Source organism: Sceloporus undulatus, chromosome 5 (assembly GCF_019175285.1).
Source record: "Sceloporus undulatus isolate JIND9_A2432 ecotype Alabama chromosome 5, SceUnd_v1.1, whole genome shotgun sequence".
NCBI lineage: Eukaryota > Metazoa > Chordata > Lepidosauria > Squamata > Phrynosomatidae > Sceloporus > Sceloporus undulatus.
The window spans coordinates 191,004,001-191,075,053 of record NC_056526.1 but is presented as its reverse complement, the minus strand read 5'-3'; the positions used below and the strand labels follow the sequence as shown (position 1 = coordinate 191,075,053).

The 71,053-nt window shown below is 44.0% G+C and overlaps 4 protein-coding genes across 6 annotated transcripts in view; 2 read left to right on the top strand and 2 right to left on the bottom strand.

The window, feature by feature from the left end:
* The window catches only part of SPEF1 (sperm flagellar 1), a 23,563-nt gene extending 16,532 nt beyond the window's left edge, over nt 1–7,031 (bottom strand). Inside the window, exons 1-3 of the mRNA XM_042470853.1 lie at nt 6,851–7,031; nt 5,456–5,567; nt 3,196–3,352 (exon numbers count right to left, since the gene is read on the bottom strand). Coding sequence (XP_042326787.1) covers nt 3,196–3,352; nt 5,456–5,567; nt 6,851–6,971 — 390 coding nt within the window. The 5' untranslated portion in view covers nt 6,972–7,031. The remainder of the gene's footprint in view (nt 1–3,195; nt 3,353–5,455; nt 5,568–6,850) is intronic.
* Nucleotides 7,032–25,379: 18,348 nt separating this feature from the next.
* On the top strand, nt 25,380–58,795 carry CDC25B (cell division cycle 25B). The gene is given in 18 exon segments (XM_042469727.1): nt 25,380–25,851; nt 30,972–31,096; nt 34,110–34,161; nt 40,955–40,996; nt 43,646–43,682; nt 44,253–44,357; nt 44,711–44,824; nt 45,256–45,390; nt 48,267–48,310; nt 48,730–48,812; nt 48,815–48,909; nt 51,057–51,152; nt 51,357–51,417; nt 51,518–51,527; nt 51,866–51,899; nt 52,864–52,997; nt 53,462–53,573; nt 54,209–58,795. Coding segments are annotated over 18 exon segments (1,638 nt in total). The 5' UTR covers nt 25,380–25,633; the 3' UTR covers nt 54,350–58,795.
* A 7,339-nt stretch (nt 58,796–66,134) lies between these two features.
* On the top strand, nt 66,135–68,967 carry AP5S1 (adaptor related protein complex 5 subunit sigma 1). The gene is made up of 3 exons (XM_042468975.1): nt 66,135–66,268; nt 66,743–66,929; nt 68,402–68,967. Exons 2-3 carry the CDS (start codon nt 66,757–66,759, stop codon nt 68,826–68,828), a joined length of 600 nt encoding a protein of 199 aa, XP_042324909.1. The 5' UTR covers nt 66,135–66,268; nt 66,743–66,756; the 3' UTR covers nt 68,829–68,967.
* A 669-nt stretch (nt 68,968–69,636) lies between these two features.
* The window catches only part of LOC121931895 (C-type lectin domain family 4 member F-like), a 10,998-nt gene continuing 9,581 nt past the window's right edge, over nt 69,637–71,053 (bottom strand). For all 3 annotated transcript variants that reach the window (XM_042470029.1, XM_042470030.1, XM_042470032.1), the window contains one exon: nt 69,637–70,063. In XM_042470029.1, the coding sequence (XP_042325963.1) occupies nt 69,925–70,063 (139 nt within the window). In that variant the 3' untranslated portion in view covers nt 69,637–69,924. The remainder of the gene's footprint in view (nt 70,064–71,053) is intronic.

Sequence of the window (71,053 nt, the reverse complement as noted above, 5' to 3'; positions counted from 1 at the left end):
GCTCAGCATAGTTCTGCATGGAGAACTACTATGGTAAGATAAGCTATGCAGGATTGTCCCTGTAGAGAGCCAGTATGATCTATTGGCTTGAGTATTGGACCAGAGGCCAGGGTCGGAATCCCCGCTCAGTCTTGGAAACCCAGTGCACGACGCTGGGGATGTTAAACTCTCTCAGCCTCAAAAGAAGGCAATGGCAATCCTCCTTTGAAGTTATCTTGCCAAGAAAACCCCATGATGGGTTCACATTAGGGGTGTCATAACTTAGTAGTGACTTCCAGGCACACACCACAGAGACACACACAGAGCCACCTCATTCTGCCTCCAAACTGGAACAGGTTTTTCATCAGATATCCTTGTTCTCATATAAGTCAAATATTTCTCTATGCAAAATTAATCACCTCCAGATAGAGGCCTAGCCTTCAGGGAGAAGGGTGCTAAATTAGCCTTCTTCCTGACATGCCAGCTTTGAATGTGCAAGGCTAGGTGTGTAATGGATGATTCAATGAGATCTGCAGACTGAAACCACCTTTGTGCACTTTTTTTGCTTTCAGAGAGATAGCTGTACTAAGTGTGTCACTGCATAAAAAGGAAAAAGGAGAGGGGAGAAGGAGGAATGTAGCAGCAGCTTTAAGACAAACTGATTATAGCATGAGCTTTTGTGGATTTCAGCCCACTTCTTCAGACACACTTATGAATATCAAACCGCAGGTATATTGTTGTGTGCCTACGTTTCCAACTTATCACAACCCTAAAGTGATCCTATCAAGGGGTTTTATTGGCAAAAGTTGTTCAGAGGGGGTTTCCCATTGCCACCCTCTGAGGCTGAGAGAGTGTGACTTGCCCAAGGTCATCTAGAGGGTTTACATGGCTGACCTGGGATTCAAATCCTAGTCTCCAGAGTCACAGTCCAACGCTCAAACCACTACATCATGCTGGCTCTCTTTCAGGTAAGTATATTAGGTATATTAGCAGTTACAATATATAGTTGTGGGGGTTAGAAAGGAGCATTATATAATACAGAGCACAATAGGGTTTGCATATCCTAACACACTACAATCCCACCTCCACAATTGCTAATATATCTGGTGTTTGATATTAATTCTATTAGCGCATCTGATGAAGCAAACTGAAATCCACAAAAGCGGATGTTAAAATAAGCAGGGTTAGTCAAAAAGGTGCTGCAGAATTCCTTCTTCCCCTTTTCCTTTTTATGTACTTCTTTATGTTTCAGCTTCTTGTGACCTTTATAACCCACCCCTAAAAACATCTGTGTAACTCTGCCAACTGAAGTAACAGCTTGTGATGAAGCACTGGAAAATGTCCATGAAAGACCATAAAGATAATTAGTGTTTAAGGCTAAGATCAACCAACACAGCCAAGATGCAAGTTGAACACCTTGGTAAAAACTAAAGCTCTGTTTACCAGGTTCATCTGCTTGTAGGATTCTGCACTCCTGCAAGTAGAATAGTCTGCAACCCCCATAACTTTCCCTGCTAAGGGAAGCAAGTAAAAGACCAAACAGACTATCTGATGGCTCAGCTGGATTTGTGCCACTTCTTAAGTTTTATCTAACTTTTCAGAGATTTTAGTATGTAGCACAGCTAGAAATGCTTTGGAACAACAGCAGTAATTTGAATTTTGGAAGCTGCAGCCTTAATCTTCCTTTTATTATCTCTGTTGTACGAAACAGCTGCTCTGGGAGCTGAAACCAGTGAAATGAAATATTCAGCTTCTGCCCTCTGCTGCCTTCCAGAAAGACAGCAAGCAAGATGGCCAGATGCAGGAATATCTCAGTTAACAAAGTACAGTACTCCCTTGACATTTGCTGGGATTAGGGGTGAAGGACCCCCATGAATGTGGGGAAATTGCAAACAAAAAAAAAACACTATTCTTTTAACCTGAGAGAACACCCCTCTAAGAATCTCCAGGTCCTCCAGTGCAATTCTGTGGTCAACATCTGCCAGAAGGTGATCAAAGAATCATACTGGAGGACCTACAAATGCCTAGAGAAGTGTTTGCTCTAAGAACGTCTAGGTTCTCCAGTACAACTCTATGGTCAACTTCCATCAGAATTGTGCTTGAGGACCTAGAGCAGGGGTAGGCAATCTTTTTGAGCCGGGGGCCAGGTTGCTGTCCCTCAGACAACTGGGGGGCCAAAGCCCAAAAATAAATAATTAAATAATTTTTTTAAAAAAATTTAAATATATAAATAAACCAGGACAAATGTAGGACAAAATTTTCAAATAGAAGACACTTTTTAAAAAAAAATGGAGGACACGCGAAAAAATTTGCTGATTTAAAAAAATATATTAATATAAATGCATGTTTCTGAGGCTTCTATAGACAATTGCCCCCCAAAGGCCCCGGCGGCAATCGGCAGCAGGACCGGGCTGGGGCCAGTCTCAAGGCCTCGCCGGGCCGCATCCGGCCCGCGGGCCGCAGGTTGCCTACCCCTGAGCTAGAGATTCCTAGACAGAACATAGTAATTAAAACCACAGATAATCAAAGCCATAAATGTCAAAGCCACAAATGTGGGGGGTCAACTGTAGATGTGTTCCTGGGCATTGCTCCTTTCAGGGAATTTGGCTCCAGAGGCAGAAATAACATGGATGAATATGGATAGGTTGCTACACCACAAAATAAAAGAGCAGTTCTAGGTATTTCAGCAAATGTTTTATCCAAAACTAAGAATATGCATATTGAGAACAAAACATTCAGGTAAGGCTTGTACAAGTAAACAAAAACATTTTGAATCTTCTAGAGCCCACTTGGAAGACTCCTTCCAAAAAATGTCCAGGGATTTTTCTTCCATTTCTGTAGCCAGATCTATCTATCTATCTATCTATCTATCTATCTATCTATCTATCTATCTATCTATCCTGCTTTCCCCTTTTCTCCTAGTTTTGCTGCTCACACATGCTCAGTAGCCATCAGAAGGTGAAGGTGTCACCATCCCAGCCACCCATGTGGACAATTTTGGATTTGAGTAGTTTGGATTTTGGAATTCTGCATAAGTGATACTCAACCTGTAGTCCCTTCCATGTTGTTAGATGTGTGTCTGAGAAGGCTAGGAAAGTTGACCCAGTGAGACCCAACCTGCAACTTTACTCTTAGGACATTTTAATAAATGTGTCCTGGATCAAGAAATGGATCTGTTACAAACATGACATTGGGGTGCAACTGCTGCCTACTGACCTGATAGGAGTTTGAGGAGATCTTGGCCTGCTTTTGCTTCGCCTCAATTTTCTGCCTCAGCGGGATCAGCACCAGCTCCACCACTCCAGGGGTGCACTGAGCGATCTTCCGGACAATGTCTTCTGGGACGGAGAAGTTCAGCTTGCTCAGAACTTTCCTGAAATGGTGTAAGGCGTATGAAGTCAGGTCTCCTCCCAAAGCAAACTGGCATAACTACGGCTCTCTCGGGGCTTTTCGAGAGTATGTATTAACCTGGGAGAGAGGGACTGGGAGCTTACTATGCTGTTTATGTGGTGTGTTGGCTTCTGGGAATAAATATGCAGTCATGGTAATGTTTTGATGATATGCCAAGACTCAGTGAACAATTTTGCTCCTCCTTGTGGCAAAACAGGGTGAAATCCAAGCTGACATAATCAATTGTAGTACAGTAATTGTTGTTATGTGTCTTCAAGTTGTTTCTGATGTGTGACGACCCTAAAGTGAAACTATCATGGAGTTTTCTTGGCAAGTTTCTTCAGAGGGTTTGCCTTTGCCTTCCTCTGGGGCTGAGAGTGTGTGACTTGTTCAGGGTCACCCAGTTGGTTTTATGGCCAAGCGGGGATTTGTTTTCCCAAGTCATAGTCCAATGCTCAAACCACTACAACATGCTGGCTCTCCATCAAATATAGTACAGTTGGTTCTCCACATTTGTGGCTTTGACTTTTGCAGATTCGATTATTTGCAGTTTTGATTAATATAGTATGTTCTTTCTAGGAATTTCTAGGTCCTCGAGCACAACTCTGCCAGAAATTGACCATAGAGCTGTGTTGGATAACCTAGATGTCATAGAATCATAGAGTTGGAAGAGACCACAAGGGCCATCCAGTCCACCCCCCTGCCATGCAGGAAATCCCAATCAAAGCATCCCCGACAGATGGCCATCCAGCCTCTGTTTGAAGACCTCCAAGGAAAGAGACTCCACTACACTCTGAGGGAGTTTGTTCCACTGTCAAACAGCCCTTACTGTCAGGAAGTTCCTCCTAATGTTGAGGTGGAATCTCTTTTCCTGTAGCTTGCATCCATTGCTTCGGGTCCTAGTCTCTGGAGCAGCAGAAAACAAGCTTGCTCCCTCCTCAATATGACATCCCTTCAAATATTTAAACAGGGCTATCATATCACCTCTTAACCTTCTCTTCTCCAGGCTAAACATCCCCAGCTCCCTAAGGCATCCCTCATAGGGCATGGTTTCCAGACCTTTCACCATTTTAGTCGCTCTCCTTTGGACACATGGCTCCAGTTCCTCAATGTCCTTTTTTAATTGTGGTGCCCAGAACTGGACACGGGATTATTCCAGGTGGGGCCTGACCAAAGCACTATTACTTCCCTGGATCTAGATACTATACTTTTATTGATGCAGCCTAAAATCACATTGGCCTTGTTAGCTGCCACATCACACTGTTGACTCATGTTCAACTTGTGGTCTACTTGGACTCCTAGATCCCTTTCACACGTAGTTTCATTCAGCCAGGTGTCTCCCATGTTCCTAGAGAAAACACTTATTTGGACATTTGTAGGTCGGACCTGGAAATTCCTAGAGAGGTGTTCTCTTGGGTTAAATAATATTGTTCTTTTATTTGCGGTTTCCCCACATTCATGCAGGTCCTTCACCCCTAACCCCAGCGAATGTGGCGAGACCACTGTACTCCACTATTAAAAATTTAATACTGATTTTTGAGATCCAATATTTATTTAGAATTCAGCTCATAGCCTTCAAAACGTTGGGTAGAAAATCTAACACAGAATATTCCATTTTAGCAACTCAAGCCCCTAACGGCTCTTTCATGTTACACAACTGTAGCACTTTTTACACCATTTCCAATCTTCATGATTCCATTTTATTGAATTCTAGGATATCTAGCTATCTCAGTTCTTTGGCAAAGAATCCTAAATGCCTCATACAACTACAGATCCCAGGATTTAACAGAGTGGGATCAAAGCACTAGAAGTGCATAGCCTGAAAGAGACTTAAATCTCTTGACTGCGTCTGCATTGCAACAATATTATAGTCTGGTTTGACACCACTTTAACTGCCATGGCTCAATGGTATCGAATTCTGGGGAGTGCAGTTTGTTGCAGCACCAGAGCTTTGCTCTAACTACACAAGGCACACTTCCCAGAATTCCACAGCTTGAGCCATGGCAGTTAAACCAGTGTCAAACCGGATTATTTCTGAAGTGTGGATACAGCTTCCTGTGATAAGATTTTGAACTAGGATACAAACCTGTTGAGATGTCCCCAGTTGGAGAGTTTCTGATGGGTCGAGTTTGCCGGAGCGTAGTTGTGCATTTCCACCATTTTGGGGAAGTAAAACTTGACCATTTCAGCCACTAGAACTGGTTGGAAAACACAAAAGAGAGGTAAAAGCAGTGACAGCTGTCTTCCAAAAGGCTGGTGGTGTCTCCAAACACACTGCAGAAACCATCTAGTTTGAAACTGCTTTAACTGCCCTGGCCCAATGCTCGGGAACTGTCGCTTTGTGAGACATTGAGCTTTCTCTGTCAGAGAGCTCTGGTGCCACAATAAACTACAATTCCCAGGATTCCCTAGCACTGAGCCAGGGCAGTTGAAGGGGTCTCAAACTGGATAGTTTGTGCAGTGTGTTTTGGGCCCAAGTTGCTCCTCTGGTTCCTTGCCCAATTCCCCCTCTGTTCCACCCAGAAGCCCCAATGCGCTCGGACTCTTCTCGGTTCAAAGCAGAATCCATGCCGTCTTTTCTATTTTATTTCTTTATAATGGCCAGGATTCGGCAGTTACAAATGAATAATAACCTAGAGCTACACAGTTGTGATTGTTTTGTATTAATGATCCCTACATATCCTTACATACATGTATCAACAGAAGAACGGATCCCGTCACAGTGTAAGTGGGGATGGGAGGACTTTCCTGGACCCTACGTATCCCCTAAACTAGAGGATACGTAGAGGTCCATGAAAGCCCTCCAATACGCTGCAACGAGAACTGTCCCCTTGTTGATTGGATTCAAGGAGACTTGTTGTTGCTGTTGTTGTTGTTGTTGTGTGCCTTCAGATTGTTTCAGACTTAGGGCAATCCTAAGGCAAACCTATCCTGGGGTTTCCTTGGCAAGGTTTGTTCAGAGGAGGTTTGCCATTGCCTTCCCCTGAGGCTATCAGGCGGAGTGGCACCCCCAGCTGTCTTTGACGTCTAAACGGTTTACCAAACTACAAATCCCGACTGTTCATAGGATGGAATCGTGGGATCTGTAGTTTCCGGTGGCACTGGGGCTCTCTGGCAAGGAAGGCTGAATTACCAAACTACAAATCCCACAGCATTGAACCGCAACCCGGTTACATCCCGCCGTGTGGATGCAGCCCTAGTGACAGACTCCCAAGGGTTAAACCCGGCTTTGGCTCAGTGCTAGGGAATCCTGGGAAATGTAATAATGGTAATGGTTATAATACGATGTTAATTTTACCATTGCATTGTGGGAGGGTTAGGGTTTTTGCTGGAATTATTACTGCTGATTATAGTAACTGTATTCTTTATTGGTATCGACGGCTGTCTTTGTCGTTGTGGCAACAGAGCTCTCTCTGACAAAGGAGGCTAAGCATCCCACAGAACTACAGGTCCCAGGATCCCTCCCCCAAAATATAGACACCTCCGTCGCTGAAATCCCTGGCGATGTTCCTCTTGGGGCGGGAGAGCGGGATGCCGTCGACCCAGCTGTACAAGTCGTTGAGGCTCTCCTCGTCCAGCTCTCCAGGCGGAGCCGCCATCATCGTCCTCAGCTCGGCAGTTAGAGCCTGGGAGCGGCCATTTTGTTTGCCTCGGTCGCCATGGCAACCTCCGCTCCACTCTCTCTCTAGCTGCTCTCTCTCTCTCGGGCAAGGAACTGGGCGCGGGACATCACGGGAAAGAAAAGCAACCAGGGCCCGCGTCCGCCATCTTAGGAGGCTTCTCGGGTTGCTAGGCAACCTGGGCCTAGCGGGAACCGAGAAGCCTGGCGCCTTTAGAGAAAACAAGCCTGAGGGCCAAAAAGTGGAAATAATAATAAAAATAATATAATAATAATAATAATAATAATAATGTAATTAAAAAACAGGCCCCAAATAAATGGCGCCTTTGGCGAAACAGAGCTTGTGGGCCCAAAAGTGTAATGATAATATACTTATTATAATAATAATAATTAAAAAAACAGGCCCCAAATCAATGGCTCCTCTTTGTTGTGTTGTTGTGTAGGAAGGCCTTCAACACAACTGAGGGCCAAAGCAAGGCGTCCACAACCATTGTTTTGTGGTTGTTGTGTTGTGTTGTTGTTTTCTTGGCCAGCCTTGCTCAGATTGCCACCTTCTCATCATCATCATCATTATTATTTATAAATTATTATTATATTTTCTTATATATCCCACCTTTCTCCCAATATATATTTATGCATTTTAATATTTTGTGTTTTTTTTAATTGTGTTGTTTTGTACTTGTTCGCTGCCTTGAGTCCCTTATATTGGGAGAAAGGCAGGATATAAGAAAATAAAATAATAGCAGTAATCATAATAATAAGGGACATAAGGTGGCAAACAAGTACAAAACAACACAGTTTTAAAAAATTACACAAAATATTAAAATGCATAAATATACAATTTTAAAAAACAATTTGAAAGATTAAAACGATTATAAATTAAAATATAATATTTACGCAGCGCTGTACATACAATTGATTAAAACAGATAAAATGCTCTACGAAAATAATTAAACATAATATGTATTAATACATCTTAACGTCCAAACAATAAAATACACCAGGCAACAAATTAAAATAACATAGGATAACTAGACATTTGTGTTTTATTGATGTATTTATTTCAGTTATAAATTTCAGTTAGAGCAGACAACAAATTAAAATAACATTTAAATAAATGTAATGTATCTAGAGTAAATAAATGGTAAAATAACATTTTAATGTATTTAGGTGAACTTGGCCAGGTTTGCTCAGATTGTCACCTTCTGATTATTATTATTATTATTGCTACTTTAAATGCCCTGAAAACTGCAGCTGCTGAGAATCCCTCTTCCACTCGCTTTTCAGGGTATAGTTTGCCATAATTTGAATTATTTCAGTATCTTCAAACTTCTTTTAAGTTATGGAAATAATTGGTGGTCGTTGTTTTTGTGTTTTCTTAATGTCTGATTTGCACTTCCTTCCTTCCTCAATAATCCTCTCTGCTATTTTCTGCTAGTACTACACTGTCATCTGCATATCTTTATAGATGTCCCTTCCTCCAGTTTTCACGCCTCCTTCTCAGAGCCTATTAATCCATTTAAGTAGGCATTCTCTACTACTCAACCTATGGCCCCCTTTCCTCAAATTCCTGCCATGCTTTTCTCACTGTCTCCTGGAGCCACACCTGTGTCATGCTCACAAAAGCATGGCTTTGGCATCATGCAAATTGTTGCCACTCAAGAAACACAACCCTCATATAACTTGCATGCTATTTCCAGCCTGTTACCTATCATGTTTCTGTGCCATTGCAAACAAGCGCAGGCAAAGACTGAGGGCTGCATATTTATGGGCTTGTGTGTGTGTGTGTGTGTGTGTGTGTGCACAGCTGCAAAAGGGAATTGAAGAGGGAAAAGGCTTGTTGGTGGTCCTCTACAAAAGGTGAATGAAAGGATATTTAACCAGGATATTTAAACATTTCCAGAGGACCATTAGATGGCAGTAAGAAGCTGCTGTCAAATATAATCCTAGTTTAGGGCAGAAAGATAGGTAAGTCTTTGCAGATACACTCGCCCTTCCACATTTGCAGCTTTGACTTTTGCGGCTTTGATTATTCACAGATTTCATTAATATGCTCTCTCTAGGAATACCTGGGTCCTCCAGCGCAAGTCTATGGTCAACTTTAAGCAAAAGTCACACTGAAGAACCTAGATTCCTAGAAGGACACTCCATTAGGCATTTGTAGCTCCTCCAGCGCAATTCTGTGGCCAGTGTCTGGTTCATGTTGACCACAGAGTTGCACCGGAGGACCTAGAGATTCCTAGAGAGGTGTCTTCTCAGGTAAAAACGTAGAGTTTTTGTTATTTGTGGTTTTCCACATTCACGGGGGTCCTGTGCTCCTAACCCAGCAAACGTGGAGGCACAAGTGTAGGTGTTACAATAGTGATAGTTCAGATAGTGAGTGTCTTTAAGAGAAACACAAGCCATGTGTAGCTGTAGCTGTGTTAGCCTGGAAAATCAATACACAATGGGATCTTGTAGCACCTTTGGGACTAAATGAAATTGTAACAGAAATTTCAGGAAACTTAGATTTCTAGGATTGGCAGATCAATAGGATTAGCAAGAGGACCTAGTAATTGAAAATCCATAAGTTTATTTCCAGTTGTCGACAAAGGAAAACATTGAACTCAGTGGAATTCAAGTTCCAAAAGCTGAGAACCCCGAACAAGACAAAATGGCTCTTTTTATATTATTCAAGACAAAGAAGCTTCTTCAATACACCTGATTGGCTAATTACAATTTAAACATACAGAATTCTTACAATCAGAACAGAAATACATGCATACATTAAAACTGCATCCTCACTCCTTACCCCTCCTGTAGGAATTCAGTGGAATTCATCCTAACCTTGCTTCTGAATGTCAACTATGTATCCTTATCTCAGTAGTTTATGTTATGTCTTTCTTACTGGTGCCAGCTTCCATCTAGGTCAAGACGCACTCACTATTCCTTTCCTCTAGTTTTCCAAGCCTTTATTTCAAAAACCATCTCTCTGGCTAACAAAGGTGACTCCATCTTTCTATAGTTGTTATATTTCAACAAGGAATTTCCACCACAAAATAAGCAGTTCTTTCAGTCACAGTTGTCACTTGGAGGCACACAGCAACAACAAAGTCCATGGCTGCAACTGCACTACAGAATTAATGCAGCTTGACACCACTTTAACAACCATGGGTCCATGCTATGGAATTCTGGGATTTCTAGTTTTGTGAGATATTTAGCCTTCTCTGTCAGAGAACTTTGGTGCCACAAAAAAACTACAACTGTCAGAATTCATAGCATTAAGCCGTGGCAGTTAATGTGGTGTCAAACTGCATTAATTCTAAAGTGCAGATCAGACCTAAGTTGTTCCTCCAAATGCTTGGTTTGTAAATCTGGAAGGAGCCTGAGCAGAACTGGAGTTTGTGCATTAAAAGCTCTGCATCCCAGGCTGCATCTACAGTTGGCCCTCCATATTTGTGACTTTGACTTTTGAGGATTTGATTATTTATGGATTTGATTCATATGTCCTCTTTAGGCACCATTAGGTTCTCTAGTGCAATTCTGCCAGAGGTTGATCCATAGAGTTGTGTTGGAGAACCTAGAAATTCCTAGAGAAAACATTTCTCAAGGGCAGTATTTCCTATACAGTACTTTGGTTTTCCAGATGTTTTGGACTTTATCTCCCAGAATGCCTGATGGTTGGCCAAACTGGCTGTGGCTTCTGGGAGATGAAGTACAAAACATTTGGAGAACCAAAGTTTGGGGAACTCTGCTCTGGACATTTGTAGGTTGTCCAGTATGAGTCTATAATCCAACGTCTGTCAGATGTTGACCCCATAAAGTTACACTGGAGGACCTGGCCTTCCTAGAAAAGTGTCTGCTCAGGTAGAAAAAATAGTGGGTTTTTATTTGGGGTTTTCTCCCATTCATGAGGGTCCTTCACCCCTAATCCTAGCAAATGTGGAGGGACCACTGTAGTTTCAAGCTCCCCAATATTTTCAAGGGAGCTATACCCCTTACTCCAACCCTGTCTTTTCCATTGTTTTCCATTATACCTCTTATGAGATGGTGCCCTGGGCTGCAGTGGCATTTAACACCTCAAACAAAAACCTAGAGTTTTCTGGATTATGCTAATTAAAGGTGCTTGAAACCAGTTCCTAATTCCCTGTAATGTAGATTTAAACCCCCTGTGATATTTTTTGCCTTAAGTGTGTCTGGCTGAAGGTAGAGTTGCAAATCAAACTGAACTGCAAAAATTAGAATTAAAGTTAACACATTAAAAAAGAAGGGAAGGTAATGACTGCATTGCCATTCAGGGTGGGGCTTTTGGTGCATAGATATTCTAACAGATAAAGATATAAGGCTGCATGTGCTTTTTGAACAGGTGTGAGAGCCAGCATGGCATAGTGGTTTAAGCGCTGGACTATGACTTGGAGACCTGAGTTCGATTCCCACCTCTGTAGTGAAGCCCACTGCAATAAACCCACTGGGTGTCCTTAGGTGAGTCACACTCTCTCAGCCTCAGAGGAGGGCAATGGCAATCCCCTTCTGAACAAATCTTGCCAAGAAAACGCCATACTAGTTTCGCCTTAGGGTTGCCATAAATAATTGGAAATGACTTGAAGGCACACAATACACACACACATTGGTATTATATCCTCCTCCAGACGTTGTGGGACTTAGCTCAAACATGCCTCAACCTTGGCTAAGCTGGCTGGGGCTAATGGGGCTTGCATTCCAATATCATTTGAAGGACATCACATTCTTTCACCGCACATCCAGCACCTAAGCAAGTTTAATTTAGTCTTTCCATACCCTCCAACAGTCCCAATTTTGCAGGGGCAGAAGAGGAACCTAAGAACTAAATATAGACTGTTGTTGTGTACTTTCATTTCCAGTTTATGGCAGCCCTAAGGCCATGGGGTTTTCTATGGGGAGCTTTGCCTTCCTCTGAGGCTGAGAGCATGTGACACGCACAAGGGCACCAGTGGGTTTCATGACTGAGCTGGGAATCGAACCCTGATCTCCAGAAGTAGAATTCAAAGATATAGCCGTGTTAGTCTGTAGAATCAGTACACAGAGAGATCTTGTAGCACCTATGTATTGACATCCTCACATACCAATGGCATATATACATCTATACCTGGCTTCCACTCCACCAAATGCATCTGAGGAAGTAGACTGAAGTCTACGGAAGCTCATGCTGCCAACTTCTTTCTTTCAGTTAGTCTTAAAGGTGCTTCCTGGTCTCCAGAGTTGTAGTCCAACACTCAAACCATTAGCCACACTGCCTATCTATCTATCTGTCTATCTATGTAGAGGTCAGGTTGCCTTTGCCTTTGCCATCCTCTGAGGCTGAGAGCCTGTGACTTGCCAAAAGTCACCCAGTGGGTTTCATGGCTGAGCGGGGAATTGTCTCCAGAGTCTTAGTCCAAAACTATACCAAATACAGACTTGAGTCTGGGACAGTTTGGACCACATCCAGACTGAACTTGGGACAAAGCAAGGTAACGATAAAAGGATGCAGCACCTTTGAGGCTAATTGAGAAAAAGGCATTTTGAGCCTTCGCTTTTGTGGGCTAGAGGCACTGATGGACTGGAGTCCAGAGACAGTTGTGGGAGAAAGCTATTTTTTTCACTTAGTCTCAAAATTGGTAGAGGATCCCCCTATATCTTTTTTATGCTGATACAGACAAACACTGCTTTGTCTGACTCTGCTATGATAAAGAGTTGTTGATGCATGCCTTCAGGTCCTAAGGCAAAGCTATCATTGGGTTTTCTTGACCAGTTTCTTCAGTAGGGGTTTGTCATTGCCATCCTCTGAGGTTTTGAGAGTGTGACTTGCCCCAGTGGGTTTTAATGGCCCAGCCAGGATTCGAACCATGGTCTCCAGAGTCATAGTCCAACAATGAAACCCCACTATGCTGGCTCTCAAAAGTCTTTGTTATTTGTCCAAGGTCTTTCTGCTTGGAATGGGATGGAAGATCATGCCTCTCAGCTTTCTGCTTGTTTGAATAATGCACTTTTATATAAAAAAAGAAAATTATTCTTAATTATTTGTACTTAATCTCTGATTAAGCTTTCTTGACATTATTTCTTTTCCACTGCCTTATTCTTAGGCTGAGAGAGTGTGACTTCAAGTTTTTAGCTGTTATACCATCATGGCCTACATTTTTCTTGAAGGTCTGACATTTTGCAGTGCCTTGTCCTCCTTTGCGATGGAGACACATCTGGTCACCCTGGTCGCTAAAGTCAGTGTCCAGCACTCAGACCACTACACCACTCTCTCTTTTCCTAAATAACTGCTCTTAAAATCCATCACACAAGTACAATGGGTCCTTGGTATCCGTTGTGGTTTGGTCCCAGGATCCCGCCCTCCATGGATTGCAAAATCCATGGATGCTCAAGTCCCATTAAATTCAATGGAGTATTTATTATTACACTATATTATTATTATTATTATTATTATTATTATTATTATTATTATTTACAATGGGCCCTTGATATTAACTGGGGCTTGGTTCCAGGACAATCCCCCCCCCAAAGATACCAAAATCCGTAGATGCTCAAGCCCCATTAAATACAATGGTGCAGTAAAACAGTGCCCTTTATATAAAATGGCAAAATCAAAGTTTGTTTTTCAGAATTTATATTTTTAAAAACTATATTTTTGGACCATGGATGCTTGAAACTGTGGATAAAAGAAACCCCCACGTGTATGGAGGTTTTCGTGTAAAGCAAACATCAGGGAGCGAAGGAGCAGGGCTACATCCATTTTGCCCACCTTAAAATTAATCATTAAAAAAACACCCCCAAAAAACAGAATGACAGAGGGAAAGCAGCCCTGATAAAGAAGGTGCTTTGCATCCAGATGTTTGCTTAGCGGGTGTTTCGCACAAGCATTTCAGATTAGGACATATCTGGGGTTAATCCCATCCACCTCCAAAGGAGTTTCCTCCCTGCTTCTAGCAACCTGATAAGAGCTTCATTCCCTCCCACAGTTAGCTCACAGGAAAACAACAACCCCAATATCCCAAAAGGGATTGCATAAGGTCTGGAAGCCTGCAAGGGATGAGATGGAGGAGTATAGTTTGAAATGGGGGAAAGAGTTCAGCACTCCATTGTGGCTTTTCTTTTTCAAATGCACCACTCCCAGACTCATTACTTTGCTTTTCCTTAGCAATTATTCCGAGGTGAGACTGCACTTCACACATCCATTTGCAACCTGTCAAGTCAGTTTGCTCACCATCCCAGCTAACCTCACAGGGCTGTTGCAAAAATAAAAGGTTTCAAGAGGTGGGGGAGAGGTAAGTACAGTGGGCCCTTGGCATCCACTGGGGTTTGGTTCCAGGAAAACCCCCCCCCATGGATACCAAAACCTGTGGATGCTCAAATCCCATTATGTACAATGGGGTGTCATCATCATCATCGTTGTCATCATTTACAGTGGGCCCTTGGCATCTGCTGGAGTTTGCTTCCATGACCTCCCCAATGGATACCAAAATCCATGGATGCTCGAATCCCATTATGTACAGAGCAGGGTATTCTTATTATCATTTGCAAATTTACGTTGGGACCTTTACACCTGCTGGAGTTTGGTTTCAAGACCTCTCTATGGAAAAAAAAATCTGTAGATCCCATTATGTACAATGAGGTGGTATTATTATTATTATTATTATTATTATTATTATTAGGCCCTTGGCATCTGCTGGGGTTTGGTTCCAGGCCCCCTCTGTGGATACCAAAATCCATGGATGCTCAAGTCCCATTAGACACAATGGCATAGTAAAATGGTGTCCTTATATAAGATGGTAAAATCAAGGGTTGCTTTTTGGAATTTTATATACACTAGTACTTCCACATTTGCAGATTTGACTTTTGCGGATTTGATTCACAGATTTTATTAGTATGTTCCCTCTAGGAATCTCTAGGTCCTCCAGTGCAACTCTATAGTCAACTTTAACCAATGTGGTATTGAAAGACTAGAGAATCCTAGAGAGAATGCCCCTCCTCAGGCATTTGTAGGTCCTCTAGTGCAATTCGATGGTCAAAGTCTGGCAGATGTTGACCACAGAGTTACACTGGAGGACCTAGAGATTCCTAGAGAGATGTTCTCTCAGGTAAAAACGTAGTGGTTTTGTTATTTGCGGTTTTTCCACATTCATGGGGGTCCTGAGCCCCTAACCCCAGAGAATGTGGAGGGACGAGTGCATGTTAAAAGTATTTTCAAGCTATGGATACTTGAATCCATGGACAGGGAGGAATGACTGTCCCCTCCCCAAAATTACAGTGGGGCCCTTGGCATCTGCTGTTCCAGGATTCCTCTGTGGATACCAAAATCTGTGGATGCTCAAGTCCTATGATATACGTAGTGAAATTATGTCCCTTATATAAAATGGCAAAATCATTTTTCCTATTGCTCTTCACAGAGTGTGTTCTCCAGTAGCAGATTGGTGGGATAAACAGGTGGTCCAGACTACCAGCGCCTCTGCACAAAGAAGCAGGGGAATATGTCTTCCACAAGAAATAAAGAATACGATGATAAATTATTGAATGTTTATTTGGCCCCTTTCTCTGTTGTCCACTCCAGAGATGTTAGAGTTGGTCAAGTCTGGGCATGTTGCGGCCAGTGGTTTCATCTGCAGGCCCTTCTTTTCGAATTCTGGCTCTGAATAAGGTGTGAGGAGTTAAGAATTAGACAGATATGCTGTGTATCCAGCTGAATTTAAGACAGTTTTCTTCATTGCATTAATGATATAGCTTCATTCTTACAGTCAATATTGTAGACTTGAAGGAATGAAGATCAAACAGCTGTCAATGTCCACTGGAAGCTGGACACCTTCTTGAACAAACAAGAGCTCACACTGGGTTTAACTGTTTTTAAATGCAAACAGTCCTTTTCCCATGTTATTTTAGCATCCAAAAATGCAGGCAACTAGCTATCTGGAACAGCTCTCAAGATCAAGCTAATGGATCCTGCTCACTAGTTGATAGCTCAAAGGAATCCTTTGCTCCTGGGGAAAGAAAACCAATTTCTTCTTTGGGCTGTTGTGGGTGTTGCAACTGAACTCAGGAAAGCAGTATCCTGAGGCCATGCAAAAGGAGTCCAAGGAGATGGTGGCTGGCTGTAATTGCCTCTGCTATTTGCTATTTAAAAAATCCTAGGGCATCACCACTTCAAGGTGCCACTATATCATTGCCTAGACTGTAAGGTTTGAGAACCCAGGATTTTCTGAATACAACAAATACACGCTATCACTGAACTGAACTGTAGCCCTTTTATGTTTATTTGTTCATTCATTCATTCATTTAGAGTATTTATACCTCTTCAGCCACAGAGACTCTCAGGGCATTTACAGATTGTCAATTTGGGAGTTCCCTGCCCTCAGGTTTGCAATCTAAAAGGACATGGCACAAAAGGAGAAGGGAATGGCAGTGAGGAAGGGGACCAGGTCCAGCAGATACTACTGGTTCTCCTCTCCAGTTAAGATGGGAGGAGGGCCTTTCAACTTCCTTTGGGTCTAGGCATGGTGGATCTATATATACATTTCATACATTCTGTAGATTTGCAGGGAGCCACCATGGCCTAGTGGTTTGAGTATTGGACTCTGGAGACCAGGGTTCGGTTCCCAGCTTGGCCATGAATCCCATTGGGTGACCTTGGTCAAGTCACACTCTCTCAGCCTCAGGGGAAGGCAATGGCAAACCTCTGAACAACTCTTGCCAAGAAAACCCAATGATAGGTTTGCCTTAGGGTCGCCATAAGTCAGAAATGACTTGAAGGCACACAACAGCAACAACATCTTGTCTTTTCTTCCAGGAGTTCAAGGAAATGCATTTTCTCCTCCATGTTTTCTCCTCACAACAATCTTGTGAGGAAGCTTAGTCCAAAACATAGTAACTAACTGGTCACTAACATATAAGCATCATGATCAAGCTGAACCTGAATAGACTCTACTACACCATTTTGTCTCTGGTTTCTCCTCTGACACATTTTTATTGTTTGATTTCGCTTCTCAACTCTCTCTCTCTCTCTCTCTCTCTCTTTTTCTTCTGCTGAGACTGTAAAATCTTTGCAGCTAAAATCTCTTTCCTTTAAAAATTATGTACATTTTGGTGGAGCTGTCCTAAAGCCAGAAAGGTTTGGATAGAAATATACTCAGCAACGTCACAGATTATTGGAATCGAGTTCCCAATGGAAGCAGAACTATTCCTGTTGAATATGACAGATGCACTGTATAAAAAAGATGGAAATAAACATTGGAAATTAGTACTATTCATGGTAACAGCTGCTCACATTCTCTTTGCTAGAAAATGGAAAGAAAAAGATACACCGACAATAGAAGATCGGCTATTAAAAGTTAGACATATGTTAGAGCTGGACAGACTTAACTGCATATTAGATAATAAAAACATATTTAATACATTGGGGAAAGATTGGCTTCCTTCGGTAAAACATTGGAAGGAAAAGTGGAAATGTTTGATTATGTAGTGCCAATAGCATAAAGATGAAAATACAAATCGAGAACTTTTAGGGGAAAATCAAACAGATGTTGATTTTTGTTGGTCAAAAGGCGCAACTTTAAAGATTTAAATGAATGAGAAGTAGAATTAATAGGGTGACATGGTAATAACAAGGTAATATAAATTAACCAGAGTTAAGAAAACTAGGGGGAAGTTGAAACTGGAAAGGAATAAATGGATTAAAATATGATGAATGTTTTTAGGTTATGACTGAAAGAATATTGGAAAATGTATAATGATAACAATATGAGAATTACAGGATGTGGTTTGGATGTTAACTAAGATAAATATAAAAAAAATGTACATTTTCTCTTTCTCTTTCCACTTGGTTGGGGAGTGTTAAAACATGAGAGAACCCCATGAGATTGTGTGTGATTATCTTTGTTGTCGTCATTCCTTTCCAGGTGGAGAGGTAGTCCCTGGTGAACTGTCTAAACTTCTCCTGCAGCAGAGGACAACAAAGACATTGTTTGCTCCTGTTAATCTGCTCTGTTGGATCCCACCATCTTCATGCCCCCAGGAAGAAAGATCAGACCCTCCTCAAAAGGAAGGCTGCTGTTTTACTTGGGAGGAGATAAAAATTGGGTCAATGAGGAGAGAAGTGCCCTGTCTGGTTTGGGCATGGAAAGCTACCAAGAGTTGGCTTTTGGCAAAGAAGCGCCATCTTTTTAGACCTCAAGACCAAATGGGATGATGGCAGGTAAATATCCTCCAACAGCAACAAAAAGCAGAATTTAAAAAGGTGTGGGTAGGGAGACCCATAAGGAATTGTGTTGGAAATTAATCAACAAACCCACAAAGTCACAAAACAAGTAAATAAAATTTATACAGTAGGTCCTCCACATTCACGGGGGATATGGGCACAGGACCTCCATGCAATTGGAAAAACCAAAAATAAAAAACTCCCACTACTTTTCATAACCTTAAGAACACCTCTCTAGGAATCTCCAGGCCCTTCAACAGGTCAACATCTGCCAGAACATCTGTCAGGCAATAAAATCATGCTGGAGGACCTACAAATGCCTAGAGAAGTGTTTTCTCTAGGAACTCCCAGCACAACTTTATGGGCAACTTCCAGCAGAATTTTCCTGGAAGACTTAGCGATTCCTAGAGAGAACATATTAAGCAAATCCGCAAAAGTTAAAGCCGCAAATGTGGAGGGCCGACTGTATAAACTTATTGCAAATAAATGAACCCTGGTCTTCCCAAGAGATCAGGGTTCTAATCTCCTAACAGACATGGAAATTTACTAAGGGACCTTGTCCAAGTCACACCCTCTCAGCTTCAGAGGAAGGCAATGACAAATCAGGGAATAAATCTAGCACCAACAAAAAACAACCTTTGGATAGGGCTGAATATGTTGGAATGGTCATGAAGGTACATACAGCCATTTTGCTGTAGTGGTTTGAATGCTGGATCAGGACTCTGAAAGGCTAGGCTTGTAATACTGTACCTGCTTGGCCATAGAAACCCACTGAGTGATTTTGGGCAAGATATCCACCTTGGTGTGGGAACAGAGGCTTCCAGACTTTCCCAGAAGATCTGCAGTAAAAGGTATATTTTTTACACTGTTTTACGGTTGCTATATCCTGGTTCTGGTGCAAAACATGCCAGACATCATTTGGACTGCTTGCACAAGAACCAGGGTTTGGGACATGTGTTGTCCAAACGGGACAATGCCAGAACGGAAAGGGGTTGAAACATGCCTTTTGTCCCCTGCAGACAAAGCGTAGCCTCACAGAAAGGCAAGGGCAAACCTCCTGTGAAGAAATCTTGCTCATGACAAGGTCACCATAAGTTAGTGTCAATACGATGGCACATAACAACAGCAGCAAATGAATTTAAAAGGTAAATTTACAACCAATCCACCTAGAAAGTAATAAACAAATGATCCATATTGTTTTGTAAAAACACTAAAGGTGCAGTATTATACACGTGAAGATCATTTGGCATTTTGGACTGGTAGATGGATGACCATTCCTCCTCATTTGAACAAGGACCAGATGCATTTTGACACAGGGGTCTTCCTCAGTGGCTAAGTCCTTTATTCCTTAAAGTAAGCCTCAGCCCAAGGTGAGAGACATTCTTGTTCCTGTCATGTGAGGAACTATGGATTAATGTTTTTGGTAGAAAGCATTTTTAGGATTAAGGACTTCAATATTGATCAAGATACAGTATCTGCCTTGAAATATGCCTAGCCTTTGTTCAAGTGTTGGTTTCTTTACAGCAAGGGTCAGCTGTCTTCTACCAATCCATGGCTGAATGGGGATTTGTCCCAGATTGGAGAGCCAGGGTGTTATAGTGGTTTGAGTGTTGGACTCGGGCGGAATCTGCACTGCACAATCAATGCAGATTGACACCACTTTAACTCTTTCTTTGGAAGTCTTTAAACAGAAGCTGGATGGCCATCTGTCAATGGGGATGCTTTGACTGAGAGTTCCTGCATGGCAGGGGTTGGACTGGATAGCCCTTGTGCTCTCTTCCAACTCTGTGATTCTATGATTCTAACTGCCATGGCCAATCCTATGGAATCCTGGAATTTGTAATTTGTCATGGCACCAGAGCTCTCTTAAGAGAGAAGGCTAAATATTTTACAATACAATACTGCACATCCCAGAATTCCAGAGTATTGAGCCATGGCAAAATGGTGTCAGATTGCATTATTTCTGCAGCGCGAATTCAACCTTGGATCTCTACTCAGCCATGGAAAAGAAGTGGGTGACCTTGGCTGAATCACATTTTCTCAGCCTCAGGGGGACAGCCATGGCAAACCCGCTCTGAACAAATTGTGCCCCAAACCACCATGATAGGCCCACCTTACTGTTGTTTTGTGTCTTTGATTCATTTCGGACTTATGGCAACAGGGTTTTCTTGGAAAGATTTGTTCAGAGGAGGTTCTCCATTGCCATCTCTCTGAGGATGAGAGAGTGCAACTTTTCCAAGATTACCCTGTGGGTTTATATCGCCAAGTTGGAATTCAAACCCTTTGAAGAAATTTGCCAAGAAGCATCCTTTTTTAGTATCGGCTCCCAAATACTGCAAGGATCAGGTGGTGTAGGGTTTTTTTTGGGTGATGGTGGTGGTAATAATACCTTTATTGATTTATCATTCACATAGAATGTAAGTCAACATGAAACAATTAACCCACATGAAACATACTACAGTCGGCCCTCCCCAAAGGTGGGCTTGCTTTCTGCAGCTTTGGGTTTATGCAGAAGGCAAGCCCTGGCAGAAGTACTAGTGCCTTGCACTGTGCCGCAATCATGCCCTATTATTTTCTATGGGGCTTACGGGGGGGGGGGAGTCCAGAATGGATCTCCTGCATATGGGAGGACTGTATATCACAAGAAAAACATACACACAAAACATACACAAAGAACAACAATTACACATTGACAATATGATCTAAGAGACGTCCCAAATAACCTGGGGTTAGCATATGTCAACTTTCTTAGTAGGATGGTGCAGATTTTTCAGAATGGTGCAATTCTTCATTCCAAATGCAGCCCATGTGGTTTTGCATTATCTGGGGAGGAGGAAGGTGGCAGGACAGGCCTCTCCAAAACTCATGTCAATGTGTATTTTTCCACCAGAGCCCAGACTATGACGCATTGGGAGATCCATCTCTTCATGATTAGATCAGGATCCTTTGGCGGCAAATCCTGCCCTGCTGAGTGATCACGATGGAGCCACTGCTTGGTCCTGTTAAGGCGAAGCAGTGATAAAGCTGTTTCTGGAATCCTTTTGGTTCCCCATTGGGAACTGCTTCCCCGCATGCCCCACACACCCCTTTTAAAGAGCAAGCTAATGGCCTTGAGATCTTGGCAAAGAGATAATTAAATCTTCAGATTCTCTTCAGATTCTCTATAGAGGCACCCATTAACTGCAGTTCCTCTGACAAGGCTGACAAATTTTGGAAAGATGGAATCACTCACCAAGAAAAATGTGACCTTTACACTTTGCAGGCCCAAACTGCTATTAGCCAGGACTGCAAGCATGAAGCTGCACTTAAAACACCAGCAATTACAACCATGTAATAAACATGTAATACATACACACTCACACACAGTTAAACAAGGCACTAGATGGATATTTCATGTCTTTGGCTGATGCAGTTAGGAATTACTGTACTTTCTGGAAATCTTTGCAAGAACTCTTCTATTGCAGTTTTCTACAAATCTTGGTTGGTGCCTTCAAGTCCTTTCTGACTTATGGCAACCTGGGAGCCAGCTTGGTGTAGTGGTCTGAGTGCTGGACTGTGACTATGCAAACCAGGGTTTGAATCCCAGCTCAGCCACATAAACCCACTGGGTGAACTTGGGCAAGTCATATTCTCTCAACCTCAGGGGAAGGTACTGGCAAACCTCCTCTGAACAAATCTTATTTTACACTCGTCCTTCCCATTTGCAGACTTGGAATCTGTGGTTTTGGTCCTTTGTGGACAAAAAGATGTGTGCACCTGCAGCACATGTGTGGTGGCGCATGTGCAGGAGCATGTCGCCATTATAACTTGACGAGTGCATTAATTGATTTATTTTATTTATATGCTACCTTTCTCCCCAGAGGGACCCAAATCTTGCCAGGAAAACCTCACGACAGGGCAATGGCAACCCTCCTCTGAAGAAACTTGCCAAGAAAACTCCATGATGCTTTCGCCTTAGAGTCACCATATGTCAGAAACGACTTGAAGGTACAGAACAACCACAACAACAAGATGGGCCTATCACAGGATTTTCCTGGCAAGTTTTGTCAGAGAAGATTTGCCATTGCCATCCTCTGAGGCTGAGAGAGTATGACTTGCCCAGGGTGATGCAGTGCAAAAGTATACTGAAATGTCATTTTTGACCTTTTGTCAAAGCCAGCAGGGATCGGTCATTTGGCCCTACATCTTTCTACAGGTCTGGACTACACAGAAGTAAATCTCACTGATTCAGGGATGGTGATCCCCCACTAAGTTGATATTAGATGGGAAGCTTAATGGGTGTTCCATCCAGAAGGAAATCATTTTGACAATTGCCCTGCAAGTATGCAAACTGTGATGGTTTAATATTTAGGGCAGGGACTAAAGGATGAAGTTATGTTTATTTAAATAGTGTTAATTTTTATTTTATTATTGTTTAAGTTATTCTTATGGTGGAAGATGACCAACACGCAGAGAAATCCTTCTTGAATTCTGGAGAGCCCCACAAACGTATATTGAAACTGAAACGTCACTTTTGACCTTTTGTCAAACTCAGCAGGGATCAGTCATTTGGCCCTACATCTTTCTAAAGGTCCAAAGAGGCTAATATGGTGGGTGCGGACTGTAGGTGCCTCCAAGTAGTCTGTTGACTTATGGTGACCCCATGGATTTCATAGGGTCTTCTTAGACAAAGACTAGTCAAAGGTGGTTTTGCCAGTTCTTCCTTCTTGTGAAATATATCTCGGATCATCTGCTATTCCTTTGCATCCTTTCTTCTCAGTAAGAAATAGGCCTGGCCCTGCTTAGCTTCTAAGATCAGACAGGATCTGGTGCCTTCAGGCTTTACTGACATTTTAAGGATTTGGGGGCTTCCATCATTCCTTTTTGCTTTGTCTTCTTTTATGTAGGGTTCATTTATATTTGCGAAAGATGTCTTTCTAACATTTATGGGAACAATTCCAAGTTCCTATTCCTTGGAGGTGGGGTCCACTCTCATCCCCAGCCTCTGAAGGAGGCATTTCCAGACAATAGCCGACCATTTATTCATGCCACTGATTAATCTGCCCATTGCTGGCAGAGGAGTGCATTGCCCTTCTTGCGCATACATGCATCAGCTCAAAGGCTTTTTAGGGATAAAAGCAAAGCCCCCAATCCTCATCTTTAAAGGGATTTAGGAAATGCAATGAGAGGAGCTCACATTTTAATGTATGGCCCATTATCTTTTTAAAGAGTAGCCTTTTCTTATTCTCTCTTGTTTGTTAATGAGGATCATTTGACTTGGGGGAAAGGGGAAGTTGTGTTAAAAACCCACATTACTAAAAATGGAGAAATGTGCTTATCTGGGGACTGCAAGTGCCCTTTCTCCATGTGCCAGGCTTTTAGGTTAATAGTGCCCCATTGGTCATGCAGTCTGACCCAAATCATTCTGGGGTGCCCTTCTTACTCCATAACCTTGCTTTGTCTCTTAACCATTGCAAGAGAAGACCTCTCGCCAACCCTTTTGATTTCATGATCCTTTAAAGCCATTGCTGAATTTTGGCTTGGTCTATCAGAAACCCAAGCCCTTTCAATTAAAAATAAATAAATAAGAGAGGTGCAAACAGTGACCAGGAAAGAAGTGAGATACCAGACACCAGAGATAACACTTCATTCAGTTTCCCACAGGAAGCTTTTGTTCTCTTGGCCTTTATCTGCCAGACAGAAGGACAGTTCCTCTCCAAAACAGTCTTGAGATATTTGGGGTTTTCTGAATGACTTCTTGGGAGCTTTTCATGACTGTCATTTCCCAACTAGGGGAAAAAAAGACAGGATATTAAAAACTCTGCTCCCAAACACACTGAAGAAATAATCCAGTTTGAGACCGCTTTAACTGCCCTGGTTCAATGCTAGCAAATTCTGGGAGCTGTAGTTTTGTGAGACATTTAGCCTTCTTTGTCAGAGAGCTCTGGGGCCACAATAAACTAAACCAGCTGTTGGAATATAAAACACATTTGAAGCCCTATCTCTTCCTATCCAGGCAGTTTTCATCATGAATTTTAAACATGAATTTTATATTTAATTGTTGTCCTACGTATTGTAGTACAAATACTGCGTAGCAATGCAGCTTCATATGTGTATTTCATGTAATAATTGTGTTTTAACTATGTTGTAACCCACCTTGAGCCACGAGGAGAGGCGGGTAAGAAATAAAATTATTATTATTATTATTATTATGGAAGTTATGTGTAACACATTGATGTTGCCTCTTATGGGCTGCTATGGACTTTGACTTGCAGTGACCCAAGGAATGAGATTTCCAAAAGTTCCTGTTACGAAGACTTCTTCCTCAACTCTTCAAATATCTATCTATCTATCTATCTATTTATTACTATCTATAGATCTATAGCATATGACTGGTCTATAATACCATCTCCCCCCCCCCCCCCCGCTATCTTGTTGTTGCCATTGTTGTGTGCCTTTGAATCATTTTGGATTTATGGTGACCCAAAGGTGAAGCTATCATGGGGGTTTCTTGGCAAGTTTCCTCAGAGGGGTTTTGCATTTGCCATCCTCTGAGGCTGAGAGAGTGTGACTTGCCCATGGTCACCCAGTGGGCTTAACATAGCTGAGCCAGGACTTGAACCCTGCACTCAAACCACTACACCATGCTGGCTATATATGACATATAAGATATATCTATCTAATATATACAAGTCTGTCCATCTATAGCATATGTCTTTCTATTTATAATACCATATACCTCTATCTATCTATCTATCTATCTATAGATATAGATATATATACACACACACATACAAATATATAGCTGCTTGGATTCCCAGTGATTGGGCGGCATATAAGTAAATTCTATTAGTATTATTTTTATTACTGTATAAAATTTATCTTTAATACCATATCTCATTATCTATCTGTCTGTAGACATATGATATGCAAGATGTACCTTTAACTAATCCCATATACCTCTATCTATCTATCTATCTATCTATGTCTCTATCTATCAATCTAGGCTTATGGCATATACGACCTATTTATAATACCCCCCTCTCTCTGTGTGTCTTCCTGGGATCCTGCCCCGAAGGCTGCAGTGCTGCTGCCCCAAATACAGTAATAGCAGTCCTGCAGCTGTGCCCTTCTTCCCTTCCGCTGGCGTCCGTTGGGTGGCGCTGTTGCTGCTGCTTGGCGGAGTCGTCTGTTGTTTTTCGAATGCGAATGGAGGAGGAGGAGGAGGAGAGGGGAGGAGGGAGGGCCCCAGCAGCAGCAGGCAGCCCCCGCCTCCCGCTACAAAAGCCTCCATCCTTCATCCTCTCTCTCTGCTGCAGTCCCCCTTTCCTCCTCTCCTCCAGCCTCAGGGTCCCTCTTTCCCCGCAGCAGCAGCCGCCTTAGCAGCCTTGGCCTTTGCAGCGAGCCTTGCCTTTGGAGGAGTGCATGCTCTGGCTGCTTTGCCAAAGCCTCAGGGGTCGGGAAGGCAGTGGCTGCAGATGGAGGCGGAGGGCTCCCCGAAGATGGAGGCGGAGGACCCCGGGAGCAGGAGGATGAGGAAGAAGGGGCCCCCCGCCCGGCCCCCGGGCCTCCCCTTGCCGGCGCTGCAGCTCCTCCGGCCCGGCGCCCGGCCGCTGGCCCTGGCGGAGCCCGGGGCGCTGCTCTCGCCGGTCACCCACCTGGCCCTCCATATGGACAAGCTGGCCGGCCTCGGCAGGTAAGCAAGGAAGGCAGAGGAGGGGCCTTGCAGAAAGGGAGCTAACTGGGTGCAAAGAGGCATGGGGTGAAGAAGTGGGAGCCTCTGGAGCCAGAGGGGGCTGCACGAGTCTCGGGACCCAGGTGGGATGGATCCATGGCTGCAGGGATGATGCCTCTGGTCTAGGCCTAAGCAAGTCCCTGGGATCCAATGGGTCTACTCTAGGAGGGTCCCCAATGGAGTAGGCCTTTTACACCCAAGTAAGGCCCAGCGAAGCAGCAGGTCTACTCGAACACGTACCTGCTAATACTCTGGGAGGAATCCCAGCTAGAGCCTTGATCATTCTTGTTGTTGTTTTCAATCCCCTTTGCCTCCCAAACTGGAACTGAAAGGGCTTTCCCCCAAGTAAATCCCAGCCATGTCAGGGGTCTCCTCGACTGGATACCTAATACTTTGGGAAGGAGCCCCAGCTGCATAGTTATTATCATCATCCTCATCCCCCCAAAATAGGAACTCGAAGTTGGATTATTATTATTTATCCTTGTTGTGGTGCCTCCAAATTAAAACTCCGAAAGTTGCAACTGTTGTTACTAATTATTGTATCCCCTTCCTCCCCCCCCCAAAGAACCCTAAAAGAACTGCAATTTGAAAGACTTCAGGGAAAGCCATACAAAACGTGGATCTAAAACTAGAATGAAACAGAGGATCAAAGGGCCTCCTTCTGGACAAGGAACAAAAGGCAATTACTGATAACTCGTTAAAAACACTACAAACAGGGGAGCCTACCTGTTACGCCCCGTAGAGCCCAGCCTTGCAATGGGTCTCCTCTAGCTGGGAAAGCGACCCCAAGAGGAAGGTGTTTGCAAGTAACAGGGGCTCCCTGGGGTTTTGCAGCTGGGCTCCTGGGAAGTTGCTTTTTGCAGAGTGGATGGAGGAGTTGCAAAAGTAACGGAGTTGGGATTCGTTTTTTGCATGGTCCTGGGGTGCCTAGTTTGCAAAAGAAGCCCCAGGTGGTGTTTTTTTTTTTGGGGGGGGGGAGAAGGGTGTGTGCAAAAGTGGGACCGCATGGCCAGGCCCCAAGGAGAACAAAGGAAAGGTGTAGTTGCTCTGGGTGTGCCTTTTTTTCTTTGCTTTCCGGAGTGAATCCAGATTCCAGGCCACTGGGCCTTTGCATCCCAGCCACATGGCTCTGCAGAGTGCATCCGGCTTCCAGGCTCTGCCATGTGGCTGGGATGCAAAGGCCCAGTGGCCTGGAATCCGGATTGACTGCAGCAAGAGTAGCCTTGCCACCTCCTTCCCTCCGACCTTCTTGCAAATCTTTCAAACCTGGGTGCATTTACACCAGGGCTCCCCAAACGGTGCTCTTTAAGGGATTTTGGACTTCAGCTCCCAGAATCCCAGACTGTTGGCCAATACTGAGACTTGTGGGAGCTGAAGTCCAAAATCTGTTACAGGGCACAGTTTGGGAACCACTGCTCTACACTGTAGAGATAATGCATTTGGGTCATAGGTGCATGCTCCAGCATGCTTCGCAAGAGAAGGCTAAAATAGCCATTGCAAAACTATACCTCCCTGGATTGCAAAGGGTGAAGCCCTTGAAGTAGTGCCAGGCTGCATTTTTTCTACATTGGAGAAGGTCTTCAGTCCTTTCTACCAAAGCTGAGGTGTCACAAAACCATCAGCCCTAGGATTATTCTGTAGGATGGAGCCATGGCAGTTAAAGTGGTGTCAAACTGCATTATTTCTACAATGTAGATGCACCTTGTGGGAATCCCTGCTGGGGTAGCAAGCTGTGTCCACTGCTCTATGCTGCCTTTCTCCCTCTGCATCCTTTTGGGCCCCCTTGGCCTTCATTCAGGAGTTATAGCACTATTCCTGAATGCAGTTAACATTTCTCTCTCACGCCTTGCGGGTCAGGATCCAACCCATTTGGCTGGGGATGATGAGTGTTAAAAATGCCCTCCCTCAGAAACCCTGGGACCCTCCAAATATATTAGACAATTTTCTTACTTCTTTCAAATTCATGTTTAAATTTGGCTCCTTTAAGTTTTCACCCTATTTGTAGAGGATATATTTTATGCTGGACACATATTTTTTGAGGGGGAGGTGGGATGAGACTGTTTACATATATACTCCTAAAAAGGTACCCCCAAATTTTCCTAGCTTGGGCTTTTATTGATTGCAAAAATGTTAAAACTCTTTGTCTAATGCATTTGGAGGGTCCCATGGTTTCTGAGGGAGGGGATCTTTCCAAACCTGCACTTGAAGCTGCTTCAAGGTTTGTGCGCATTTCCTTTGGACAATGATGGTTTCACTGCCTTGGCTCAGTGCTGGATACTCCTGGGAATTATAGTTTATTGTGGCACCAGAGCTCTCTGACAAAACTACAGTTCCCAGATTTCCTTGACATTGAGCCAGAACATTTAAACTGGATTTTTTCTGCACTGTGTTTTGGACCTTTGTGTGAGGGCCAGTTTCAGTATCCAGCCTTGCTGGGAGAGACATTGGGCTCTCCTCAGGGATGCATCCTGGTCCTTTGTAGCCCAAGTAAGGGCTTTTCTAGCCCACTGTCCTGGAGGAAAGGCAAGGCAGGAATGCAGGCCTAAAGCATGCATATTTCAGAGCCAGGGGTCCTGGGCCTTGCTTGTCTTTTACTCAGAAGCAACTTGGATCAGGCTGTATTCCAGAGGAAGGCAATTGCAAACAATCTCTTGAGTATTCCTGGCCCAAGAAATCCCTGTGAAATTCATAGGATCCCCAAAAGTCAACTGGGACCTTGAAAGCATGAATGCAAGTTGTATAAATAAAACAATGGCTTTTAACTTGAATTTCTTTGGAGCTCAGACTTGGTGCATGCAATCCTCCCTCTCTTCTCCCTCCTTTCTTTCTTTGCCATTTGCCTTTTAAAAGTAGTGGAGCTTTGGGGGCCTTTGGGGTTTGTATTTTCTTTCCCTTCCCTTATCTTTGTACTGCCACAGCCCTCTTTGGTCCCGTTTGACCTCTCTTTCACAAGGCCTGTTTTGGACTTGTTTTCCTATGGATGGGGAAAGCATGCAGTATGTCTGCAATTTGCCGCAAGAGCGTTTCTTGCATGTGGTGAGCGTACAGTGGCCTTTTCTTAGGAAGAAGCGAGGCTTTGTAGAGAAAACCAACTTGTAATTGCTGTGTGTCTGTACCCTGTCCTTGCATTGCAAAAGAGGCTTGTGTTGCCTTTAGGTTTTTAAAAAGAAGGAACCTGGAAGCCCCCCCTCCCCCCCCGCTCCTTTTTAGCCGTTGTAAGTTGTGCTGGCTTGCTGTAAGGTCCCTTGTAATTTTTAGGGCTGCCCCCCTCTGTTTTTGGGATGGTTCAGCCTCCCTCCAGCAGCATTTCTGGCTTCTGCAGAACCATTGCCCACAGTTTTCCAACGTGGAGTTGCTCCAGTTCAAAATAACTCCTTTGTTTCAAAGCCTTCCCGTTCTAGATGTGGGATTCCAACAACTATAGGCCAAAAAATGTAGGTCTCCATGTTGGCTTCGGGGTGGAATCCTAGGGTTTCAGACACACATTTCACAGTTATAGCAGTCCGAGACCACTTTAACTATGGCCCCATACAGATAGACCAAAATAAAGCTGCATTGGGTCACTTTGGAGGTATGCTGTTTAAATGATGCATGCGTCCTAAGAGTCCAGAAGCTGTGCCAAAGCTGCACTCCTGTCCTTAGGACTAGACTGTGGCTTTGGCATGGCTTCCGGCCTCTTAGGACGCATACAGCATACCTCCAAAGTGACCCAAAGCAGCTTTATTTTGGCCTGTCTATATGGGGCCTATGATGCCTCTGACCTGTGGAGATTCTGAGATTTGTAGTTTAGTGGAGGATAGAGAATTTTTAGCCAGAGAGCTCTAGCCTTTCACTAAACTACAAACCCAGCATGTCCATAGGATGCAACTGTGGTGGCTAAAAGGAGTACAGAACTGCTAGAAACACATGCAGGAAATATGCCTAAGAAATTGCAGTTTTCAAAATTGCAGGAGGGCTTGGGTTCGACTCTAGCACTTCCCAGAGGGTCAGGAGCAATCCTTGAATTCCCTGCAGTGGGAAGGGGGTTGTCTTTCAGAGTACAAGCTGGGTGGGCTTAGATGGACCCATGCATTGGCCAGCTTTAAAGCATCACAGCTGTGCTTTTCCAGCTCTGCCACTTCCTTCCCCTCCATCTTAGAGTTATCGGCCCAACTTCCTCCCATGGGTGGAACATTTTTCAGCTGAGCAGAGGGAAAATGTGGGCACCACCTTCCTTTTATCTTGGGCAAGCCTTGGATAGGCGGCTGAGTCCTTCCTGTTCTCAAAGGCACCCTGTTTGAATGCACAGAGTTAATCATTAAGCAGACCTTGGGCTGGCATCTTTGCTGTGTGCCTCCATGGCTCTTCTGCAAGGGATTGCTGGCTCAAGCCCAGTGTCCTGACAGATGGTTTCTATAACAGGAGCTATTTTTTTTATTTTTATTTTTTTGAGATAACCCATAGTTTGAACATTCAGTCATACTGAAATGAAAACATTCGTTTATTTGTTATGGAACTTCCCAGATCCAAAGGAGACAACTGCAAAATGTAACTAGCAAGGAGGGGAATTGCACCAGAATGACAGTTGTTAGGATGAACTTGACATTTTGAAGCAGTGAGCAACCTTTTTCAGTGTTACACAGCATTCCTTGATAGGTCACTTGGTTCCAAAGGAGCAAGATCATGGGAACAGAGCATAGTCGAAGGTCCTATTCTGAATGTGTGTTTCAGCCTTAGAATGCATCTCCATTACACAGTTATAACAGTTTCGTATCATTCTAATTATCATGTCTCCACTGTGTGCTACCCTGAGTATATGTTTGTTGTATGCCTCTGAGTCTTTTCCACCTTATAGTGACCTAAAGGCAAACCTAGCAGGGGAGTTTCTTGGTAAGAATTGTCCAGCTGGATTTTGCTTTCCTCTGAGGTTGAGAGAGTGTGACTTGCCTAAGGACACCTGGTAGATTTTCACAGCACAGCAGGGATTTGAACCCTGGTCCCCAAAGTCATAGTCCAGCACTCATACCACTACACCATGCTAAGGTGTTATTTACATTGTAAGGTTTGTGGATCTCTCACGTTCCTCTTTTATATGGTTACAGTGATTGTGAAACTCCAAAGCGGAGAAAGAAGATGGGAATGACCTTCAAGACAGAGTGGTCCTCCCAGGATTCAGTGTCCTCAGAGTCTTCCCAGGATTCAGTTTACTCAGAGTCTGCGGATTCAGGTGAGTAGTTTGTCTTCCTGTGGCTCACCCTTGTGCGAGATGTTTTAAAATACAAACATGAATGAAGGATTGTTTATTGCATTGTTTATGGGCTTAGCAGAAGATCTTCTGTTGAATTTCTCTGTCCCATGCCTTCCGTGGCAGTAAAAGAGAGAGGGACTTCTTGTTACGCACCTCCAAGTTGAAGTTTCACACTGCTTTAACTGCCCTGGCTCAAGGCTAGGAATCTTGGGGATTGTAGTTTATTGTGGCACTAGAGCTCTCTGACAGAGAAGGCTAGGGCAGTTAAAGGAGTCTCAAACTGAATTATTTCAGCTGTGTGTTTTGGACTTTAGTTACCAATTGAAACCCTTTTGGTGTGTGAATAAGAGACTTTGGGGTTGGCTTCCCTGGGAATCGGTGTCTTCTAGTAGAGGGACAGGGACACTCGATCTGAGCTATGACCATCCCAGCTGAGGTCATTTTCTGAGACATCTCCAGATGTGTGTATAGGAAGACAGACAGGTGTGTGTGTGTATGCATGCATGCATGTTTACTGCTATCTAACCAGGCAGGCATAGCATGTTGAGATTACAGGGCACAGAGTTGTAGTTGAGGACAGGAGGCTGCTGTGCCAGTCTAAGTCCCAGAACCCATCTGAGAATATCTGTCAGCTGCATTGTAACGTGTTTTCCTGAAAGGTGGACATTTCTCACTGGTCAGTGCTCATCTTCCTTGCCCTAGTCCCTGTTGGGCTGCAGCTCTCATCATCTAGCAGCCATGGTGGCTAGATAGGATAGGAGTTGCACATCTGGCAGGTCAAGGAATGCTAGATTGTGATAAGCAGCAAAAGTACATATTGAATCTAGTTTCCTGAGGTGGGGGAGGAAAGAGAGGGCTTTTTCTCTTGATCGGGCAAAGAAACTGGTGGCTTTGTTTTTTCTCCACCTTCTTATCAAGCAAAATAAACCAGAGCTTGGAGAGGTTTCCCATTCTATCAGCAAAGCTTTAATCTCTTAGGACTTGGGTAAAGATGACCAGGTGATAGCATTGCTCCTTGTCTTAAAACCTGACCACACTCTTTCTGAGAAATGCAAAATGCTCACACACATGTGCTGGATCTGCCCCATATCAGAGGAATGCTTGCCCTGGATGGGTCTTCCTCTGGTTTGAGTTCTTAGGCTATTTTTAGATTAGAGTTGATCCAGGGAGCAGGCTGTTCTCCGCTTCCACAGTCCAGGTACAGTTTGGAAAAATATTTGCCTGTAGCCGGAGGAGGATGGAAAGAGGACGGCGCTTGGGAATGTTTAGCTTAAAGAAAAGGCCAGTAAGGGAGTCAGCATTGCCATGCATAAATTTATGCCTATTCTGGAGGAAGTGGATAGGCAGGAGTTTATTTTTTTCCTTTCACATTATTGTTTTCATTAATGTTGTTTATATTGCGCCTTTCCCCCCAAATTGCAATTTAAGGCTGCTTAACAGTTTAGCTGAAACATGCAAAAGACGGCATCAAACTAGAGTTAAACTATGCTATGCATAATATTAAAACAATTTAAAACCTACACCAAAAACCAGTTGGAAAAACAGTTCAATAAAAATACCGTAGCCCTCTTAAAAAGCCCTGTTTAAAAAATCTTCAGTTTTAATTACCTACCGGAAATAATAAATAAATAAATATGCATTTCTATCCCGCCTCTCCCTACCGATCGAGGTGGGTTACAATACCTTCTGATAAAATACAAAAATATACAAATATACAATATACAGATTTAGTAAAAACTAAAGAGAGAGAAAAACAGGAAAAGACATTAGCATAGTTTCCTGCAGATGGAAGGACAGCAAAGAGATCGGCCGGATAAGATAAATGAACTGGATGAAATGGATGGATTTAACAATTTTGATTAAGGATTAATCTTTGATTGGGATAACTTTATTGGGTTTTGTTTGTTTGTTTGTTTTTTGGGAGAAAAATGATGGGGGACTTCAACATTTTTAGGTTTCATAAGATAATGGCAGTGTGCTTATAGTAGAAGCAGGATTTAATCAGTCCTTGGCAGGAAGTGTGGTTAACTACATGCTATAGTTGTCATTTAGGGGAAGGAAGTCAAATTTTTGTTCTAGGTAATTTTTGCTAATGTCTTTTCCTCTCTCTCTCTCTCTCTCTCTCTCTCTTTGTTAAATGTAGTTTGAAAATATTTTACATATTGAAAGTTTGTATTTAATAAAAGCTTTATTAAAAAAAGGAAGAACTGCAAGGAGGAGACCATTCTGGCCTCCCTGGAAAGGGAGTTTTAAAGTCTAGGGGCAGCCACTGAAAAGGCCCTACATTTGGGGTGGGACAGAAAAAAGGCATCTGAAGACCTTGAGGTCCTGGTAGACTTATACAGGAAGATGTGGTGTGTCAGATAGCCTGAACCTAAGCCATAAGAGGCTTTATAGGTCATAACGTATATATCCAGCTCTTTGAATATAGGAAGGGATATAAATATTAACACTTTTAGTTGTGCTCATCTGGAGGGGGGTCGCATTCACTGAAGCTTAATGATGGGAGATTTACAACAGATCAAAGGGAGAACTCCCCATAGCAAATAAGTTAACTGTGGAACTCACTGCTTTGGGATTTAGTGATTTTTGAACTTGGATAGCTTTAAAAGAGGGTTGGGAAAATCCATGGAGGCTGGAGCCATCAATGTCTTATTGCCAACATGCATAGATGTCACCTCCAGCATCAGAGGGAGTAATATTGCTTCATTTTCTGGGGTCGGTGGGGGGACATAAGATGGAGGATGAAGTCACACTCCTGTCCGGTTGGAGGACTTCAGTGGGAAATCAGTGGGGCCTTGCATGAACAGGATGGAGGGCGGCAAGATAGGCCTTTGGTGTGTGGGCCAACATGGCTTTTCTCTTGATACCTGTGACAGAGGAAATCTAGTGGGATGTCGAGACTGCCCAGTAATGCTGAGAAGGTTGGAGGAAACAGAAAACCCAACAGCTCTTTTCTATTTTAACACAAGCTTCTTTTTGTCTTGTGCAGGCGTTGGCCCGGATTCCCCTCAGGAGCCAGATGTGGAGAGCTTCGAAGAAGTGTAAGTTGGAACTGTAAGCCTGGGAGAAGGGTTGCTGAGAGGGGTTCACTTAGAAGAGTGTACCTTCAAACTCTAGGTGGTCTTTTGGCTCTGATGATTGAGTGAGGAATTCTGAATGCTGGAGTCTGGGTATCTGTAGAGATTTCTCAGCATCCTCGGCTGAAGGATGCATAGTTAGGGCTGTGGGTGCTCTGCACAGATAGTAAAGGTGGAAGTTGTGTGGTTGTGTATCAGAATTCTGCACCTACCTCCAAAAGTGTGGTCTGGACAAGCCGAGAAAACATGGCTGCGTTGCTCTGGGCTGTTGGTTCTTTTTCCGTCTTCACCATTTTTTGATGGTCCAAGGAAAGATCATGCAAGACCTTATCCACAATCTCCAGCAATTTGATTTATTCACCCCACTTGACCTCTTGGGCTTGAGTGGAACACATCCTTTCAGACACTCCTTGGCCTCCAGACCATTTTTTTTTTAGGGTGGGGGGGAGCTGGCCTTTTCTCTCATCTCTTACTCTGGGACCTTTGAAAGTGCCCAACATACAGATTGAGCCACTCTTTATGCCAGAAACCACAATGTTCTTCAAACCTGTTTTTAAAATCTGTAGCATGAATGCAATGCACTTTAAAGGGGAGTTAAACCTTAAGAAAGTCAGGCCCTTTGGTTTGGGGGGTGAGCATTCTGCAGAGGCTTGTAGCCCAATATTTCGGCGTAGAGAGAAGCGGTTGGCTTGAGGCTTGTTGGGAGATGCCCTGGGAAGCTTGTTGCTAATGTTCTTCAGTGGCTTGGCTTTGCACATTTTTTTCTCTTTTGACCCTTTAATCCATTTGCTGCTAGTGGCTTAACACTGCCCCTGTTCTTTCATCAAACACCTTTTTAAAAGTGCCAGGATTTGACTGCTTTGAAATAATGTCCCTATTCCCTGGCTCTTTGCATCCAAAGTGACTAATCTTTCACCTAATAATTTTTCCACTTCTCTTGGGGCCTCTGCAAAAGAACATCGTTTCCCCATCCTTTCTCCAGAAAAACTCTTTCAAGGGGGGCTGCAGTGGCTCCCAGGGCTACACATAGCAGCTGTCCCCTGACTCATGGCACCTTCCAGATGGTGTTGGATTTGTTGTTAACTGCCCTTGAGTTGATTTGGACCCATGGGGACCCTATGGATGCGACATCTCCAAGACCCTCTGTCCTCCACTGCTCTGCTCAACTCCTGCAAACTCATACGCAAAGTGATCTCTTGAATAGGGTCCATCCATCTTGTATGCAGCCATCCTCTCTTCCTACTTCCCTCTACCATTCTGAGCATTACTGTTTTTTGCAGTGATTCATGCCTCCTCATGATGTGTCCAAAGTACAAAGACCTGAGTTTTGTCATCTTGGCTTCTAGGGAGATTTCTGGCTTGATCTGCTCTAGGACCCATTTGTTTGTCTTTCTGGATGTCCATAGGATCCTTAGCATTCTTCTCCAGCCCCACATTTCAAATGAGTTGATTTTCCTGCTATCCTCCTCCTTAACTGCCCAGCTCTCAGATCCATCCATGGCAATAGGGAATACAGTGGCTTGTATGATTCTAACTTTTGTGCTCAGTTGTATCCTTGCATTTTAGTTCTTTCCTAACTGTCCTTCCCATTCTTAATCTTCTTCTGATTTCTCCATTTCTATCAGTGTTTGATCCCAGGTATCAGAATTCTTTTGACTATTTCTGTTTCTTTGTTGTCTAATTAAACTTTGTGTAGATTGTCTGTGGTCATTATTTTTGTTTTCTTTATGTTCCAAAATGGGCCTGCCTTTTCACTTTCTTACTACTAAGTAATTTCAACTCCCATTATCCCCAGTCATGCTGGCTGTGGGAGATGGGAGCTGTAACTATTAGGGGGGGTTAGAGGGGAGAGCACCAGGATGGAGAAAGGTGCCATATGCTGCAAGGGAGCCTTGCTTCTCTCTCTTGTACTGTCTTCTGAAATGAGGACATTTTGCCAGCCTCCTTCTGAACTTGCCAAAGAACAGTGGAGGATTTGAGGTCTTTCCTTCAGCTCCTTTGATGCCAGGAGCTTTGGGTGTGCCACTAAGATACTTGCTGATTCAATGACTGCAAAACAAAGTTATAGTTTTTAAAACTCCCCTTCTCAAGGGCAGGCTCTGTGAGAACAAGTTTGAACGTATTTCTTGGAGCATGGCGGGTGGTGTATTTTTTCCTTTTCATGAACTAGTAGTGCTTTCCTGTGTGCAGTTTCTTTAGAGATTGAGCCTGGAGGTCTGGCTTTGAAATTATTGCACTCTTGACTCTCCCTGGCCTAACCGTGGATGGCTAGGGATGCTGGACAAGCCATGGTAGCAGTGCTGGGCCCTGTCGCAGATAACAAATTTATCTGCAAAACCTTTTAAGCTTTAAAAACAGATTAAACGGCTCACCACATCCGCCTGTGCTCAATAGGAGAAGTTGAAGGCGGGTGGCAATTCCCTGATTCATGAAAGGCAAACAGATGATAGCAAAAGGGTAACCAAAGCAGAGCCCCAACCCCACTGAAACCAATCCCTAGAAGTAAATGATGTTGGAGAGAAGTCAATGATATTGGAGCATGCCGCAAATCTGCTAGGTTAGTTTGAAACTCAGTGGATGGGATCTGAATATATTTATTTCTGGTTGTGAAACAGGATCAAAATAATTCCTGCTCATTTTATTTAGTTCTTTTACATGGTGTAGATGATTTTTAAAAGTACCCTTTGAGCAAATAAGTGTTTTGTTTTAAAGTGGAGTTTGGCTTGGACTTTTTACAACAGGTGAGTTAGTTGCTCAATGGGCAAGCATGCTTCACAGGCCAGTGGCCAAGGAAGATCCCTAGCCATTTCCTTGCACCTGCCTTGCAGGCTTTCTGCCTGGGCCTGGTGAATGTACAACTCGAGACAGATGGTGGCTGCGGAGGAAGGGAGGGACTGTCCTTTTGCTACCAAGAACATCTGCCTGAATTCTTCAGTTCCCCTCCCTGGCCTCCAAGAGCCCTTGAAGGGAAAAGGGGGTGGCTTTCAGAGGCACAGCATTCCTCTAAAGGAAACACAACACACACACACAGCCTCCTGTTGTCCTATTGATTTGCCTTCCTAGGTGTTTAAAGGGGTGTTCTCTTCTGAATGGGCCTCATTTCTCCTTTTCTTCCCCTCTCCCTTTGTGTGTGGCATCAGGGTTGCTTCTAATAAACTCTGCTGCGTTTTGGGTCCAGATGCTGGGGCCCCTTTCACACTTGACAGTTTTGTGGCACTTGGGTCAGGGTGACCAGATGTCCTCCTTTTCCAGGACATGTCAAGAAATGTCAGCCTTCTGTCCAGGAGGAATTCCAAAGCGTCCTCCGTTTTGAGCATGACTAAGAATCCTGTTGGGTAGCACCAGTTTGCTGTTCCCCTTTGAGAAATGGATCTACTTGGCAGCCTGTCCTCACTGCAAATTAGGATAGGATGGCTAGGACAGGATAGTAAAATATAATAAATACATTATATGTAATACAGCTGTAAATAAACCAGATGCAACAAATTCATATTTATATTAGCATTTTAAGCTTGCATTTTGTAATTTTCTACATTTTTCTTGAATATCCTACATTTTGCAGTGCCTTGTCCTCCAAGGTTATGACATCCGGTCATTCTGACATGGATGCTGTTTTATCACAGGGGCCATTCACACTGCATACAATTACAGCACTATTATAGGAGTGTTAAGTCAAAGCTTTCATGGTTGACATCCATAGTTTTTGTGGGTTTTTCAGGCTCTGAGGGGTTTATTCCTGACATTTTGCCAGCAGCTGTGGCTGGCATCCTCAGAGAAATTCTGTGAAGATGCCAGCCACAGCTGCTGGTGAAACGTCAGGAATGAATTCTTCCAGAACATGGCCTCAAAGGCCCCCCAACACACACACCCCCACCAAAAACCTATTATTCCACTTTAACTGCTGTGGGTCAGCCCTGTGGAATCCTGGGATCTGTACTTCAGGTAGAGACATTTGTCAATTCAGAGGGATGCATTTAGGATTCTGAGAATGTTCCAGTGCCTCACCAAACTACGGATCTCAGGTTTCCATAGCCATGGCAGTTAAAGTGGAATTGCAGCGCTATAATTCTGTAATGTGAATTGGGGGGCCTCAAGTTCCATTTAAGAGAACATTGGGATTTGCGGTGTAGAGGAGTAGTTGGGCTCCCTGTCAGAGAGCAATAGAGCCTCCCCAAACTACAAAGCCCAGGATGCCACAGGACAGCAGTCATGACAGTTAAAGGGGAATTGCAGTTAGCAACTCGTCACTTTGGTTAAGTTATACCTTTTCCCAAGTCTGATCTGCATGCAGTTTATCCCCTGATACTGGAAAAATAGATGTTAAAAGAAACAGGGGTACAACCTATTTAGGTGAATTGCTTCTCCTTGGGCCTTTTCCACAAGAAGCAATTCACCTAAATAGGTTGTAGCCCTTTCACTTTCCTTTTAACACCAGTCAATGCATATATATTTTCAATATCAGGAAACAAACTGCATGCAGATCAGACTGGACAGGGAGGCACAATATAAACAAAGCAATGGATTGCTTGCTCTGTAATGAATGGTGCATGCTTATATATCTGCAGTGGCTATTTTCTGTGACCCTTAGCTGGCCTGTCTTTGACCAAAAGTGGAGGGGAAATTGTCAGGTTTTCATCAGGTGCAGCCGTGTTAATCTGTAAAAATCAGTATGTAGAAGGATCTTGTAGCGCCTTTAAGACTAACTGAAAGAAAGAAGTTAGCAGAATTTGCGTGCACTTAAGTCTACTTCCTCAGGTGCATTTGGACCATCCTCAAAGGCATCCGAGGAGGTAGATCTAAGTCTTGGAAAGCTCCTGCTGCCAACATCTTTCTTTCAGTTAGCCTCAAAGGTACTACAAGATCTCTCTGCACCCCAATGTACTGTTTTAACATTTTATAAATTCAATTTTTTAAACATGCAGGACTGGAGTTGAAAGCAACCTTCTCTCTTAGCATCATAAGAGTTGGAAAGAGACCCCAAGGGCTATTCAACCCCTGCCTTGGAGGAAGACACAATGAAAGCCACCCCAAACAGATGGCCATCTAGCCTCTTTCAAAGCCTCCTTGGAGTGTGGCAGAGTCTCCCTGTTGCTTTCATTCCCCCAGATCCACCACAGTTGCCTACCCCACATCAGAGTTGGTGGGGGTGGGGGGAATCAAAGGTTAAACAACAGCCCCAGCCCTGACAGATGGCATCCAAGCAGAGCCCCCCCCCCCTTTACCGTTTCTATTTGCATACAGGTGGGGAGCTGAGGAATAGGGAAACAGTTGCTATGGGAATGCCCTCATTAAGGCTCAGAAGGGGCCTCTTTTGATCCCCTTCCTTGGAAATCCTTTCTTTTTTTTTCTTCCTTCCCTGCCAGCTTGCATGCTATGCTCTCCTTGGTTGGAGCTACTTGACTGCCCTCCTCCCTGCCAGGCGGAACTGGGCCAGCAGCCACCAGACAGATGATGCGCTTGGGATGCTCAGTTTCTCTTTGTGGTCTCTGAGACCACCCTGCACTGCTGCTTATTAGTGGCATAAGGAGGCCATAGCAGCTTGGGGGCGGGGAGCTCAGAAGCAGATTCATTTCAGGGGGGCACAGTATGTGTGTGTATGTGGCTGGACTCATGGATGGCAAAAGTGAAAGCTTCCAGGTGAAAAAAATCCAAGTTTGGGTGCATATATCCAGTTATAGAGGACTGTATAGTAGCGGGGAGGACTCCTAGGCCACCGAGTCGCATCTCGAGCTGGGAAGAGGATTTTTTTTTTGTGGCCAGAAACTCCCAGAATCTCCATGGAACAGCCTGCTCAAGAGGAATGGGGAATGTTGTGTGTGTGTGTACCTCCAAGAATGCTTCCGCACTGCAGAACTAATCCAAGTCAACACCACTTTAACTGCCATACCTCAGTGCTGTGGAATTCTGGGAATTGCAGTTGTGGCACCAGAGCTCTCTGACGGAGAAGGCCAAATGTCTCACAATACTGCGAATCCCAGAATTCAGTAGCATTGAGCCCTGGCAATCAAAGTGCTATCAACCTGGATTATTTCTGTAGTGCAGATGTAGCCCTTGTTGCATGTCAAGTGACAGACACCCCATGAGTTTCACAGGGTTTTCTTAGGCAAGGGATGCTCAGAGGTTCCTTCCCCTGAAATAAAGACTACAGCGCATGGTAAAGGTTAGTGATCAACCATGGGAGTCCCAACCAGTGCTGACCCTGCTTAGCTTCTGGGATCAGACAGGATCTAGTGCCTTCAGGGTATCTAGGCATTTTGATGATACCTTCCAACATACTACAAATGAAAACCAGGACACATGTGGCCAAGCAGCATCAGAGTGTGGTCAAAATGGCAAATGTTGTTAATGAGGAAGAACATGCAAGGAAGTACAGCAGGGTATGTCTTATAGGCCACTGAGTCCAGCCTCTAGGTGTGGTGTTGTCATGTGTCTTCAAGTTGTGCTGACCCTCAGATGAAGGTATCACAGGGTTTTCTTGGGAAGATTTGTTCAGAAGACATATATGGCATGGCTTTCCTCTTCAGCTGAAAGGGTGTGACTCAGTGGTCACTCGATGTGTTTTCATGTCTGAACAAGGATTTGAACCCTGGTTTTCCAGAGTCCCAGTGTTCCAAAAACCAAAGCTTTTTCATAGATGGATGAAATAGTGACACCTTGGTTTTCTGATGGTTCAGTGCACACAAACCTCTCTCTCTCTCTCTCTCTCTCTCTCAATCTCTTGCAATCCTGTAATATCAAATTTCTTTCCTTCCAACAGGTTTGAAAGGACCATGTTGGAATCCCGAAAAGCCCTCCGAAAGTAAGTAAAGACGTTCAGCTGGTTTGGTGTGTGTGTGTTTATGGAAAAGTGATTCTTGCTTGGTCCCTGATTTCTCGATGTCATCCAGAGTGGGGTGTGCACTTGTATTCATTAAATTCCATTTTTCTTTCTCCGGTTGGCCAAAAAAATATGAAGGAGTGTCAATTTTCTTGTCCTTCCATGTGACACTGAGGCTTTCAGGTGTCCTGGAAAACCAGTCTACCAAAATTGTCCAGTGAGCTGAGTGCATGTGGGGAATTGAACATGATGTGCTCGTGTCCAGACCCTGTACCTTTTCAGCTTAGAAAACAAGAGGCATACTTTTTGTACGTCAGTTTCCAAAGTCCTTTGAAAAGATGCTCGGAACGGTATCCATGATAAAGTAGCATTTGATGTTTTTTTAAAAAAGCATTATTCTCTAGGAAGTGCTTGGCACACACTTTTGGGAAGCTTTGGGACTTTCAGTCCTATGACATTCCCCCACCTTTCTCTATTTCATTTGCGACTGTTGACAGATCTTGCCACCCCCCTCCCCAAAACTCAGTGATATCTCTTTTTCTCCCAGGCTTGCAAGCTTTCTTTTTCTTCACCCCAGCTCTGCACAGCATCTAAGCATGCTAAGACTTGTAGAGTCTCATAAGGGAGGGATTTATTATCCTTCCAGTGCTTGAGATGGGGGCGAAAGCCTTTTCTGAAATAGCTTTGGAGAAGGGTTTTGGAAGATCTCCATTATGATGGCAGGGAAGTGTAGTTTCGTCTTTTGACTAGATTAAAAGATGCACACATCGCAATTCATACATTCTGCACAGTCAAAGAGCAAAGGTTCTCCTGGATACTCAAAGGGATAGACACCAGCTTTTCTTCTTCAATTTTATGCTTCTTCATTTTTTTTTAAAAAAACGACTTCCAATTCTTCTTATTGACTTATGAAGCTTGTGAATTTTTGGTGAAAGTTGTAAAATGATTCATCATAAAAAAACCCCAAATACTTATTTCTGAATTTCACTGTCAATACAGTTATTTTCTCTGTGAAGACAAGCATGTTGCACCTGTCTTCTGTGATCCCTGCCAGGAGCATGAACAAGGCAAAACTGTAATTCAGCACCAGAAACATGGCTGAATAATTGGGGATTGTGCACTTAACTCAGAATACACCAGATTTGCAACAAAGCACTCAAAAGACCTGGTGGATGAATCTGTTTTTTGCTTTTCCGCTCAATTTTTCTCCTCTAAATAACTGGTTCTTATCATCTAGAGAATTTCACAATGAATACATCAGGGGTGGGAAGTAACATAGGGGCCAGGGGCCAATCCCCCACCCATTGTGGTCACCCCACCCCCATAGTAAGCCCAAACACCTGTTTTCCTCTGTAATCCCCCTCAAAATGGTGACAGGACCCATAGGTTGGGTAGGCAGGCAGGCAGATAGATGGAAATTTCATCTGGTTAATTTACATTTATTTATCTCTAGATGTATGGATTCAGAGAAGAGGCTGCATACCTTTAAACTTGCTCTTTTGGGGAAAACCTCTTTTTCTGCAAAGAAAAAGATGAGGTAGAAGGAGAAGCTGGTTGTATGCGCCTGATGTACTGGCTCTGTATGCACACAGGTCATCTGTGTGTGAGTGACTGTGTCTTGGCAAAGTCTCTGGGTATGCATTTCCTCACCTCACTGGTCCAGTAGCCTTTACTGCTGGGGTCTTCCAAATGCGCAGTTGGGCCTTTGCGACTTGGACTTTTGCTGATTTGATAGGTCAACTTCCAGAAGAGTGGGGCTGGAGGTCACAGGTCATAGTTATTCTGGAGGATGTAGCTGGCATTTATAGGTCCTCCAGCGTGATTCTGTAGTCAACCTCTGGACTTGCACTGGAGGACCTAGAGATTCCTGGAGAGGTGTTCTCTCAAGTAAAAAAAGTGGGTTTTTAAAGATGTGGTTTTTCTGCTTTCATGGATGTTTGGTGCCCCTAACTCCAGCAAATGCAGATGGCCCACTGGATAAGCCAGCCCCTTAGATTTGGCATAACCAGGCTATATTATATTATATTATATTATATTATATTATATTATAAATAAATAAATAAATAATCTGGGTACAATGCAAGGTGTTGGTTATTACCTTTAAAGCCCTACATGGCTTGAGCCTGAGTTACTTGTGGGAACGCCTCTCCCTACATAATCCGTCCCGCACTCTCAGAACATCTGGGAAGAATTTGCTGGAATTACAAATGATTAGACTAACTTCAACTTCCCAAAGAGCGTATATTGCAGCTGCTCCAAAATTGTGGAACGATCTCTCAGAAGAGATCCGTCTCACTACCTTCTTGGAGGCTTTCAAGAGGGCAGTTAAGACGGATCTCTTCTGGCGAGCTTATCCACCCAACCTCATATAAGAAACACTTCCATTTCCTTGGTCAGGATTGGAGTTTTCCCATCATACCACCGCTTTTGATGCTTCTTTTTAAATTGTTTAAATTTAAATTTATGTATTTCATTGTTGGTTTTTTTTTGTCTGTTGGGTTGTAATCTCGCTTCGATCCACCAGGGAGAGGCGGGAAAATATAAATAAAAATTTTATATGATGATGATGATGATGATGATGATGTGAAGTGAAGGCTGTGACCTGATTGTGTATCTGTCTTTGCTTTCCAGTGACTCTTTCCCTTTCCGAAGAATCCAGTCCTTGCCAGTAAGCTTAAACTGTTTCCCCCCTTTAACCCTCCCCATGGGTATTGCCATGGTTTGAAATGGTCACAGACTTTTAAAATAAAAGAATTGGGTACCTGCTTTGAGATACTTTAAGAGTTGCACCTTCTTACATCTCCATTCTAGAAGAGGTGGGTGGGGGAAGAGGGCAGCATGGTCTAGACCTTGAAGTAATTTCTCTTCAAACCATCACCACTGGGTTTCCTGGGCTGAGCAGGGATGTGAACCCTGATCTTCCAGAGTACTGGCCCAACACGGAAAACCACTACACCATGCTGGCTCTTTCTGCTCTCTGCATACTCACAGGAAAGTGAGTCTCCTTGCTTCCTGGGTGAAGTCTCAGTGCGAAAGCCAGCTTTGGGGGGGGGGGGGGGCTTAAGTCTTTATCTTTCTTTCCCCATCAGCAGTTTGTATAGAAATGTAGAAACCTGTTCATCCCTACTTCTGGGCATACCATAGTATCTAGCTTTGGGGGCTGGCTGAGCGAGAGACCAGGGGTCTGAAACATGAGGGAGAAAGTGGCTTATTAGTCATGGATTGATTTCTTAATCAGATGCAGCTTTTGGGTGCAAGTCCTACCCTGAGGAACATCTCAAACTTGAAGGAGTTCAATAATCCTGTGGCTACAGACTCGAATCTTAATGGCAAAGCAGAAAATGTAAGTTGGAAGAGTGTGTGTGTGTGAGAGAGAGAGAGAGGCTGAGACTGAAATTGCCTTTTTTGCTCTAAATCCAGTTGTAAATCCCAACTAGTCGATTCTAGCTGATAGCAGCTGAGTTTAGGCCACTCTACACTTCTCTTTCAATGTCATTTTAAGGCTGTAGCATCATTATCTTCATTGTTGACACTGTTACCCTGGTGGTGGTGGTGATGCTGATGATAATTTTATTCATTTATATCCCCTCTCCCCCTCCCAGTGGTATTCCAGTTGTCCTACCAAAATTAAAACCAAGACAGAGAAAAGTGCATACAAGGACATCTGTAACATCCTTCTTCTCCCTCTCTTTCCAGGAAGGAATCATCTTCAAGAAACCTCAGCACCTGACCAGCAGACTGCGCTCCTCTCGTGGGGCTGGTGAGAAGGACTCATTTGCACAGAGACCTAGTTCTGCTCCAGACCTCATGGTGAGTATTCAAGAGGGATGTTGACAAGCTGGAGCGTGTCCAGAGGAGGGTGACCAAAATGGTGAAAGCTCTGGAAACCATCAAGCCCTCTGAGGAGAGACTTAGGGAGCTGGGTACTTTTACTTTGGAGAAGAGAAGGTTAAGGGGTGACATGATAGCCATATTTAAGTATGTGAAAGCCACCTAGTGGGTTCCCTGGCAAAAAAGGGATTCAAACCGTAGTCGGTCTCTCAATGTCCTGTCCAACACTCAAAGCACTACACCAAACTGTCTAGCAGTGAACTGCATTATGCAAACATTTTAAAAGCTGGTGGGAGGTGCATGCAAGCTCCAGTTGTTAAAGTTAGCCATATTAGTTCTTCTGAGGAAAACACCTTCGAGAAAGTGTGATTGGACCCTGTTGATTTTCTTTCTCTGTCCCTTGTCTTCAGTATTGCAGCCCAAATAAGGAGAACATCATCCCTGACTGTAAAAGCCCCGTTCACCTCCGTCACTCGTCTTTGACATCCTTCATGTCTGATGAAGATGATGGCTTTATGGAAATCCTGGATGAAGAGGAGCTGAAGGTAAAGATTGTGTTGAAGCATAATTGTCAGGACAATCTAGCTTTGCAACTGAGGCACTGTCTGTGTGTTCATTTGTGTGCCCTGTGCTTTAATGTATATTCTTTTAAATGCTGAAGTTGCTACCAAAAGCTTGCCTCTTTTTGCTCTTTATCTTTTTGCTAGCCTTCCAGAATGCATGGCTTTGGCTCATTGCTTGCTGTGAAAGATGGGGCTCTTCACTTGGGTGTTCTCATTGTTCCTTCCTTCTTCTTGTTTGGGGGCAGGGAAGCTGCATTTGGCATTAATGCTGTTTCACCTGTTCTGGAATGTTCACCAGGTGTGATTTTTGAATGTGTGGTGGTGGTGATTGTGTGCCTTCAAGTTGTTTCTGACTTGTAGCAACCCTATCATGGGATTTACTTTGAAGGTTTGTTCAGAGGAGGTTTGTCATTGCCTTTCCCTGAGAGTATGTGGCTTGTCCAGTGTCACCCCAGTGGGTTTCATGGATGAGCAGGGAATCAAACCCTGGTCTCCAGAGTCACAGTCTGGCATTCAAACCACTGTGCCACGCTGACCATGGATAGATGCAGGAAATCAATTTCTCTCAGTGTGTGCAGGCTTTGAATTTGTGTTGAGCATCACATTCTCTACCTGAGCCATTCTGAATTCACAATGCATGGGGCAGTTTGTAGAAATAAACTTGCAGGCTTGACTCCGGTTTTTACTCCCAGTTGGAGTATAAACACATTGAATCAATTCAGCCATTACACAAAACATATTCAGTGGCTCTGCTTGAGTTGGATTTAGGCAGTGAAATCTTGGAGAAGCAGCCTTTTGCAAAAAATAATTAATTTTAAAAAATTGGCCAAAGCATTTGTAAACCTAGCCCTTGGTTCATCAAATGGCATGACCTCCTCCAGAGATGGCTGTAGAGAGGCATTGAGTCCCAATAGGTCATGCAGTGTGAGGATTAGAAATGTCCATGATGCTATATTTTGTGCAGAAAAACATCAAGAGAAAACACTGTGAAGAAGGAGGACTAGTCTGGAAGGTTAAAGATCTAGGATGGGAAACCATAGAGTTTTCCCATCCAGCTTGTAGGATTCATCTGTTGTCCTCAGTCAAGAGGCAGAGGTGTTGTTTTTTCAAGTGTTTGAACTTTAGGTTACCTACAAAGAATCACACAGGGCTGTGCTTTGCAGGAAGGAAAGCTGTTGCTTATGCTTGTGCAGGGCTTTGCTTGTCTGAAAGCAGTTGTCAAATCTGTTGTATAGGCTTGTGCTGGGCTTTGCAAAGGTGTTATTTCAGCTTGTGCTGGGCTTTGATTTTCTGAAAGCTGTTGGTTAGGCTTGAGCTGGGCTTGAAGGTGTGGAATCTGTTGCAGAAAGGCTCTTACTCCATTGGAGACATTAATCCCCATTCACTTTGCTTTCGCTCCACAAACGTCTGGAATGTGCCGCCGTCCCATTTTGAGGCCTTTCCCAAATAAGATTCTACCCACTGTCAGAAAAAGTACCCCCCCTACTTTGTAGTTTCGCCCAAAGGGCGAAACAGGATTCAACTTCCAGGAGGTTCTCAGTGGCCATGTTCCAGTGCTGGTTTGGAGCCAAAGGCAAAAACACTGGCATAATTTGAGTTCAGAGATTTTAATGAAGATGTATGCAAGTTCATATCTCCCTGATGATGGTGTCGTGAGAAGGGAATGTGGATTCTTGGTAGAGGCCAATGTGTGCTGGATCCATTCCTTACCTCTGACTAATCCTGATTTCATCTGTAAAGTTTTTTTTTTTCTGGAAGAAAAAAATACCAAGGAAGTGGTAGTGGATGCACCAGAAATAAAGCCAAACCATAAAAATAATCCAAGTGCTGGTTAAACAGTCCAATGCATTTTGGTTGACAAGTCTTACTTCTTCATCACAGCAGATGGCAAATAATCAGAAAATGCATTAATAATAACTGCAGGAAAGTGACAGCTGGAAATATTTTAGGGACATGTAACAAAACATGGATATGCTTTTAATAAGTACACATCTAGGCTTGCAGTTGCATATGCAGCTGAAAGGTATCACTTATTAAGTTATTTTCATAGAATCATAAGAGTTGGAACAGACACCCCCCCGTCCAACCCCCTTCTGCCATGCAGGAACTCTCCATCAAAGCACTCCTGACAGATGGCCATCCAGCCTCTGTTTAAAAACCTCCAAAGAAAGAGACTCCACCACACTCAGAGGGAGTGTGTTCTGCTGTCAAACAGACCCTCAGGAAGTTCCTCCTAATGTTGAAGTGAAATCTCTTTTTCGTGTAACTTGAAACCATTGCTCTGTGTCCTAGTCTCTTGAGCAAAAACAGACTTGCTCATCCTCGTATCCAGATTATGAAACATGCTATTGTGGTTCCTTATTGACCTCTTCTCTTTCAAGCTAAAAACCTGCTTCTTAAGTCCATCTCATAAGGCATGATGATGGTTTCAGACTTTCACCCTTTTGATGCATCTCTTTTCCTTCATGTGCTGGGTTTTGTGTGAAGAATTTGGTTTTACCACCCCACCCCCCACCCCCCAAAAAAGACGAAAAAAAAGATAGAAGAAAAAACAGATTTAGCATTCAATAAACTAATAAATATGGGAACTGGAAATGGTGTTCTTGCCATGCACTCCTTGTTGGTGACTTTGTGGCTATTGACTTGGTTTTGTAGCATAGAAATTCCTTCAAGGGATTCTTTTCCTTGCATTTGATATACTCTTTGATCAAGCACCTTTCCTAAGGTTTCTTCATTTGGCGGAGTGGGATGTATAAGAATAGATGCAGAATATCTCTTTGTCTTGTGAGCATCCATGGGGGAGGTTTCCTGGTGCCGTCGTGACATCATCATCCCCACTCATTCCTTCCTAACTCTAGGGTGATGCAGAATCCGTGGGTATGGAGAAGAACTTGAGAATTGCGTGATGGTCCTCTGGTGAAGAAAGGAAGAGGAATCTGAGCTGGTATGTGTCTGTTAATCCCCTCTTTCTAATTTGGTCAAAGTGTCTTTAGGCGAGTAGATGGAGGTGAGCCTCCAGATATGAAGGCCAAAATACCGGGAGGCACAAAGATTCCCTCACCCGTTTGTGTGGAGAGAGCGCCAGGCATTATGAGTGTGGGCTCTGGGTGTGCACGAAAAGTGCACAGGTCATTGGACAAACAGCACAGATTCATGGAGCGCAGTTACTGCCTCCTGTCCCCTTTTCTTCCAGGTGGGATTGGCCACAGAAAAGTTGGGGTCTGTTTTCTTCTCGAGATTCTGGATGAACTGTACTGAGCCGGAAAGTCACACTTTCCTGATTCCTTTTTCTGTCTCTCCTCCCTAACCCATCAATCTGAGTAACTCCGGTGAGCACTGGCAAATGCCGCCGCTTTTCCGCTCTCCGTTCATGCCCAGCAGCGTCATCCGGCCCATCCTGAAGCGGTGGACCGACCCCAGGACAAAGACACACCTGTGAAAATCCCAAGAGGCGGAAGAGCCTGGCAGGCAACACTATTGCCGAGAGAGACAGAAGACCCGGTACATTCACTGTAGCAGGGCTATTGTGGGAGGTGGGGGGAATGTCAGTTTGGCTCCAGAGTTTTGGAAGTACTATTGAAGTTCCAGTTTTCCCTCCAGAACAGAGGCATGGGTTGAGTAATCCTTCAGGTATTTGGTAGACTGCATCCTCCCTCAAGAAGAAGACTCCCATTACATTCCGAAGCAATGTATTCCACTGTCAAACAGCTCTTAGCATCGGGAAGGCTTGCTAAGGTGGAATGTATTTTCCTAAGTCTGGGGTTTGCAGCACCAAAACCTTTGCGGATGGGAACATGATCCAACCCACTCTGCAGAAAAGGAGATTCCTTTGGATGTTCCTACATAGGCATAATGGATTTGGGGGGGGAAAGGCATAGGAAGTCTTAGAGTTGGAGGAATAGTAGCAAACACGATGGCCCTCTACTTTATACTCTTTTTCTCTGGTACATTAGTTTTAATTTTTTTAAATGTTTGTACTTTATCTGCACCTCTTCACTCTTCTCCACACCGTAATAAGATTTAGAAAACTCAAGGCTTTTGAGTTGAGTGTGCCTCTTCTTGGCATCATAGGAGCATTGCCATGGGTCAGTGGCATAAGCATGCCATGTGGATAGTGTAGTTTAGAAGGTTTGGCATTTCCAGTGAAAAAAGTAATGGTCAACTGGTGACTGGACAGACCTTTTTTGTCAAGAATTCAGAGACATAGCCATGTTAGTCTGGAATACCAGTATACAAAGGCACCTTTAGACTCAACGGAAGGGTTGTTGTACATAAGCTCTCGGTAAACTGGTCTGCTCCTCCAGATGCATGGAGGTGAAACTGGGCATAAGTTTTGTAGACTTGGCCCTCTCTTCCTCAGATGCATAGACTGAAGTGTTCAGTCCATCTGTCTGAGAAAGCAGGCCAAGTCTACAAAACTTATGCTGCAACTCTTTGCCTAGTTAGTCTCAAGGTGTGCTTCAAGATAGCTTTGCATACCTTTATTTGCAAGTTGATAGCTTGTCAGAATAACGCAATGCCATAGTAGATGGATTGATGGGTCTCACTTGGGTTTGAAAATATTATTCATTAAGATAACAGTTCCTAGATTTCCACCAGTGTTTATAGGCCATGCTGGCTGGGAGACCTGGGAATTATCACCCAAAATGGTTAAATTTCTAAGCTGTATTGGTTATACTAGGACTGTTATTATTCTGTCATGATCTCTTTCCCATCTGATTGGGTGTGTCTGTGTATACCTGTCTGTTCTGAGCTCTCTGAATTCCCATTGCAACTTAATTTGTTGGTGGTAGAAAAGTTGTTCCCTTCCAGGAAAGGGAACCACAACACAGTGACATTGGAACCAGTCTCCATAAATTATAATAGAGGCATGTTGAAGGGTAGCTGGCCATCTTCCAAGAGATTATTTTCTAATGTGTTCAAGATGTTGGTAGTTGGTACCTTCCTTTTGTAGGGTGCAAACCTGACTTTCATATGTGGTCTGTAGGCCACACTTTGTCCACCTCTTCTTTATAAAGTCAAGCCGTCCTCCTCAGTTGTCACTTAGCCTGCCGAAAGAAATGACTCTGAACAGAGTCTCCTGTTACATGTTGGTTCTGACCCTTTTCTTTTCCAGGGTTTTGACCTGAATGAGACACCTCTGCAGGCAAAGTGGGATGGAGGAAGGAAGGGCAGGTATTGCATAGAACACCTGCATAGGGCTTATACAGAACATTATGGGCAGAGATAAATTACTATTTAGTAAACAAGGGTGGGCAACTGTGGCCATCCAGATTATTTTTTTAGCCTACAGTTCTCATTGGCTCTCACCTACATGGCTAGTGAGGATTGTGGGTAGTTGCAATACAAAGCTACCTGCTCACTGGCTGGGTGAAAGTTTGCACTGCCTTGCTGGATCAGGCAAGGTTCCACTTAGGTTAGCAGCCACTGATTATCCATCATGAATAGAGAGTATTGGCTCACGTTGTTTCTGGAACCTCAGAGAATAAACTGCTTGTTTCAAGTAGGAATCCAGTTACCTGTATGTATGCTCCATGAGGTGCCTCTTGCATTAGGAAGGCATTGAATTGCAGGATGAGTGTTCTCCTCGCATTCCCTCCAGTCATAGTCACATGCCATCCTAAGGCACCCTTCCCTTTTTCTTCTAGAAGCCTCGCCTGGTCCGCTCCCGGTCCTGCTGCCCCAGCGAGATTGCAAGCATCTTGGACAATGACCACAGGGAGCTGATTGGTGATTTCTCAAAGGTATTGATGGGAGGAGGAAGAGGGAAAAGGGCCCTGGCAGCCTTTGCCTGCTCTCGTCTTAAGAGCAAGAGTTACCTCTAAAATGACAGTCAGCGGAAAGCATATCTCTTTTTTTTCCTGCAGCTTCAGAGCAAATTGGCTCTTAGGGAGCTGATTCTGCTTTGTTTCATTCTTTAAACTTCCCCCCCCCCCCCCCAATTGTAGGCATATCTGCTGCAGGACAGTGGAAGGAAGCTCAGGATCTCAAGTATATCTCTCCTGAATGGTAAGAAAATGCATTCCCAAAATGTTTCTCCACAGTATTTGAAAGTTGCAGAGCTGTGACCTTTCCTGAAATTTCCTCATGTTTTCCCTGCCCTCACAAGGGCCACCAAGGTCCTAGTGTATTATGCGAGGGATTGGATTGTTTGGTGTGAAACAGAGGGAAAGATAGTCCCAGACACCTAGTAAGCTGCCAAGGAGTTCTCACGACACAGCATAAAACCTGCTTCAGTGGTTGGGTGGTAGTAGGTATGCACTGGGCAAACTCTGCCTTCTGAACAAGCAGGGCTTAGTATCTCCAGTGCAATAGTGAGACAAACAAACATGAAACGGCAGTGTGTTTTTTTATACTTGCTATTTGAGCAATGTTTTTTATTTCTCCACAGATGGGGGCTGTGCTGACTGTCAGTTCAGCAGCCTCATTGAAAGCTGTTGTGATCGTGGATTGGCAGATATCCCTACGAATATGACGGAGGTCACATCAAGGTTGGTTCTGTTCTTGTAACACTCCTATGCTGAGGCATAACCAAAGGCCCTTATGAAGAGACACCTGGACTTATTTCCCACCTTGTACCTCAAAGAACTTCACTAACTTTGGTCTCAGTACTGACCACAATTCAGGGCCTGGTGTGCTTTTACAGGTGGAGTACACTGGCACTCTTGCTGTTTTGTAATGCTGGTGAACATGGTATCAAGTAAATGCTGCCTTTTCTTTCTTTTTAACTGCTGAGCGGAAATGAGCCCTGTGAATCAGTGCCTATTCAGAGCTGGCAAGGTTTTGGGTCTGTTTTGATCACATGCCCCCCCCTCCCCAAAAATGTATAGAAAATCTGGTGATTGGAGACATTCAGAGTTAATGCAGTTGGCTGTTGATATGAGGCACACGCATAGCTTCCTTTAAAAAATATACTGCAGTGCTTTGGCAGGTAGCACTCTGACTGACACTATTTCTTCCCAACAAGACATGAGTGGAGAATAGGGGGAGACATTTCCTCTAGTTGTTCTGATGTGCCGACAGAAATAAATGATAAAAATTGAGCCCAGAATGGTTTGGGGGAAAGCATCTCACCTCCACCCCCCCCCACACACACCACACCTTGGAGGAAAAGATTTTGTTTAAAGACTCCAAGGAGAGACTCCACTACCTTTGAGGGAATATGTTCCACTGTCGAACAGCGCTACTGTCATGGCAGAGTTCTCCTAATGTTGAGCTAGAATCTCTTTTCCTGTAATTCAATATAGTGGTATGGTGGAGTGGGAAATGATGTCCCTTTGCTCGCTTAATGTTCATTTTTATCTTAACATGTCTAGAAGCAATTTTTAGACCTGACTGGCTCCAGACTGTGCAACAAACCCAGCATAATAAATTAAAATACAGTCTTTATGTTGCCATGCAAATGTGGAAGGCTGGGTTCATCGGACTAGGAATGGCATGCCTCTTTCTCTCTAGGGTGCTGTCAACCTACCTCTCGAAAAAGATGTGGAAGACTTCCTTCTCAAAAAGCCAATTGTGCCATTTGACTCTTCAAAGAGAGTGATTGTTGTCTTCCATTGCGAGTTCTCCTCTGAGAGGGGCCCTAGGATGTGAGTATCTTCTTTTGGTGGTGCTTTAGTGGTGGTAGTGATGATGATAATTATAGTTAAATTAATAAGTATAATAACTTGATCCTCACAGTTCGTTTTGTACATTGAGATGGGTGGGCCTTGTATCCATTCCATGAATGCTGGGAAAGCCTTTGCAAAGAGGCAGCTGCTAAAATTGAGATATTTTTTAATCTGTACCCAGCCTTGGAGGAAAAGGTGAGATGTAATAATAATTCTCCTCTGAAGTCCTTCTCAAAATGTTAACATCCTGTCATTGTTTTGAGAGGAACTGCAGAAGCAAACAGGTATTTGGGGGTAGTAATTGGTGAGTAAATATTGTTGCATGTTTTGCACTACCAAGAAATGACTTGGTCACTGCTATCTGCAACAGACAGAGACTTCATGCTGCCTCTTGCCTGCATGTAAAATGTGGTCTAATGCTTCTTCCTTCACCCCCCTTAAAGGTGCCGTTTTGTCCGGGAGAAAGATAGAGCGTCCAACGATTATCCTTTTCTACATTATCCTGAGTTATATATCTTGAAAGGAGGATACAAAGAATTTTTCCCACAATATCAAGTGAGTTTGTTATGGTAGCTGACTTAGATAAATTTGGGGGAGGAAAGGTTGTTTTATTTTAATCTTTATTTACACCCCATCTTTCTCCACAACTGGGACTCATGGCAGCTAAACACTGTTTCAGATGATGATTGATCGCTGTTCGCAGGCTTAGCTGTCAGTGGTTTGTTTCTTGAAAAAGAGAGAGATAGAAAACCTGCAGAACTCCATACAAGTTACACAGCCTATAATATGTATGTAATATATATAATATAATATATAATCCTGTGAGGAGAAAAGAATCCAAAATCCTCAGAGAGGCAATAATTAGTTAACTTGTCCCAAAAGAGCTAGTATGTTTTCATAATTCTAACTCTCAGTCAGGAAGATTTATTCTGTTTTTCTTTTATAATCATGCTTGAAAAAATCAATAAAAACAAGGCTCAACAGAGTCCTGAAAGGAGATGGTGAGACTGGTGAAATTTTCTACCCAGAAGCCTGTTTCAGAGAGGCTGCTGCTAAGTCTCTTTCAGTTACAGCTGTTTAAATCTCCTCTTATCTGCATCTGTGAAGAGGCTGGTTTGCTTTTGGGTTGCCTACTAAACACTGTTCTTTCTCTCTTTCCATTGACTGTCCTCCTTCACCCTCCCCTCCAGATGCACTGTGAACCACAAAACTACCGTCCGATGCACCACAAGGACTTCAAGGAAGACCTGCGCATGTTCCGCCTGAAGAGCCGCACATGGGCAGGGGAGAAGAGCAAGCGAGAGCTCTACAGCCGCATGAAAAACTTCTAAGTGGACAGCGGGGGCTTTTGGGGTTGGGAGGGAGACAGTTTGGGGTGGGAAGAGAAAGACTGGATGGGGCCAAGCTCCTTCACAGATTGAGAACAGAGTGGTCTTTGTTCCTCTGCGTCATCCAGAGGAGGCTTCTGGTGAAGTGTTAAAACCAAGACAACCCATTTCGCTAGTTTCTTTTTGGGAAGAGACATTGGCTGATGGAGAAGATGAGAGGGAGACATGACAACTTGTCTTACAACTATCCTGGCAGTGACAATATCTAGCTCCAGCAGGCTGGAATCCAATGCAATGCTGTGAATCTTCCTCAGGGCTTGAGATTTTTGACGTGGTGAATGTGATCCTCTTCTTGGCTTTGAGAGGGAGTGGAGGCATCTCTTTGCAACCTGGAACATCTCCTCCCTCAACCAGGAAGCCCACAGAAGACCTGACCAGAGTGGGAAACCTTCTTCCTCTCAGGTTTTGGGACGTCTGTCTTCAAGTCAGAGGAAAACCAGGCAGCTATTGGGAACACCACTCGGTCTTGCTGTGTACGCTCAGCATGGGACCTATGCAGTGATAGTGAATGTGTACCTGTGCGTGTGTGTTGTTTCTCATGTAGCCTTCAGTCTTGCCAGGAAGGTGAGCGGGACAAGATGCAACTAGGGAGCTGTTTTAAATGTTTATGGTCATCTGACAGATGTTTTCCTGCAGCAGTCCTTGGCTTATACATTGGGAAGAGTAAGAATGTCCTCTTGAGAGATAGTGTTTGGGGAGACAGGGTATTACTTTTTAAAAAACCTGTATGCAAAACATGGATGTCTCAGGGAATCCCTTTAGGCTTTTGGGTGGGTTGTGGAGAAAAGGGAATCACTGCAGAGATTTTGCAGAAAAGAAACCATCTGTGGGGAAAAAAGAGGAAAACATTGGCTGAGCCAAAGCCTGGCTTCCATTCTGGTTTCAACAGTCTGTGAAGTAGAACCCAGTTGGAGATAAAACTGTTTCTTACTGGTGATGCTTTGAAAACAGAACTTGGAGGTTGAGGACTTTGTATGCAGTTTTAGGATTTTTAAGTTTTAATGCGATAGAAGGTTTTTCTTTCCTTAGCTGTGAGATCATGCAGAAGAGTCTTTGACTTGAAAGCATCCCAACTTTTTGGCATGTCTATCTAAATCAGACCAGAGTGGCTGTGAGAGAAACAGTGTTTGTTTTTGGAGCCTGTATGCCACTGGGAGAGATTTGTTAAAGATGATTGAACCAACCTGGCCAGATACTGTTCTAGTTCTAAAAAAGGTAGTTTTAACTGCTAAAATACAGAGAAAAGTTTTATTTTTAGCCAATCATTTGAAAATGACATGGAAAGTATAGATATAGCCACTCGCAAGGCTAATTCTGATGTGGGATTATGCCATCCCCCCATCTACCCACACATCTTCCTCCTAATTGCTATCTTTTGGGAAGGAAAATGTGGAAGAACACAGGAATATGAAAAACAAGAGCATTATTTGTCCCTAGGGTCAATAACACCTTTGCCTAATTTATCTGACTCCAGCCGGCAGGTGAGAACTTGGAGAATGGAAAGCACCCAAAGTATTTATGCCATGCAGTGTCACAGGGCAGGTTCCTTCGCTTTCTCTAGTTTAGCGATCTTGGCTGAAAGGCTCAATTTTCTCTTCACAGCAGCCACTGTGACATTGCTGTGCTAATCCCTTCTCCATTTTCTGCCCTTAGTGTGGTCTCAGCCCAGCCTTATGTGTTTCTGGCATCGTATTACCATCAGTGAAGAAAAGACAAAGGCTTCCTCCTGGCCCAGTTGCTTAGCACTTGTGGACCAAAACTTGTGAGCTGAGGAAGTCTTCAGTAAAGCTAGCAAAAATTGCAGAACCAACCAAACTCTTTCCCTAGGCATTAGGTGTAAGATGTTACCTGCTTTGGGGCAACTGAAGTCAAAAGGCAATCCCTTAACCTAGCCTTGGTTATTTGTCTTCTTAGTTATCTTTTCAAACTGCTACTTGGCAGCAAACTGCAGTTGCTTCACACCTGGAACAGTTGTGAAGCTAGCATAGGCTGCCATAAAACAAGGGCAGCCAGTGAGCATAAATGGTTAGCAGGCTCCATAAATTATCCAACAGAGGTAGTTCTGTGCCCACTCCTGGCTGCCCTTTAGTTTTAAAGAACTTAATACAGAGCTTGGAAAAGTTAAATTTGTTAGTGACACTTAATTTCCAGAAGTCCCCAGTGGACATTGTCTTCCAAAGCCCTTCTTTCATCCATGCAAGCTCCCCGAACACTGCTTTTATCCATAATAAAGCCTGCCCCAAGTTCCACATGTGGTTAGGCGCATAATGTAGCATTGGTACATTGGCTGTGACGCAAGCCTCTTTCAGTAGCATATTCCAGATTTTTTTGGGGGGGGGAGTGGGTGGAGAGCACTTAGAAGCCTTTTTAATTTGCACGGAAAGGACTGATTGCTTTGTGTGAGGGTGCGGGCACTCTGTGACGGGTGCCACTTCTAGTGCCCAAAACCATTGGCTCTCAGCTTCCTGGCATTGCTCTTTATTGGGGTGGGTGAGAATACATGGGCATCTCCACCACTCCCTGTTGTGGCATTTAGGCCTGCATCCCCATAATCCGTCTAAACCAGTGGTTCCCGACCTTTGGTCCTTTAGATGTTAGGGACCTGAGCACTCAGAATTCCTGCTGGTCAACCTGGCTAGGGCATCTGGGTATTGGAGTCAAAAACACCTGGAGTACCAGAGGTTGGGAACCACAGACAGTGTGTTATTGGGGGACGAAGTTTCCAATTTTAAGTTGGTAGATATGAATGTGAGAAGGGACAGACACTGCCAGCCACTTGGCTGAAGCATTCTTATCTCTGCCACTTTCTGGCTAGAGATCATGGAAGGTTTTTACAGCTGCCAAGAGCTTTTTTAAGGTCATCAGGCAGTTATTTTAAAATGAAAACAATTGTTTTTTAAAAGAAAAGTCAGCCCATCAGCCTCATTTGAAGCAATTTTAGTATTTAGTACCAATATGTAAGAAGTTTAGGTTTTGTTTTGTTTTTATAAAAAGCATATTATTTTTAAGTAGCCTTTCTTTCGAACCAAAGCAATGCAATCCCATTCTGACCTGCCAACCCTTTTAGACCATGTGCCTTGTGATTTTGTACAGTTAATTTATAATGAGCCCGACATCTTGGATGCTGCGAAGGCAACCATGTTTTGAGATGGAAGAGGAGGAAACAGGGCAACACTTAAAAAAAAAATACATATTTTGAGGTCCTTCTTGGAAGGGGATGAGGGAGGACTGGGGACCTCAGTTGCGGTGGGTGGGATGAGGGTGGGGATAGTCAGGAAACTCTAGAGGGAAAAAAGGTACCCTGTCTTCTCATTTCACTATTTTGGAAACTGAGGCAAGCTTGGAGTACGGTGCTGCAAGGATCCAAAGGGAAGAGAAAGAATAAGCAGGTTTCCCTTGACTTTCCTGAAGTTTGGAAGAGGGAGATGCTTACCTCCCTTTGCCGCTGAGCATTGATGGGTCCAAGCATGCTTCCAGATTTAGGGAAGACCACACTTAAAGTTTTTTCCCCATAAGATGGTTCCTTGCAACGCCTGAGGTTGTGTATGTGATTTGGGTATGTGTGATGTTTCTTTTTTAAAAAAAAACAAAAACCTTCCTCAGTGTAATTTAAACCTATCGCAATGCCACTGTGTGGTTTGATACGCCATCTTCTCGTCGCCATCCCTAACTTGGCTGCTGGTCTTGTTCTCCAAGGGTAGTGGCTGAGTTCTTCTGTCTGGCTTCAGCCCTGGAGAAAGCATTTGGGGCGGTTGCTTACTAATTGCCGCGTTGGAGAGGGTCTTTCTGCAGGGCCTGCCTTCTCCCCACCACCCTAAGCTTACAAAAAACCACTTCTAGGATTCGCTTTCTCCATTCCGTTGTACATAATGCAAGTCGCAATCCACCCCTTCTACTGTGAATGCTGTGAGCTTATCCCAATTACTTTCTGGGGTTGTGAGAAAACTAAAAGTGTGAAAGGGGGAAACCAGACTCCTCTCACACTTGAGTTGTGAAGCTTCTTGGGAAGCGCTCTCCTTAAAGGCTGCTGTGTCAGAACATGCGTTCCCTGAGCCAGGCCTTTTTGGGCCACGGATGAATGCGGGTGCCCAGTGGAAGGCAGGGAGAAGTGGGCCTCCTCCAATGTGTGGCCATGGGTTTTGGATTTTGGAACCTGCTCCTGGTTATCGAGACCAGGGCTTTTGGAAATGAGCTACAATTTTGCATTTCGTGGGGCAGGGAGGGGGTGGCAGAGGCTGACTTGGTCATTTTCAGACCTTGCACAGCAAGAATTCGGCTTCTGTATATCTTTGTAACACGAACATCGGTGTAAAATGCTTTTTAAAAGATACTGTTTCCTATGCAGTCAGCTGTAATCAGGGAGCAAATAAACTGCTAGGTTGCGGGAAATGTCTTGGATCCTGATCTTCTGTGCGGAGATGGAAACTCAATTATTATTTATTTATAATAGTATAATTACGAGGTGGGAGTTGTCCACAGATTCAAGCATCTGCGGCTTGAAAATTCTTTAAAAATATACAAATTCCCATAGGGAAGCCTTGATTTTGCCCTTTTACATAAGGGGCACCATTTTACTATGCCATTATATTTAATGGGACTTGAGCATCCATGGATTTTGGTATTCATGGGGGGGGGGGGGTTTTCTGGAACCAAACCGCTGGAGATACCAAGGGCCACTGTATTTATTTATTTTATTTATTTTTATCCTGCTGTCTTCTCAGAACTGGGACTCAGAGCGGCTTCATGACATTAAAAAACAGTACAGTTAAAAACAAGAAAAAAGTACATTAAGAAGGAATTACATGTACAGCCAGCCTTCCATATCCACATTTTTTTTATCCATGGATTCGGACATCCACAACTTGAAAATGTTTTTGAAATATGTAAATTCCAATATGTAAAGCTTGATTTTTGCCATTTTATGTAAGGGACACCATTTTATTACATGACTTTACATCCACAGATTTTGGTATCTGCAGGGGTCCTCGAACCAAACCCCAACAGGTACCAAGGGCCCACCGCACTTGGCCTGGAAACTAACTGGGAGACACGAGTGATTTCAATATTGGTGTGATATGCTTCAAGATGTACCAGCCATCATTCTGGCTGTTGTGTTTTGAACGGAAGTTTCTGAATTTGGCACAGAGGTAGCCCAATGCACAGCACATTGCAAAAGTCCAGCCTTGAGGTCACTAGCATGTGTGCACTATCACCTTTCACTCTTCCAGTTCTAGGAAGGGGTGCAACTGGTGTTATCATTGCCCATGTTGGACCCCTCTGCCTTGAAAACCAGTTCCAAACTGGGATAAAAAGCTCACATCTGTACATTTTCATTGCAAGTGGAAGAACAAAATGGAGCGGAGTGGAAAGTACTTGAGAGATCAGCTCTTGACCAACTTTTTAAATTGCTGCAAGGAATTGAACCGTCGTTGCTTTCAAAAAATAAACACTTCCGTCACGTTTTAACTCTCAGCCTCCTTGGCACACATTGCTTTAACCTACTATTCCTCTGAGCCAGATGCTCTACATGGCTCTGAGCCTTTGGGGGAAAGGATGTCTCTCCCTCTCCAAACCTTTTAGCATGTGTCACTGGAGCAAAGCAATCCAAAAAGCCAAAACCTCACTGCTATTGGCTGGGCTTCCTGGCATCATCTATTTTTGGCTTAAAAAGATGTAATAAAATTCAAGCTCAAGTCACGCAGTTCAATACGTGCCTCAAGCAGCGCTTCCAATATTGACGTTGGGCTCAAAATAAAAAACTGGCAACGCTTTTTGCCACTTGTAGTTCCTCTTCTCTCTTTTTCAGCTTCCAACCAGGAGCTTCCTGCTGGACAATAGACGGCTGTGAAGTACTTTCCTGTTTTGAAACTAATTTAAAAGTTGTTGCTTGTCTGGGATTCTGCAGCAAGGCAGACAACGGCACACTCTCCCAAATTGGCAGGGACAATTCGGATTATTCCTCTGCTGTCCCACTTTTCCAGCCGCTTTTAAAACGTCCCTGTCTCTCCCCCTTTGTCCCACTTTCCCCTTTTGGAAAACACTTACTTCAATTGCTGTGCAAGCAATTGCAATGGAGAGCGGAAGAAGAGAAGATGGGTTCTTGCCCTTCCCAGCAAGCTCAGGCAAAAGCAAACTTATGCAGCGTTCTTTGTCATCTTTTGCTGTCTTGATTGCACTCTGATATTACTTGGCCACACGAGTCCCAGGTTTCTTATGTGAAACATTGGAGGGTTTGAATGCCCCCTTGACTATGAAGACCTGGGTGAGCTTGGGCAAGTCACACTTTCTCAGAGGAAGGCCATGGCAAATCTGAACAAATTTTTGCAAAGAAAAGCTTAGAGTCGCCATAAGTTGGAAATGACTCGAAGCTGTTTTTTGATGTATTTTTGGGTGCTGCTGAATTTGCGCTCAGAAACATTGGTTTCCTAACCCACATCCCCAGCCAACATGGATTCTGTGCGTTAGGCTCTTAAGAAAAATAAATGTCCTTAGTGCTACAGCTGGGGAACTGGGATTTTAAATTCTGGAAATTTCATTTCGCAACCACAAAACCATTTTGCACGCACCTGCATGCCATTTCTTGTTTTCCTTTCTGCTGACAGTAAACAGCGTATGCAGGGAGCCCCTTCAACAACACACAGATAAGCAACAAACACAGACAGATAAGCAGTTTCAATGTTTCCTTGCAGCTGGAAGTGTGCTGAGCACAGAAGCCAATGCAGCTGGGGAAAAAGGGAGAGGAAAGGTTTTGCACAGCTGTGGCTTTGTTCTTTCACAGAGTCACAAAAGTCACTGCTATGCCTGGAATGCAAGGCAGCTGAAAGGAGCAAGAATTTGAAGCTTGTGGTCCACCCAAAGGGCTGGGAGGGGGCTTCCAGGCTTAAGAACATTGATTTTCTCTCGGAGCCGAATGCACAATCGTGGGGTTTTCTTGGCAAGTTTCAATTGCAGCCAGTGATTGCCATCCTCTGAGACTGAGAGGTCACCCAGTGGGTCTCCATGGCCAAGCAGGGATTCGAATTCATAGTCTTAACACTCAAACCACTTTGCCATGCTGGTTCTCCTGTTTTGCATTTTACTCAGAACCAACATGGACGGAGGACTGCCGTGGAACACCAGAGCAGCACTCAAAAATATATCAAAACCAGCTTTGTTGTTGTGTGCCCCCCCCCCCCCCGAGTCATTTTTGACTCAGGTGAACCTGAGAGTGAGCATGGCATAGTGGTTTGAGTGCTGGACTAGGACACTGGGAGACCAAGGCTCGAATCCTGGCTCGGCTGTGAAACCCGCTGGGTGGCTTTGGGCAAGTCACACTCTCTCAGCCTCAGGGGAAGGCAATGGCAAGGCTCCTCTGAACAGATCTTGCCAGGAAAACCCCATGGTAGGATTGCCTTAGCGTTGTAGCCATAGGTCAGGAGTGACTTGAAGGCACACAACACACAAACACACACAAGGTGAACCTATTGTGGGGTTTTCTTGGCAAGATTTATTCAGAGGAGGTTTCCCATTGCCATCCCCTGAGGCTGAGAGAGTGTGACTTGCCCAAGGTGGCCAAGTAGGTTTCACGGCCAAGCTGGGATTCGAACCCTGGTCTCCCACAGTCCTGATCCAACGCTCAAACCACTATGCCATGCTAGGTCTCAGGAGCCAGGATTCGAATCCTGGTCTACAATATTGGAGAGAGAAAAAGCATTTTCCACCCCTGTCCTGCGTTTCCAGCGTCTCTCACTCTCTGCAATGCTTGAAATGAAAGAAAATGACAAGGCTCCTCTGAACAAATCTTGCTAAGAAAACCCCATCATATAGGGCCCCATTCCCACTTACAGATAAATTGGTGTGTGATTCAGATCGATTGATCAATTTGACAGTAGAGAGTGGTTCCCACTACATTTGCCCCGATCACATGTTTTCGCCTCCAAAATAACCCACTTGTGGTTCCCATTCACCAACGAATCAATTCAAAATGAATCGGTTCCATCTGGCTGAAGGGAAATTTGAATCAATTCCCATCTGCACATGGTTCACACTTGCGTGGAATTGATTTATCGGGGGGGGGGGGGTGGAAAAAAACAGCATCAAAAGACGCGGGTTGAATGGGTCTGCGCATGGGTCCCCCTCTCAATTTGGATTAAGTGGGAACCAGGGTCATTTGAACTGGTTCAAACCCATTCGCGATCCGGTTTAAAAGGTAGTGGGAACAAGGCCCCAGTTTGCCTTTGGGTCGCCATAAGTCAGAAAGGGCTTGAAGGCACACAGCACACCTTCATGCAGAAAGAAGTTTGCATTTAAATAAAGGCTGCGGGGCTGAAGATTGGATGCCGAGCCAAAACATCTGGGACAGGGAAGGTTCCTCCAACCAACCAGCCATCCTCACGGGGCCTTGCAACGTGCCCTTGCTCCTCCTAATAGTAAACCGGAGGATGAGTAGAGACAGAGGAGGGCCCAGCAAACTCTCATGCTGCTCCAAAACTGGGAGCCTGAGCCAAGTTCTTCTGGGAACTGAGTCACAACTCTGGGGAGGTCATGTTACATTGAACCAGTTGGCTGCAAAGAAGGAAAACGTGTGCAACATTCACGAGGCCAAGCCTTGGCACTTGGCCTGGCCTGGTCTTCCCTTTGGAGCAGAGAGCCAAGTCTCTGCTCTTTTGAAAACCAGAAACAGTTTCTTTCTAGCTCCTCTTGGAACAAAAACATATAAATGAACTGTTGCACGGAGATGCAAAGGGATCCCCATTGAGAGACCTAACGGTGCAATTAAAGGATGTTGCAGCATGAGTTTTGGTAGACCAGGTTGAACGCAGAATCCACCGCAGAATGCAGGACATTCAATAAAAAATGTAGGGCATTCCCAAATGAAAGCTCATGGAAATACATCAGCTTGTTTCATTTGGATTATTTACAGCTTTGGACATATCCTGTATTTTATTATATTATGTAGAGAGATCTTGTAGCACCTTTGAGACTAAAAAAGAAGTTGGCAGCATGAGCTTTCCTAGACCTCAGTCTGCTTCCTCAGATGCATTTCGTAGTGTGGAGACCACTAAATCCACTCCACTAAATGCACCTGAGGAAAGAGACTTAAGTCTCGGAAAGCTCATGCTGCCAACTTCTTTCTTTCAGTTAGTCTCAAAAGAGCTGTAAGATCTCTCTATGTACCGATCCTACAGACTAAGACGGCTATGTCTTTGTATTTTATTATGTTGCTGCTGTGAAGTTGTTTCCGAAATTGTTTCTGGCTTACGGCCCCCAAAAGGGAAACTATTATGGGGTTTTCTGGGCAACTTTTTTTGGAGCAAGTTTGCCATCGCCGTCCTCTGAGGCTGAGAGAGAGTGACTTGCCTAAGGTCACAGAATCAGAAGGGACCCCCAAAGGTCATCCAGTTCGACCCTATCAAAGCCCTCCCTGGGACAGATGGCCATCCAGCATCTCTGCTTGAACACCTCCAAAGAAGGAGGCTCCTCCATACTCCAAGGCAGCAGCATCTTCCGCTATCAAGCAGGTTCCTCCTAATGTTTTGGTGGAATCTCTTTTCCTGTATTTCGCACCCATTGTTCCAAGTCCTGTTCTCTGCAGCAGCAGAAAGCAAGCTTGCTTCATCCTCAGTATGTTGAGACAGAGAGGTCTACCTATCTCACCAAACTACAAATCCCAGGTTTCCCAGCATTCAGCCACAGCAGCAAAGGCAGCGTCAAACCGCATTGATTACGCCATGCAGATCAAGGTTATCTTGATTATCTCTGATATGTTGAATGGTTTAATCAATGGATAAAAAAAATTAGTGGATACAGGAAGACAGTGGTATCTCATAAAACGACAACTCCCAGAATTCCATAGCATTGCACCCTGGAAGTTAAACTGGTACCAAACTGCATTATTTCTGCAGTGCATATTCAGCCCTTGTCTCTTTCTTTATGATTTTTTTGTGTCTATTTGAGATTTATAATAGCACTTTCTTGTCTGGATTCTGGATTTTTAATTTGCAGGCCAAGTAATGCCCTGCATGACTCTGCCACAAAAGAGGCTGAAATGAGGCAAAGGTTAGAAAAGTTACTTCTTTGGAGAGGACCTCCCAACCCCCCCCCCCCCTCTGCCAGCAAGTCCAATGCAAGGCTGTATGTAGCAGGAGCTACTTTTCGGACTGCAATGCCCAGAATGCACTCACCAGTATGGCCCAATGCAAAATTACGTGTTTGAAGAGCTCCCAAAAGTTATACCAAGTTTAGAAAAGTCCCAGAAGCCCTGAGCTCTTGGGGGGGGGGGGGGGGCTGGGTATGTGGCAGATTTCCCAAAAGTTATTATTTTGGACTGCACAACCATGCTTGCTAGGGGATTCTGGGATATGTAGCCCCAAATAATAACTTTTGCAAAACCCTGGAAATTGCAACAAACAGACTGTAGGCTTGTCTGCCTAATCTCCTTCGCAGGGTTGTTGTTTTGGGAAGAAGTCAATGAATGAACCAGGTCTCCCCTTTTGGCTCCTTGCAAGAAATGCAAAATTAAAAATGCAGTAAACAATAAACATAAAACAATGTCTTTTTAATATGCAAATCAGGAAAAGCCTCGCAAACAGGACTGGTCTTAGCGCTCCCCCTGCTGGCCAACAGTGGCCATTGCAGGCATATTAAAGGGGGAAGTTTGCTAGCTGACACTTGTGTGTAAAAGTGTGTTTTTGTGCATTTGATACACGAAAACATACTTATTTGGCATGATTAGTTGGACAGCTATTTTGTTTTTGTATGCTGTTTATTTTGTACGTCGTAATAATTTAATTCCGTTTTAATGCACCTCTTTCTCTATGTTTTAATTGTATTGATCATTTTATATTGTTGAGTTCTGGGAAAAGAGTGGGATATAAATGTAATATAAATAATATACTATAGTATAAAATAATAATGATAATAATAATAATTATACCAAGTTTAGAAAAGTAACACCAAGTAAAACCATTTATTATTTATTAAAATAATAAATATTATTATTATATTATTGTATTTATATTCCACTCTTTTCCCAGAACTCAATACAAAATGAACAATTAAAAACATAGAAAAGAGGTGCATTAAAAAGGAATTAAATTATAATATAATAACAATATAATTATTATATTATTATTTTACATCATTTATATTATATCTATATTACATTTAATTGCATTATATTTATATTATATTATTAGCCCAACATTCAAAGCACTATGCCATTAAAAACCAATACAGTACAATAAAATTTTGCGCCTTTTCCTGGGACTTGGAGTTTGAGGAGAGAAGAGAGAAGGCAATTAAGGACCTTGGGAAGCTACACATCACAGAATCCCATAAATGGACCCTGCAGCACCTATAGCGGTATCAAACCGCGTTATTTCTCCAGTGCGGATGCTGCCCAGCCTGAAGTTGCGCCTTCTCGCCAGGCTCAGGCTTGCCTTTTGAAAACGCTCCAGCCAATCAGCGTTCGTCTAAACGTTCGAAACTCAGCCCCCATATAACTCCGCCCCTCTTTGCTCGTTGGACACATCGATGCCCAATCCCAGAGCGAGAAGCGCTGCCCCTCTCTATCTCCGCTCTTTTAATTCTAGGACTAGACACGCCCACTATTCTGTCGGCGACCAATCACGGAGGAGAGCCCGGGAACTTATTTGCATCCTTGGAACGCTTGAAATGTGCCACGCCTCCGATGGGGGGAGTAAAGGAAAAGGAAGAGCCACGCATGCGCAGTCTCTGGCTGTACTACATTACCCACCACGCCTCGCATCAAGCCCTGCCATCTTTCGATTGGCGGCTCGCGCAAGGGGCGCTGGGAAATGTAGTCCTGGCGGCCCCAGCGCTTCTCCTGCTCTTGCTGAGCCCAGCTAGCTTGGGAATAAGGTGAGAAGAGAGTTTTGTTTTGGGGGATGTTTATCCTATTTGTTTTCTTTATATCAAATTTGCATGGGAATGATGGGGGTTGGAGTCCTTGGGGAGGATGGGGGTTGGAGTCCAGCATCACTGCAGGAAATATCTTGACTTTATTAGCAATTTGGTGTCCTAAGCCCCCAGATTTGCTCCTTCAGGCACAGCTTTTTCCCACCATCTGTAAACTCGACTCTTGTTTTTAAATTCAATTTGCTAGCTCTTTTTTCGTTTTGCTAAAACTTTTTGGCATTTCAGATTGATGCTTTACATTATTGTTATTATAACTTGAATATCTGTCCTGGCTGTGTGCATTTAGTCTGCATTTTGGGTGTGTGTCTGTATATATATGGCCTTTTTTGCCTTTTAGTGTTGCATGTTGGTATTGCAGTTTAAAATTTTATCAGTAAATAAAACTTGTTATTCTTATGTATTTTCTCTTCTATCCAGAAGCCTCTGCCTCCATGGTTCATGCCTTTGCAATCCACACTTTGTGCTGCCGGTCCGGGGATGAGGCTGGTCCTTGCCGGGTGCTTTACTCCAAGGTCTTCAGTCCAGAAAGGTCAGAAGATGCAAGAGGTCCAGATCCGGAGAAGGAACGGCTGCTCCAGAAGGAGAAGATCTTGGCCGTAGCAAGGTAACTACGCTGACCCTGTTCCTGTGAGGCTGCTCTCATAGAAGCATAGACTCCTGGAACTGGAAGAGACCCCAAGAACAGCCCTGATCCAGTCCAACCCTCTTCTTCTGCCATGCAGGAACTCCCAGTCAAAGCATCCCCATTGACAGATGGCCATAGCCTCTGCTTAAAGACCTCCAAGGAAGGAGACTCCATCCTAATCCAAAGTATGTGTGTTAAGTGGGGGACACAATAGCCCTGTATAGTATTTGAAGCAGCTGGGTATGTTTAGCCTGTAGAAGAGACATTTGACATGCTAGCCCTGTTTAAGTATTTGAAGGGATGTCATGTTGAGGATAGAGCAAGCTTCTTTTCTGCTGCTCCAGAGACTAGAACATGGAGCAATGGATGCAAGCTATAGGAAAAGAGATTCCAGTTCAACATTAGGAAAAACTCCCTAATGGCAAGAGCTGTTTGACAGTGGAAGACACTCCCTCTGAGAGTGATGGAGTCTATCCTTCCTACAGTCTGTCCTTCTTCTTTCCATGTCATTTCTGCCTGTGGCACCAAATTTTCCATTAAAGAAGTCATACCCAGGATGGTTAACTGAATCATATAATCCTAGAGTTGGAAAACATCCCAAGAGCCATCCAGTCCAACCCCTCTGCCATGCAGGAACTCACAATCAAAGGGCCCCGACAGATGGCCATCTAGATTTATTTAAAGACCTCCAAAGAAGGAGGCTCCATCACAATCCAAAGTATGTGTGTTCTACTGTCGGACAGCTCTTATTGTCACAAAGTCCCTCCTGATGTTGAGATGGAATCTGTTCCTGTAGCTTGCATCCATTGTTCCATGTCCTATTCTCTGGAGCATCAGAAAACAAGCTTGTTCCATCCTGAATATTACACCCCTTAAATATCTAAACTGGGCTATCATATCACCTCTTAACCTTCTCTTCTCCAAGCTAAACATTCCAAGCTCTGTAAGTCTCTCCTCAGAGGGCTTTAAAATTTCCAGACCCTTTACCATTTTGGTTGCCCTCCTTTGCACATGTTCCAGCTTCTCAGCATCCTTTTTGAGTTGTGGTGCCCAGAACTGGACACAGGATTATTCCAGGTGAGGCCTGACCAAAGCAGAATAGAGTGGTACTATCGCTTCCCTTGATGTTGACGTTCTACTTCTTTTAATGCAGCCTTAGAATCACATTGGTTTTTCTAGATGCTGCATCACATTGTTGACCCATGTTCAATGCCAAATATTTAAATGTGACTATCATGTCCCCTCCTAACCTTCTTTTCATCAGTCTAAACATTCCCAGCTCCCTAGGCTGTTCCTGCATACCTGTATTCAGGATCCATTTATCAGTGCTGCACCCACCATCCTATCTGTCAGGGTTGCAAGGAACGGTAGAAGGAACCCAGTCCAGGGATCACTAAGCTCCTGGGTCAGAAAGATTCATTTTCACATCTCACTTCCTTGTCTTTTCCTAGGCAAGTGGATTCAACCTGCAAGCTGTACCAACAAGCCTCTGGAAAGTCCCATTCAGAACATCTCATCCAGCTTCCCGATGAGTCCGTTTCTCTCCAGGATGCCCCATCGGGGTTTTTCCGTCTCCCTCTGGGAGACCCCTTCTCTGAGGACAAGACGGTGCTGTGGCTGGGGGTCCAGTCCCTGGGCTTTGCTCTGGTCTGTGACCCCCATGAGAACCTGATGCTGGCTGAAAGCACTCTCCGTCTCCTGGTCCGCTCCTTCCTGGACCACCTCAAGCTACTGAGCTCCGGAAGCGACATCCTGCTGAAGGCTGACCGGACGGAGGTCATCCTTGGGAAGTTCCTGCCCCACGGGCAGCTGCTGTTCCTCAATGACCAGTTTGTGGTGGGGCTGGAGAGGGAGATCGGAGCCTCTCTTGGGAAATGAAAAGGCAGCCAAAGCATCTTGGGATCACTGGACAATGGCTACTAGCCAAAGGGCTGAATCCAGCCCCTGAATACTGGCCCGGAACCTTGGATCACTGCATTAAAGGTTTGCACTTTAACCCAGAGCAGATTCACTTGCATTTGTATCATTTGTATCATTTTTTATTTTGATTTTGGGCTTTGAGGTTAGGAGCATACAATCATGGCTTCCAGATCTTTCACCGTTTTGGTCAGCCTCCTCTGGATACACTCCAGCATGTCAACATCTTTTTGATTTGAGGTGCCCAGAACAAAAACATGATGCAAGCTTTCAAAGCTCTACGGGCTTCTTCATCAGGCAAAGGTGTTTAAAATCATATACGTATGCTATATACAAACCAGTGTGGTAAAGTGGTTTGAGTGTTGGACTATGACTCTATAGAGAACAGGGTTTGAACCCCTGCTCAGCCATGGAAACCCACTAGGTGACCTTGGGCAAGTAACACTCTCAGACATAAAGGATGGCAATGGCAAACGTCCTCTGAACATATCTTGCCAAGAAAATCCCGTGAGTTGGAAATGACTTGAAGGCACAAAAGAACAACAACAAATAATAATTTTCAACACCTTTCCCTAATGAAGAAGCCCATAAAGCTTTGAAAGCTTGCATCATGTATTTTGTGCATTTTGGTTGTTCTAATAAAGTTATCACTGTTTTGTGGATTTTGGATGTTACTGTGCTTTGCTATGGGAACCAGTGTAGCATAGTGGTTTTAATGTTGGACTATGACTCTGGAGGCCAGGGTTTGATTCCCAGCTGAGCCATGAAACCCAGTCTCAGGGGAAGGCAATGGCAGACTTCCTCTGTACAAATCTTGCCAAGAAAACGCCATGATAGGTTTGCCTTAGGGTCGCCATAAGTCGGAAATGACTTGAAGGCACATGTCAGCAGGAAGTGCTTTGCTATATTGCCAATATGGTTACCTTGGAAGATTTAATACAGTTTGACATCCCCTGGCATGCTTCTCTGGAGGTATTCGAGCTGCCCTTTGTTGGAGGCAACATGCTGGGTGTAATGCGCCTTTGGTCCAGTAAAGCAGTGGCTGTCTTTCTTCTGCTCAGGGGGAAACCTTCTTACAGATCCCTTTGTAACTATATGTGCAGCTGACGTCATTCCACTGTCCTGCGAGGTGAACACAGTCCTCCTGGTGCCCTGGGGCTCCATACCAGTTGTCAGGCTGTCCTTGTGCCCAAAAACTGCAAAGACAGGTAAAGGAGGTTGCATTATGGGGGACAGACAGAGTCATAGAATCCTAGAGCTGGAAGAGATCCCAAGGGCCATTCAGTCCAACCCCATCCTGTCATGAGTCTTAGGGAGCTGGGTATGTTTAGCCTGGAGAAGAGATGGTTAAGAGGTGATATGATAGCCCTGTATAAGTATTTGAAGGGATGTCACATTGAGGAGGGAGCAAGCTTGTTTTTTGCTACTCTAGAGAACAGGATCTGGAGCAATAGATGGAAGCTACAGGAGAAGAGGTTACAGCTCAACATTAGGAAGAACTTCCTGACAGTAAGGGCTGTTTGACAGTGGAAGACACTCCTATGGAAAGTAGTGGAGTCTCCTTCTTTGGAGGACTTTAAGCAGAGGCTGGATGGCCATCTGTTGGGTGTGCTTTGATTGTGAGTTCCTGCATGGCAAAATGGGGTTGAACTGGATGGTCCTTGGAGAAGACAAAATCAAAGGACTCCTGACAGATGGCCATCCAGCCTCTGCTTAAAGACCTCCAAAGAAGGAGACTCCGTCGCTCTCCAAGGGAGTGTCTTGTACTGTCAAACAGCTCTTACCGTCAGGTGGAATCTCTTTTCCTGGAGCTTGCATCCATTGCTCTGTGCCCTCATCTCTAGGGCAGGAGAAGACAAGCTTGCTCCACCCTCAATATGATACCCCTTCAAATACTTAAACAGGGCTAGCATGTCAAACGTCTCTTCTCCAGGCTAAACATACCCAGCTGCTTGAGTCTCTCCTCATAGTGCTTTATGGTTTCCAGACCCTTCACCAGTTTTAGTTGCTCCAGCTTCTCAACATCCTTTCTGAATTGTGGTGCCAGAACTGGACACAGGATTATTCCAGCTGAGGCCTGACCAAAGCAGAATAGAGTGGCCCTATTACATCCCTTTATCTAGACACCATACTTTATTGATGCAGTCTAAAAAAAGGTTTCTATTGACACAGGTAAAACCAACACA

Excerpts from the sequence above, each read along its gene's own strand:
- AP5S1 (XM_042468975.1), top strand. The coding sequence starts at position 66,757 with ATGGTTCATGCCTTTGCAATCCACACTTTGTGCTGCCGGTCCGGGGAT. Across the intron at positions 66,930-68,401 it reads AAGATCTTGGCCGTAGCAAG|GCAAGTGGATTCAACCTGCA; the intron begins GTAACTACGCTG and ends GTCTTTTCCTAG.